The sequence below is a fragment of the Chionomys nivalis genome, chromosome 3 (genome assembly GCF_950005125.1).
Source record: "Chionomys nivalis chromosome 3, mChiNiv1.1, whole genome shotgun sequence".
Taxonomy (NCBI): Eukaryota; Metazoa; Chordata; class Mammalia; order Rodentia; family Cricetidae; genus Chionomys; species Chionomys nivalis.
The window spans coordinates 6,209,699-6,275,278 of NC_080088.1; the positions used below are offsets into that span (position 1 = coordinate 6,209,699).

The window sequence follows — 65,580 nt, forward strand, 5'->3', positions numbered from 1 at the left end:
GGTCCTGAAATGGAGCGCTCAGGTCAGGAGGAGTAGGGTAGACCAAGAGATCAGCCTGGGGCTCTTGTTCAAACCCTCTCTAAAGCAGATCCAGGATGGCTTCCAGTGAGGGCTTTGGGAATGAAAAGAGAGAAACAGTTCTAAGAACACTGTGGGGAGGAAGGACAACCCTGGAGCTGCTGGAAACTGCACAGATGTCCCCAGTAAGGGGTGGTGATGACTCTGTCAGAGAGTCTGTATGGCCCTAGGGAGGTGAGCAGGGAGGGTCAGAGAGTCTGTATGATCCAGGGAGGTGAGTGGGGAGGATCAGAGAGTCTGTATGGCCCTAGGGAGATGAGTGGGGAGGGTCAGAGAGTCTGCATGGCCCTAGGGAGGTGAGTGGGGAGGGTCAGAGAGTCTGCATGACCCTAGGGAGGTGAGTGGGGAGGGTCAGAGAGTCTGCATGGCCCTAGGGAGGTGAGTAGGGAGGGTCAGAGAGTCTGCATGGCCCTAGGGAGGTGAGTGGGGAGGGTCAGAGAGTCTGTATGATCCAGGGAGGTGAGCAGGGAGGGTCAGAGAGTCTGTATGATCCAGGGAGGTGAGCAGGGAGGGTCAGAGAGTCTGTATGATCCAGGGAGGTGAGCAGGGAGGGTCAGAGAGTCTGCATGATCCAGGGAGGTGAGTGGGGAGGGTCAGAGAGTCTGTATGATCCAGGGAGGTGAGTGGGGAGGGTCAGAGAGTCTGCATGGCCCTAGGGAGGTAAGTGGGGAGGATCAGGGAGTCTGTATGGTTCCAGGGAGAGGAGAGGGGAGGGTCAGAAAGTTGTAAGGCTCCAGGGAGGGCATGTTGGTGAGCAGAGAGGGCTGGCATCCTAACTTTGCCCTGCAAGGTGGGCAAACATATCCACATATTTGACTGAGGGCCTTGTGCCCTCTCCACCTTGGAACTCAGCAAACTGAACACACCAGGAAGTCATCAGTGCTTTCTTTACTGAGAAAAAGAATTAAGGAAATGGGTCTATGCTCAGATCAGAATATCACATAAACCAAGAACACAGCTGGAAGATCTTTTTGCTTTTTTTTTTTATGAATTTTACACTATGGATTTTTGACATTTGCTTTTTCTAAAAATTTCATCTGAATATATTGTTTCTCTCCTTTAAGTCATGGCTACCTCTGCCTCTGCTTCTCTTTAATTCTCTTCTTCATTTAGTATCCACGGGGAACACACGCCCATCCACATCTATCTAGGCCTCAGGGCTTAAGCTCCAGATGGGGAAACAAAACAAACAAAAAACCCGAAACCATGGCTATGACTGCAGACAACCCAGGATCGTCACTGGGCTGGGGAGACAATTTGGTGGTAACAGCAAGGCTTCGGTTCTCCGGCACCCAAATAAAAAGATGGATGTTGAGGTGCAAGCCTGAAACTCCAGCCCTGGGAAGGAAGGTGGAGACAGGAGAATGCTTGGCGCTTCCTGGCCACCCAGCAAGCTAAGGAGGGAAGATCCAGGCTCAGCAGGAGACCCTGCTTCAAAAACTAAGGTGAAAAGGGACTAAGGAATCAGCCAGTATCAACCTCTAGCCTTAATGCCCACAAATGTGCACACACACACACACACCCTTCACACTCTTCCTGGGAAGGAAGGCCTCTTGCACCAGTGTGTTATACAGGAGCGCCAACGTCCCTTCCATTTCAAGGGCTTCAACAATAGGGCTTCTGTGCTCTCAGGAACAGGAGATAAAGCAGCCAGTCTCTGCCATGCAAGGAGCGGAGGTGTCCATCTCACTCCCTCGTTTCTGTAGTCCTGGGCCCAGGAAAACACCCAGCATATGTTACCTTTTCAACTTTGAATCGTCGTGTTTAAAGGGATTATACCCATGTCTAGGTAAACTGGGCCAATTGAGTTTAAAAAGAAAACTGTAAAGGTAATGTTTATGTTCAAATGTCAACCCCTGTGTGAGCAGATTTAGTGTCCTTTTCGACCTATGAATAACATTTCACACTGTAATGAATTTATCCATGTTCCCATCAGCCAGGTATTATTCCCCGGACAAAAGCAGTGGTGGGGAGAGGCTGAGGGGGCGGAGACTCTGTTATTTCTTTTGGAAATGCTTTCTTAATTGGATATGTGTTCTTTTCATAATGCTATAAAGATTATGGCGATTTGACAAGGGCAAGGGCAGCCATGGGTTTAAAGCCGCTGCAGCTTCTCTGCACGGTAGTTCAAGGGTGTTTCGGATTAGCAACTATGCCCTCAAGCCCTGGGCAGAGGCAGCTGAAAGTTCACAGCAGGGAGCTTCTAGCCATCCAGCAGAGGGGCAATGGGCCTCCCATTTGTTGACCGGAGTCCACAGTAGAGTCCCATGGAGTTGATGCACAGTCAGGGGACTGGAAAAGACAGCCCTTGGCTGAGCTCAGTGATCTCTACTGTGGCTGCCACTGAGCACTGTGTATTTGGGAATCTCTGCAGCTCTGGTTAGGCGCTGCATGTGTGGATCTTGGCAGCTCGGTTTAGGTGCTGCATGTGTGAATGTCTGCAGCTCTGGTTAAGGCGCTGCATGTGTGAATTGGAAGCGGAAGGACTGAGCGCATCAGAGGGTTTTTTGTTTGTTTGTTGTTTTGTTTTTTCATATTCCCAAGAACTCTCCAGGAAAAGTTTGTAACTATTGTTCTAAGCTCATACACCGCTGACCAGCCTAAAGGTGCTCACAACCAAATGAGCACAATCAAAGCGAGGAAATGAACTTTCAGGTGAGAGAAAGGAAGGGACCTAGGCTGTGGCCTGCGCTTTATAGTCAGTGGTCCTGGAAGGAAGGGACCTAGGCTGTGGCCTGCACTTTACAGACAGTGGTCCTGGAAGGAAAGGGCCTAGGCTGTGGCCTGTGCTTTACAGACAGTGGTCCTGGAAGGGTCCCACTGGACACAGGAGTAACAAATTCCATCCCTGCAGAGCCAGGCACCCCAAGGCAAGCTGAGCCTGCTGAGATCCATTGGGGAGGGGGCAGTGCAGGCAGGGGATGGACAGGGGTGGGGGGATAGCAGGGGAGAGGAGAGGCTGGGATCTGTGGTGAATAGAGCAAATTGTGAATAGAGGGACTCACCTTACCAGATGGGGCCTTGTCAGATTCTTGACTTTAAGAATAGAAACCAAAAATATAGATGTTTCCATTTTTAACGTAAAAAATTAAATGAAAATTAAATAACCAGACTTAGACCTACAAACTCAGAGCTGGCCCATGACCATGTGGGGAGGACCAGAGAGTGTGGGCTGAAAAGCTGAGAAGGTAGAATCCCTAAGGGAGGGGCCACGTGGGAAACAGCAGGCTGTGCATAGAATGGGGGCTCCTTGGGAGGGAGCAGGCTGTGCAGGGAATGGGGGCTCCTCTTCTGCTGTCCCAGTCGGTCAGGGCCTGAGGGGCTTAGAAGGTAGTGGGCAGCTTCTTTCTCTCTCTCTCTCTCTCTCTCTCTCTCTCTCTCTCTCTCTCTCTCTCCCTCCTTCCCTCCCTCCCTCCCTCCCTTCCCTTTCTTTTTGGTTTGTCTGTGACACAGTCCTGGCTGCCCCCGAACTCACTCTGTAGACTCACGGAGCCCCGCCTTCTCTGCTGGGATTAGAGCCATGTGCCACTATCGCAAGTTTCTTTTCTGAAGCAGGGCACTCTCCCAGGAGGCCTTGGGAGAGTGCCAAGAAACCAGCTTTGGTGAAAGGTGCCACTAATGAGCAAGCTCTCCACAGAGAAGCTCTGGGGGTAAACGGAGGCAGATCTCCTTTATCTACATGAATCCTATCGGGTGGGGGACTGTAGTCAAGAGGAGGATAGTGCATCTGGTGTCAGCAGAGAAGACAGACGGGTCAGGCCACGCCTGTGGGGTGCAGGATGGAGATCCGATGGCCCAGATGGCCCAGAGGCTAGCTTCCATCTTTCAAGAGAGTCAGCATGGGCCTTGGGAACTATTCCCAACTGGGTCTTGGCCCTGGTGAGGAAGCACTAGCGTGGTTAACTTGCTGCAGCTGGGTTCCATGTTTAAGATGAAAGCTCGGCAGTGTGAGGGTGCTCCCTACGGAAGACCCAGAACCTCAGGGAAATGATGCTTGCCCCCCCAAAGGCAGTAGGAGTCATGGGGTAGAAAGGTCATGGATATTGTATGGCGCTATCTTTGTGCACGCTCATGCGTGTGTTTGCGTGAGGACTGCACATCCACGTATAGTACATGTGCATGTGCCTGCGGATAGGTGAAGACGATGACCTCCAGCTGGTCCCAGGTGCTGCCGACCTCCTTTTGAGTTAAGGTCTCTCACCGACCTGGAACTCCCCAACTGAAGTAGGCTGTTTGGGCCCAGGGATCCTCCTGTCTCTGCTTCCCTAGCCCCACGATTACAAGGACACACACACACACACACACACACTTTTTCAAAGCTTGGATGGGGGGGGCAAACACATGTCCTCTTGCATACAAAGCAAGCAATTTACTCACTGAGCCATCCCCAACCTTATGGTTTGGGTCTTATTTTTTTAAATCTTATTTATTTGTATTTTATGTATGAGTGCTGTGTATGAACACCTGCAGGCCAGAAGAGGGCATCAGATCCTATTACAGATGGTTGTGAGCCACCATGTGGATGCTGGGAATTGAACTCAGGACCTCTGGAAGAACAGCCAGTGCTCTTAACCGCTGAATCATCTCTCCAGCCCCTTGTTTGGGTCTTAAATATTCCCCAAAGTCTTGTGCATTAAAGGCTTGATCTTCAGCTTGGTGCTATTGGCATGAGGTTTTTTATTTTTGTTTTGTTTTCAGTTTTTCGAGACAGGGCTTCTCTGTAGTTTTGGAGCCTGTCCTGGAACTAGCTCTGTAGACCAGGCTGGCCTCAAACTCACAGATATCCACCTGCCTCTGCCTCCCAAGTGCTGGGATTAAAGGTGTGTGCCACCACTGCCTGACTTAACATGAGGTTTAAAAACAAACAAAAAAAAAGAGGTGGAGCCTCGTGGGATGTCTTTAAGATATTTGGGGAATACCTGCAAGGGGCAGGATCATTCTAGCCCCCTCCTGCCTTTTGTTTCCTAGCTGAGAGGTACTGGTTTTGCTCTGCCTGTGTTCCTAACATGACACATTGTCTCACTACAGGCCCAAAGTAGTATGTCCAACAAAGGGTGAAGAGAAACCTCTAACACTCTGAGCCAAAGTGAACCTTTGCCCTTATAAGGTGATTGTTGAATTAACACAAAGCTAACTGACCTGAACAACAGTGGGGAAGCCAAAGGGCCAGGAATCACCCCCCCCCCCCCCCCGATGCAGGAAGAACACCAGCTAAACAGCAGCCCCAGGCCAAGTGCCACGTGTTTATACTGAGTCTGGGTGACTTGGCATCAGAGAAGGAGCAGTCAGGAGAAAGCAGAATGTCCAGATTTGAGGAATTCCTAAGAGAGGATGATGGGAAGTGGTGGGATGTGGATGTCACATTCACCGAGGCTGGGGCTCATGAAAGATGAAAGCAGACCTACTAAGGGGAAAGGGACCACATCTGTCATGACTTTAGTTAGTGAAGGAACCAAGGTAAGAGGGGGACGAGGAAGGGATGTCTGGTACTGCGGTCATTTGAAAGCGATGGGGTCATATCCATCACGACTAAGACGCCCAGGGCAATGTCCCCAGTTAGTTCATTGGGGCACCTGAGGATAGGGAACCTGAAATGAACCTATCCTATAATCATACTGATGAATATCTTGCATATCGCCATAGAACCTTCATCTAGCGATGGATGGAGATAGAGCCAGAGACCCACACTGGAGCACCGGACTGAGCTCCCAAGGTTATAATGAGGAGCAAAAGGAGAGAGAACATGAACAAGGAAGTCAGGACCATGAGGGGTGCACCCAACCACTGAGACAGTGGGGCCGATCTATTGGGAGCTCACCAAGGCCAGCTGGACTGCTACTGAAAAAACATGAAATAAAACCGGACTCTCTGAATGTGGCGGACAATGAGAGCTGACGAGAGGCCAAGGAGAATGGCACAGGAACTTTCATCTGGCGATAGATCGAGAGAGAGACAGAGACCCAATTTGGAGCAACGGTCTGAGCTCTTAAGGTCCAAATGAGGAGCAGAAGGAGGGAGAACATGAGCAAGGAAATCAGGACCATGAGGCGTGCACCCACCCACTGTGACAGTGGAACTGATCTATTGGGAGCTCTCCCAGGCCAGCTGGACTGGGACTGAATAAGCAAGGGTTGAAACTGGACTCTCTGAACATGGCGGACAATGAAGGCTGATGAGAAGCCAAGGACAATGGCACTAGGTTTCGATCCTAATACATGAACTGGCTTTGTGGGAGCTTAGCCTGTTTGGATGCTCACCTTCCTGGGCCTGGATGGAAGTGGGAGGACCTTGGTCTTCCTGTAGGGCAGGGAATTTGGACTGCTCTTCAGTATCGAGAGGGAGGGGGAATGGACTGGGGGGAGGAGAAGAGGAGTGGGGATGGGGGAGGGGAGTGGGGGGAGTGGGCAATATGTGGGAGGAGGGGAGGGAAATGGGAAACGGGGAGCAGTTGGAAATTTTAACTAAAAAAGAATAAAAAAAAAAAAAAGACAAGAAGAGGAGAGGCTGAAAGCAAAGGGAGCAGAGGAATAGATGGGGAAGCCTGTTCAGGTTCTCCAAGGGCAGAGCTTGCCTCACAGCAACAGAGACCGGCAAGGGCAGCGATGTAATAATAAAGAGGAGAGAACCTGGAAGAGAGCTGAAGACATTGCCATGTGCACTCTGGAAACGTCTCCGTTGACAATGCCCAGGGACAGATGGGAGGCATCGTCCCACGCCCTGATGAGCGAGATAGCGATCCAGGCAGCTGGTTGGGTCTGGATTGTGTATGAAAGGACAGCACGTACACACTTGGTAGGATAAACATGCTGCTCCAGCCTTCACCCATTTCCCCGCCTGCTGGACTCTGCTTTGGAGAGGTGGGCAGAAAGATGCTCATGCTCACAGCACTGGGGAGAACGGATCAGGAGCTTTTAGACCAAGTTGACGGGTTCCCCCCTCTGGAGTATGTACAGGTGTTGAATATAGAGAGCAGAGCCAGTCAGATCCCCCTTGGGTATTCCCACAGCAGACCGTAATGACATCAGAGGGTGACAAAGGAGTCGAGACTGACGTCATGTGGTGGTTTTCCTTACGTCCTTTGGAAATAATGCCTTGCTCTCTGTGTAAAGTCTAGGGCCTGTGTTTTGCATGTAACACTATAGCATAAAGCTACTTTTGTGTTGAGTCAGGTGTGGCGCTGCATGATTCTAACCTTGGCACTTGGCAGGTGGACAGGTGACTTTGAGGCCAGCCTGGTCGACATACAGTGTGCCAGGACAGCTGGGAATACACCGTGAGACTGTCTCAGCCAGCTGGCAAACAGGCAGACACCACATTACAACCCGCTAGTAACTTCATATGGTATTTTTCCTGTATCATATATGCCGTGATTTAATTATTCTCTGGTTTTAGATATTGAGATTTTAATTATTGTAAATAACCTGTAAAGAGCCTTTGTATTTTTAAGACTTCTCTAAACTCAGATCCTCTCCCTGGAATAGATTTCTCAGAATAAAATTAGATGTCAGAAGCTAGAGGCAGTCTTTACAAGGTGGCTAACTGTGGAGCCGGCCACCCACATTAGGACAGCTCCGCAGCTGCCTCTGTCAACAGTCTTGCCCTGCAGTGTGGCAGGCAGAGCTGAGGGAGGGCCTCCACCTGCAGAGGGTTCCCAGGAACACACTTAGAAGTGACCAGATGAGGAAGACCACAGACCCTTGACTGTGGCTATCGTTCAGCTGCAGTCCGAAGCCTGCGCTGCTATGGCATCATCCAGCCTGGCCAGACCCTTTGACCAGGCAGCCTCCCGCTGACTCGCACCTGCCCAGCTGGTGGGCAACGCTACTAAACGGACTGGGAAGTTCTCTGAGTCATTCCAGGGCTTGCTCCCCCTGGGAGAAAAAGGCGGTTCACACCGGCCTAAGAAGTTTGGAGGTGGTGCCAGGGCTGGGGTGCCTCCAGCAACTGACTGCCTACAGCAGAGCCCCCAACTATCTGGGCACCTCTGCACCCTTCACCCAGGACCAAGCACCCGGTAAGTAGATACTCAATATAGATTCTCTGAGTAGCTGCAAGGCCACAGAGACCCAGAAGGATATTAAGGGAAAGGAATCTGGAGAGGTTTTGAGCCATCTCTGAGGTGACTGTGTTTGCCGCTGTTTAACGGGGTGTTTGTCCAGTGTTCCCCGGGTCTGTCCTCTTGATTATCCTACAGACTGTCTGACAGCCCTGAGCCCATCCCCCGGATTCAACGTGCTCCCTGCCCTTGGTGCTGGGTGCAGGGTGGGCTGGGTGACCTGGGAACCTGAACTGGTGAATGTAGGCGGAGCAGGGTCAGAGCGCTCCCCCACCCCCACCCCGGGCTCTGCGAGGCTCCGCCCGCACCAAACAGCACCGCACAGGGAGCCTAGGGCTCCGCTAGAGGAGCCCAGCTTCAGGAAGCGCCAAGAACCCTGCTGCACACCTGGCTCCCTCTGCTTCCAACACGGTAAGTCCGGGGTTGCTGCCCCTGGAACAGATGCCCTCCTGGGACCATGTCTCAGTCTTGGCCTACAGACGCCCCTCATACTGGGGCCGTTTTTCAGCCCCTAGCCAAACCCCTGTCTTCACTTCCAGGAAAGTCATAGGAAGACATTTTGCTTTTATTAACTCATAGGCATTCTCGGAGAAAATTTGGAAAATATTTAAAGCATCAAAAGAAAATTAAAACCACCACCCCATTGCTCAGCCTCAAAGAGCCCCTACTCTCAGCTCAGCAATAAATGAAGGCACAGCAGCCACAACGAGACTGATTTCATTTTTATCACCTTACTCGTATATTGATTTTGATCAGGAAGGCTCCTGGGCTTTGGCCTTTTTCCCACGGGAAAGGCACAGGACTTGGAGAACACTGGTATCAGATCATGATGGCAGAGGGAATGGGAACGTTCTAGAAGAAAACTGATTGACAGCCCAGCTGTGTGCCTGATCCCTAACCCACTGCACTGAGATCAAGAGGGCTCTCTGGGTCACTTAGGGCACCCCGCCCTGGGCTGTTCAGATGTCTCTGCACCAGTAGCTCACTTCAGCACAGGAAGCACTGGCCATCCTCACAGAGGGAGGAAGCCTAACTGTAGCTACCGTGTGTGGCCAGGGAGATGGGCCCTTTGCTGAGTTCACAGGCACTGCTTGAATTCTTGGGGGTAGTGGGAAATTCAGGCAGTCTTGACTGGGGCCAAAACTTCTGCCTGGGTTTTTCCAGCAAGTGAGGAAGGAACCCCAAATTCCCAAGGAAACAGCCCAGACATCACCCCGCAGGGCTTGCCTGTGACAGTGGATTGGAAATGAACCCCAAATACAAAAGCTGATGGACCTCAGAGAGATTCACACAGGTCATCTACATCTCTGGGGTGAGCAGACTCCTGTGTGGTCTCTTTCTGGGGGTCAGATGGAACTCGAGGCAGTCATGCATTCATGCATGCATGCCTGCTTCTGATGAACGATTACTGCATTCCCACCAGATACAGCCTCAGTTCCAGCTGTTCTGGAGAGAATGAAAAACTGGAGACGCAAAGATGCCGGCTCTCAAACCGTGCCTTTTGGTAGCCTTAAATCTTTCTGGAGATAGGGTGAGTTTCAGATTCATATATAGCAATATAGATAATGAAAATTGTATCATGCAAAAGATTTATTAAAAATAAACAAAACAATATAAACTTTAGCAGGACAACATTTTGCATTTCCGGGGCTTTCCTGCAGTCATCTCACAGACAACTCCCAGAATGCAATGCGCTTTCTTTCCTATTTACTCTCTCACTGCAGTGGTATCGAGTCTGACCCTGAGCTCTCGTTTACATAGCAAGTCCTTCTTGAAGTAATCTAAGAACTGGAGTGGGGAACAGAAGTAGATAATAGTCTACAGACTTGGGAGGTTCCTGGAAGGAAATGTCCAGACTTGCCAACACCCAGTCGTAGGAGAGGGAGAGACTGGCACCACGAGCAGTTAGCACAGGGAGACCGGGTGGGGTTTTCACAGTCTGCCGCTCCATCTAGCCTTTGAAGAACCTGTAGCACATGACCACAGAGACGTTCTGCACATGCTCCTGAAAAGAGCAGGGGCAAAGGTCATGGTAGGGTCATTTGATGTTGCTTACAACCCTGTGATGTTTACACATAGACAGGGTAGAGTTCCCCATCCCAAGCTTTCAGATGGGGAAACTGAGACTCCTTGGGTTGACTTGATTTGCTGAAGGTACGGTTCCTACCACCTTCCTTATAAACGGCTTCAGTTGTCTTTTGTTCTTTATCCAAAATTCTCACACCCCTCCCTTGTTGAACCTTCTACGCCTGCATTTCCATTCCTCAGGCCCCAACCTCCATGTCTGTCACTTGCGGGGAGGTCTGAGGATGCCAGGGGAATAGAACCAGATTCAGAGGCTGCAGTCTGCACGCAGCCAGAAGATGGCAGAGAGTAGCTTTCCCATTAGCAGTTCTGGGTCTCCACACTTTGACCTAATTCCTTGAGAAGCCCTGTCTGCCTCAGTCCCCAGAGAAAAAAATGGAAGACCAAGGCAAGTCCAGCTTGCTGCCTGGAGACTCTGGAGGCCCCTTGCTAAGGGATAAACATAGCATGTGTGTTTCCAGAATTTGGACGTAGGGTTGAAACAAAGGTACAACAAAGTGACAACTGGTGTAAATTCTAGGCTCAGCCAAGGTCACACCCATCCAAGTCAGGCCTATCTAGAATTGCTTTTGCTCTCAGTCTGCTTCTGAACACATAAGGCCCAATGCCTCGATGACTCAACCCCTGCATCTCGCTTAAGGAGCGCTCTTTCGAGGAAATGCTCCATGTCAGTAAGAACAAGAATGTTCCCCACTCCACTGAGACAAGGAGCGATTAGGGGAGGGTTCTTTGGTTCACCCAAACCTGAGAGGAGCAGGAGCCAGACCCCATCTCTGGCCATGACCTTCAGCTCCCCCGTCTATCCTGAACCTAAAGTGTTAGAAGAAAGCCCTGCCAGGTGAGCAAAACCCAAGTCCTCAGAATGTTGCCAGTGTTGGGAAAGCCTTTTTTCCGGAAGCTTCCAGAGTGTTATCGGTGCTGATAGGTAACCTAATAAGAGCACACGGAGCAGGGTGGGGCAGGAATGCAGAGGGGCACACTGGGGGTCACATAGGCTACACTCGCAGCCACAGCCACTCAGTCCTGCTCAGCCTCCCAAGGCCTGAGTCCTGAGCGACTTCCAGCAGACCTACAGCTCCGTGCCTGAGCTTTTGAGGAAAAAACACACTTGCACTATTCTGCCTGGGACCATTCCCCGTCTCAAGCCCAAGATCTGTGGAAATGTATAGAAATCCCAGTCAGTGCCTGGGTGAGAATGTTCTACCCAACCTGAGCCCCGGGTTGGTTGTGACTGAAGCTGTGGGTTCGAGGGTCTTATTGTTGCTGCCTTGCCAGCCTGGACCCACGTCAGTGACTCAGACCAATGGCTCTCTGGGGACAGAGTGTCCGTGGAGAACTTAGAGGGGGCCAACCTCTAATAGTTCAGGGACTGTTAAAACCAGTCCTCACATGTGAGACCCAACTGACCCGGGAAGTGGCTGGTTCCAACTCCATCTACAAGACCCTAGAAACTCCCTTTGCTGTACTGATAAAATGGGAACTGGTAGCTAAAGAATTATGCTTTGTGTGTTTTGATAGGAGAGATAACCTTGGGGTTATCATCTCTGCACTGTGGGGCTCAGATTTCTGCAAACTAAAACGAATGGATCAGTTGCTCTCCCAGCCGTCTGGGTCCCACAGTCCTACAGTAGAGCCGCCGGGCCGTGGGGGCTCTGCCACTGTCATGCCCATGAACTTGGGGATCTGACATAAGTTCCCAATGGCAGACTGGACCCTGTGTCATTTCTGCCAGGACTGTCGCAAGGCCACTGACGAACTCATTTGAAGTCTCAGTATATGAAATGCCACAGTGAACTGTCTGCAGGCTTTGTGGGGTGCAGGGAGCATCTAGCAAAAGTAAGGCAATGTAGTCACGTAAAATATGGAACGATTCCTGTAAACTGTAGCGCTGTTATCTGAAAGGCAGGTGCTTCCGCTGGCTTTTCTGGCATAGCATAAAGCTAGTCATGGTGTAAGATGCCAGGGCGAGCCAGCACAAGCATAATAAAATCAATGCTTGCTGGAGAAGCATGCAAGACCGAGAAAGTCTTGGAAAACAGAAAGATGAGAACATTCGACCATGAAGCCACGCTCTATATCTCAGACAGTTAATTCCGCCAGGTGTTCTGTAGAAAACATCAGTCCATTTCCTGCGTTTCCACTGCGCAGCCTAGATGGTACAAACCTGAGGGTTAGTGCCACTCAGGAGTATAGAACTCTGTGACAAATGGCACCTAAGCTCAGTAACACAAGGAGTTCATTTCCAGCTGGGTGTGTAGCTCATTTGGGAGAGCGCTTTATTAGTATGTGATGCCCTGGGCTCGGAGGTGTGAGCTAGGCGTGGTGATATAATAGAGACCCAGCATTGGGGAGTTGGAGGCAGGCAAGACCTACAGGAATGCAAGGCCAGCACGGACTGTGTGAGACACCACAAGAGGACAGTTCCTTCTTCCTGTACCCTCCCATAGTGGAAGAGGGAAGGAATAGAGTGAGGTGAACAGCCCCGAACTCTAACCACCATTTAAAGGCCCCATTTCTCAGCACAGTTTCATTGAGAATTCCCTCCAGCACCTGATTTGGGGACACATTCAACCCATAGCGGGAAGCTTTATAGAAGTCCGGTGTCGGGCAGGAGCAACATCATTAACATCTGAGGTGGGACGCAGGCGTCATTATTTTCTGAGTGCTTTACAGGCGGTCTCAAAGTGAGCGAGCCTGGTGCCCAGAGCGGTAGCTTGAGCTCCGAGAACTCCAAAAGACACTTGACTGCAAATTCCCAGTCTGCACCTAAGTCTTAGGAGACCCTGGATGCGGAGCCCAGCGAGCTGCAGCTCAGGTGCTTCTCTGGCTAAAGAAGGACCTTAAAGGAGAGGGAGGGCAGTGTGAGCCCAGGGGTTTGAAGCAGATGTTCAGGCCTGTTTCTTCTGGCCATGGTAATTTCCACCTGGTTTTAAGAAACGGGACTTTTCAGCAAACCCACAAATATAAATTAAATATAGAATTGACTCTGAAATTAGTTCAATGTGTAGGGTTATTGATTCTAAACGAATTAACCTTTGGGTCCCCCAGTGCTGCCTGCCGCCTCCCACATAGTCACTGGTCTGTGAGAATTCCCTGGTAGCAGGTCAGTGTGGTCGTGCTGGGATTTTGGAAATAAAATCTCCAAATGAGCAGCTCAATGCCTGCTCTTCTCTGGGGGAGGGGCCTGAGACTCCCTAAATGGTTTCACCTCTTTTAGGAAGACATCACTGAGCTGTGAGTTTTGATCTGTTTCTAGATGACTCCTGCCTGTCCCTCGGTCAGAAAGGGACTAGATTTTTCCTTCGTTGAGGAATCAATAGTTTGATGTTCCTTCAACCTTCACCCCAACAGCCTCAGCACATACTCAATCGGCTAGCAATCGGACAGATGAGCCTCAGTGCTCATTCACGAAAGCTCTCCCCAGGAAGTAGGGGAGAGAGCCACAGTCGTCAACCACGGTAAAATGACACCTAAAGCCTGAAGCCACAGACTCTTAGAGGGCAACTTCTGGGTGAGGCCGAAAACCCAGCAACCTCCTTGTGTCAGTCACTTCCAGGACTGACAGACACCGAGGAAGCACTCTGCATGGACTAGTCTTGGCTCATACTCTCAGAGGTTTCAGTCTGTGGTTGCTTGACTACACCGGTTCTGAGCTGTGGGGAGGCTGGAGCAGCACACGGCAAAGCAGGTCTGCTCATTTTGTTGCAGTCAGGAAGCAGCAAGCAGTATCAGGAAGGGGCCAAGGGGAATGCAGACCCTTCAAAGGCAGCAACAACCCACGTTCTTCAACTCAGCTTCAGCTCCACAGGTCTTACTGCCTGTTAGTCTATTAAAATTCTGAATCCATTTATGGATCTAATCATTGACTAAGTCAAAGCCTGCATGAGCTAATCAGTTTTGGAAGTGTCCTCACAGACACAGCCAGAAGTGTGTTTTACCAATATCCTTAGGTGTCTCTCAATCCGGTCAAGTTGACCGTCAAGACCAACCATTCACACCCATGCTCAGGACCACGAAATGTCAATCCAGGACTGGCCACGTTCTGTGCTTGATCCAACAGCTTGAAAACATCAGTGTTCAGCTTTTCCATCTTTCAAAGAGATAAAGTCATGCCCAGGAGAGGCTGGGGACATTTCTAGAACTGTGTGTCCAGGAAATTGCAGAGCCAGAATCCAAAGCTGGAGGTGGGACCCCAAAATCTGAGAAGAGTAGGTTTGGGTGGTAGCTGCTTTCCTACCTGAAAAGGGAGTTAACTGAAGCTCTGAAGCTAGCCTGATGGTCTCTTTTAATTAGAATAAGCAGGCTGTAAAGTGCCAGGCCCTGTTTGTGGGCTGGTATTAAGTTTTGAAGATATCAGCTCAAGAAATGTTTCTGGTAGCTCTTTTGCTGCTGTGGGCCAAGCCTTAGCTCAGCTGGTGGAGATGGAGTTGGGAGGGGATGAAGTTGGCAGGGGCATCAATCGATGGCTAACCCAGTCCTATATACCAAAGAAGGCTTCAGAATGGAGGTGAGAGCTGAGCTGAATTTGAGACAATTAGTTGCACTACTAATACAGGCCAGGTGTTCGTAGCATCACTGTGGAGCTGAAGTATGAACAGGGTGGAGTCTGGGACAGGGGAAGCAACGGAGTAAGGAAGCAGGGATCTGTAGACTCAGAGCCCATCCATAGCTGTCCTCTGCACACAGGAAGCAGAGTGAACCAGAAGTAGGCAGGAGTATAAGCCCTCCAGCCCTCCCCAAGTGCTGTGCTTCCTCTACCACACCTTTACCTCCTAAAAGTCCCACAGCTTCCCACAAGGATGCTCCAAGCCCAGGACCAGTGCTCAAAAACATGAACCCGTGGGGTAGATCTCCACCCATTACCACAGCCACCAAGAACTGGTGCGGGAATGTAGAAGTCATTTTCAGGGTCATAGAGCCAGAATGAGGCTGCATCTATCTTTTGTCTATTATTTATTTCTTATTTTTGAGATAGGCTTTCACCAGCCCTGGTCAGCCTGCAACTCATTCTGGAGACCCAAACTCATAGGGATCCTCCTGCCTCTGCATTTTTAAAAAGTTTTTTTAAAGTACATTTATTTATCTGTTTGCTTGTTTGTTTATTTACTTAGTGTTTGTGTACACATATGTGTGTTGGGAGGGGACACACACATGAGGAGGTCAGAGGACAGTTTGCAGGAGTCAACTCTCTCTGTGTACCATATTGGGTCCCAGGGATGGAACTCAGATCACCAGGCCTGGCTTTGACCAGCACTTTCACCCAGAGAGCTACTTTGCGAGGCTTCTGCTCTGTTTACCGAGTGGCCGCCAGAGTGTCCATCTCTGTGGGGAGTGGGCAGAAAAAGGAGTGTCTGACATGGACATAGGTGGAACGTGAGGAAACGCACATGCTCGCAGCGTATGAATGGGCCATAACAACAGCAGTCAGGGAAAAGGGAGAGACCCGGTGACAATCATGACCCCATATCACTTACGACACACAACATAGTAATAGGCAGTAATGTGTGTTGGTGAAACTCATTCCAGTGGCCGCCTACCAGGGCGCTGAGAGGATGGTGAGCAGAACTACAATGAACCAAACTGTCAGCTGGTTGACCAAGAGAGGCCAGTGAGATTCTCATGGTATACACAACAGGGTGTCTACCCACTCCTTGATGGTATACACCACGGAAGGATGGCTGCCCACTCCCCGATGGTATACACCATGGAAAGGTGTCTGCCCACTCCCCATTGGTATATACCACAGAAGGATGTCTGTCCACTCCCCAATAGTATACACGATAGAAGGATGTATGTCCACATCCTGATGGTATACACCATGGAAGGATGTCTGTCCACATCCTGATGGTATTCACCATGGAAGGATGGCTGTCCACATCCTGATGATGGTATTCACCATGGAAGGATGGCTGTCCACATCCTGATGGTATTCACCATGGAAGGATGTCTATCTACTTCTTGATGGTATACACCACGGAAGGATGGCTGCCCACTCCCTGATGGTATACACCACAGAAGGATGTCTATCTACTACTTCCTGATGGTATTTGCCATGGAAGGATGGCTGTCCACATCCTGATGGTATTCACCATGGAAGGATGGCTGTCCACATCCTGATGGTATACACCTGAGACTCTAAAGAACTGTTAGTATGGCTAGGAGGTGGCTGGTTCATACTATTTGATTTCAAGTTGCATTTTCCTTTCAGGAATTTTGCTCTGTGTCTGAGAAAAACTTGAAGCCCAAGATGTTCCTGTCTAACACCACGACTGTGGTGCCCTTCCTGACCACGCTGTGGCAGGAGACCACCGAACAGGGCGGCAATGTGTCGGGCCTGGCTCGCAGGTCTCAGCTCCGAGATGACAGCAAGCTGGAAGCCCTCTACATCCTCATGGTGCTGGGTTTCTTTGGCTTCTTCACCCTGGGCATCATGCTGAGTTACATCCGCTCCAAGAAGCTGGAGCACTCGCACGACCCATTCAATGTGTACATCGAGTCGGACGCCTGGCAGGAGAAAGACAAAGCGATCTTCCAGGCCCGTGTTCTGGAGAGCTTCAGAGCCTGCTATGTCATTGAAAACCAGGTGGCTGTAGAACAGCCTGCCACACACCTTCCTGAACTGAAGCCTTTGTCGTGAACCCCATAGCTCATTAAGCGTAGACAAGCCCTACATGTGACAATCTCATCTTTCTGGTTACATGCCTGTCATAGTCTTTATTGTAGGGGTACCATCAGAGTTTTTGATATTGGGGGTTGAGGAATGAATTAATAACACTAGTTTCCTAAAATCATGTTCCTTCTCTAGTAGATGATCAATTAATTTTGCAGCACCTACCCTTGTCTTTTTAAAGCTAGCAGAGACCCAACAATGTGACCTCTGAGAATGCAAGCTGAGTTTCCCCAAATCTCCCGACATTAGCAGGGTCACATGATTGAGTTCTGGTCAGAGACTTGGACACCATGAGTCCAGTTCATAAGCAGCCTTTGAAAAGGGAAGGGTGTGTCCTCCATCTTCCTTGTCCCCCACAGGACATTGACACACTTGAGGCAGCTCTGATGGAACAGCAGTCCACTCTCAGTGGTGCAGACGGCGCAGACCCCTCACCTTCGTGCACTGCCCACTGTCTGGGTCTCAGAAAGAGTTTTCCCACAGCTCCTGCAGCCACTGCTTATTGGTCTCTGCTAACGTCACAGAACTGGTATCCAAACACAGTGTCACCTCTGTCCATGTCTCTTTGTTCACAACTGTGACTCTACCCTCCTTCTGTCTCCCCCTCCTCCCTTATCACACACCTCACTTGCATTCCTTATACACACAGACATACACGGACACACATACACTTACACACCCCTCATGATTCAAACAAACACATGCATCCTTCACAGTTCACTCTCTCTCTTTCACACACACACGTGTGCATGCACACTCGCGTGTGCACAAATACACACACACACACCTCATAGTTCAATCTGGATAGAAATTGTTTCTTAGAGTAGGAAAATGACCCCATCAGAATAGGTACCCTGGGCAAGGTGTGCAGTTATTACTGGAGGGAAAGTGGCCACCCCAGCCATCCCAAAGGATGCAGGGGAGGCTGTGTTTGTGGGCACTGGCAGCACATGGGACTGATGTGGCAGGGTCCTTGAGGTGACAGGTTTGACTTGCTGGATGAATTTTGTTCCTAAAAGGCACACTGAGCTTTTAGCCCCCAGCACCAGCGAATGCTGCCTTGTTTGGAAACAGGGTCTTGTCCAACCATGAGGTCTCAATGAGCAGCTGAAGCGGTCCTACCCTTATGAGAAGAGGACGCTTGACACACAAGGAGAACACTATGAGATGCCAGAGACAGAGATAAAAGCCAAAAGAGCTAAAAATGGATGGCCACTGGACTCTGGACAGAAACAAGGAACAATTTTCCTTGTGAGTTTTCAAGGACATGAGGCCCTCCTGAGCCCTCATTTCAGACTCCGGCCTGGAGAACATAGGACAATGCCCGTCTGTTGCTTGGTAGACTTTGATAAAGCAGTCTAGCCAGCTATGCGGTATCTGCCCCTCCCCTTCCAACCAGAAGGAGCTAGGAGAGTGGAGAGGTGAGGGGTGGCGCCAGGGTTGCTGTTCACAGCAGACAGGCGAAGACATCTCAGGCCACCTGCCCTGAGAGCATGGGAGCCAGCGCTCTGAGTGCCAGCCTCCTCCAGCTGCTACCTGGGATTCAAGGAGCTTTTGTACCATGACACCTTGAAAGCTCACCCACAGAGGTGACTGGAGTTTGAACCCCAGAACCCACGGTGCATGGAAAGAAAGTTGCCCTCTGACCTCCACACGGAGCACAGTGCATACGCGCGCGCACACACACAATCATATACATATAAAACAATAATAATAAAGGTTTAAACACACAATGAAAAGCACCCCTGATGCAGTATGGACTGTCCTCCAGTAGACACATTTAGCGCCGTCTGATTTGATGATTACAGCTCTCATTTCCCATAAAGCAGTGATTGCCATGTGGCGGGGGAGGGGGGCATCTCTGTATCAGAATCCTGATGTGGATTAGCCTTTGAATTGCTACTGTCCTCGAATAATTACTTGGGTCCCATAGTCCTTTGAATTCTAATGAATGCTCGACTCCTCCCCACCCCAAGATGCTCCTGGACACTTTTCCTGCAGTCTTGAGAGTTGTGAGCCCCTGGAACTCAGCTCTGGCTGCTGCGTGATTCCTGCTGCCCAGACTGGAGGGAAGATTTGGAGAAGGCCCAGAGTACTTGTGACTAGCTTGTGACACAGTGACCTTGATATTCCTGGCACACAGACCTCCCGTCACCAGCTCCTTTCTCCACAGGAATTCCTGGGCCTTTTAAGGCAGACAGGTCCCCAGGCCTTGGAGCTATCTGCCCTTGGAGACTGGGCCTCACGCTCGTTGCCCGACTGCAGAGGCCTTATCTCCCTTCCCCTCCTCTGGCCCCTGCATTGGAGAGGCAGAAGAGAGGAGGCAAGTAAGAATGAACTGAGCCTCAAAATGTCATCTGCTTGGTGTACTGTAACATCCGATTGCTCACACATAGAGGGAGGGCCAGGCTGGGCCAGGGACCATTCTCAGCCTTCAGAGATTCTCAGCTGATATTTTTCACACACCATTTTTGTCAGGACAGTGCCTTTTGCTGTATTAACAGTTTTTAAATTAAAGCTTTTTAAACATGACCTTGTGTTGTCTTTTTTGAAAAACAAGATTTGTTCTAGTTTTGTGCCTGATTGCTTGTCTGCCTATATGTAAGTGTACTGGTGCCCGTGGAGGTAGGGAGAGAGTGTCAGATCGCCTGAAGTTATGGATGACTCGAAGCTGCCATATGGGTGCTGGGAACTGAACCCAGGTACCCCACTGAGGAATCCATGCTCGTAAGTTAGGCCACCTCACCATGCCCAGGCTGTACTTAGTACTCAGGTCAGCCATCTAGCCTTGCCCAGGGCTGTACTCAGTATTCAGGTCAGCCATCTTGCCATGCCCAGGGCTGCTATGCTCAGATCTGCCATCTCACCGTGCCCAGGGGAGTTGAATTCACATCACTGTGCTACTTTTAGAAGAGGAGCAGATGTCTGAGGGGCTTCACAGGCAGCCCCAGTAGCTTGGAGAAGGAGTACGGGCTGCCTGGGGAAAGTCAAGTCAGCCATTAAGGCACAGTGTGTCAAGGTGGAGAGTCACGGACCCCTCTGCTTAGAAGTGAGGGAACATCCTCAGAGGGGACATCGGTCACCCGTGGAGCACACTTCTGTGTGGTTGGTCATTTTGTCAAGCTGACACCAGTGAGGGAAGAGGATCTTTAACTGAGAAACTGCCCCTCCAGATGGATCCGCAGACAAGCTGCAAGGCACTGTCTCGATTAATGTGGGAGGGCCCAGCCCACGGTGCACGGTGCCACCACAGGGGACAGGCAGTCCTGTGTTGTAGATTAAAACAGGCTAAGGAAGCCACGGGAAGCCAGCCAGTATGCTGTGTTCCTCCATGGCATCTGCTTCAGTTCCTGCCTCCAGGTTCCTGCCCTGCCTGAGGTCCTGCCTGGGGTTCCCTTGGTGATGAACTGCGATTGGTTGGGACGGGTAAGGGAAATAAACCCTTTGTTTCCCAAGTCACCTTTAGTCTTTGTCACAGCAATAGAAATCAAACCAAAACACCTTGTAGAGGGGCAGGGTGCTGACACTTTGGCGTCAGCAGACGTGGAGACACAGGCAGGATGATGATGGGGTTCAGGATGGTGGGATGATGGGATTACAGACATCTTCTGTAAGAGATGCCTCCTGATTTCCATATGTCAGCACTAATTTAACTATTAAGTACTAATTACTATGACTTTATTTTATTGGTGTGTGGGGGGGGGAGAGGGTGGGGAAGAGAGTGCACACAGAGGTCAGGGCAATGCCAAGTGTCTTCCTCAATCACTTTCCCATCCCACTTTCTTTTTTTAAACATGAATCTTTATTTATTATTTATACAGTGTTCTGCTTGCATGCTTGCCTGAAGGCCAGAAGAGGATGCCAGATCTCACTATATAGAGAGTTGTGAGCCACCATGTGGTTTCTGGGACTTGAACTCAGGACCTCTGGAGGAGCAGCCAGTGTTTTTAATCTCTGAGCCATCTCTCCAGACCACCATCTTATTTTCTTTTAAGTTAAAGATTTATTATTTCATGTGTATATGTGTGTGCACAAAGTTCATGAAGTGCCTGAGGAAGACGGGAAGAGGGCATCAGGGCTCTGGAACCAGAGCTACAGGCAGCTGGGAGTCTGCCTGATCATCCCCGTCACACGCCTTCCCCAGCCTGACCTGCCCGCCTAGACCAACAGCACCACCCCCAGCACAGCCAACCAGCCAGATCTACACAATCTGGCACACCAGTCCTGTCCCCTATGTCCCCCTGATTTATTCCACCAAGTCATTTTTGACCTGTTGGCCAACTCCCCCTTCATCCTCTCTTCCACCCCAACCTGCTCTGTCTGTGCCAGACAGCACTCATGCACAGATCTCACTGATGCCAAGGAGAATTACCCAGAAGGACTCCAGAACGCTGACTTTAAAAGAACAACCATAAACCTCATTAAAGAATTCAAGAAGTTTAAAGAAGAAACAATGAAACAGCTAATGAGATTAAGAAAAAGAGCTTAGATTAATAAGCAAGGAATAAATAAGCAATGAAAATAAATAAGAAATGAAAAGTTAAAAAAAAAAACTACAGGAGGGACATAAAAGAAATGTGGAAGGGCTGGAGAGATGACTCAGAGGTTGAGAGCACTGGCTGCTCCTCCAGAGGACCTGAGTTCAAGTCCCAGCAACCACATGGTGGCTCACAACCATCTAGGAGATCTGGTGCCCTCTTCTGGTGGGCAGGCATATATATGCAGACAGAACACTGTATACATAATAAATAAATAAATTTAAAAAGAAAAAGAAACATGGAACACCATGATAGGCATAGATGAGGGGAAAGAATCTCAAGTCAATGGAAGAGACCAGATGCTCAACAAGATAATAGAACTAAGCCAAACTAGGAAAGACGTATCCCTACAAATACAAGATAATAGAACTACCCCAAACTAGGAAAGATGTATCCCTACAATTACAAGATAATAGAACTACCCCAATCTAGGAAAGACGTATCTCTACAAATACAAGATAATAGAACTACCCCAAACTAGGAAAGATGTATCCCTACAAATACAAGATAATAGAACTACCCCAAACTAGGAAAGATGTATCCCTACAAATACAAGAAGCATGCATAACACAAAATAGACAAGACCAGGAAAGAAAATCTCTACAGTATATCAGAGTGAAAACACTAAGTAGACAGTGAAAGATACTGAGAGCTGTGAAAGGAAAAACAATAAACAACCTGCAAATTGTACATAAAGGAAAATCCATCAGCACAATGGTTGATTTCTCATTGGGAACTTGAAAAATCAGAAGTGCCTGGAACAATGCACTCCAAGTCTTAAAAGACCACAAAAGCCAACCTAGACTAATATACCCAGCAAAACTATCTGCCATATATATATATACTCAACAAAACTGATGTGTGTGTGTATGTGTGTACATATATGCCATAGTTGAAGGAGAAAGAAAAACTTTCCATGGTATAAACAGCCTTTAAAAAAGATAGCTCCGGTTAAGAGCACTGACTGCTCTTCCAGAGGTCCTGAGTTCAATTCCCTGCAACCACATGGTGGCTCAAAGCCACCTATGATGAGATCTGGTGCCCTCTTCTGGCCTACAGGCAGGATACTGTATAAATAAATAAATAATCTTAAAAAAACAAAAACAAAACAAAAAACGATAGCTCAGCAGTGAAGAGCACTGACTGCTCTTGTAGAGCACCTGAATTCAGTCCTGCACCCATGCCAGGTGGCTCACACAGCTGTAACTGCAGTTCTAGGGGGCTCTGAGGCGCAGGCACCCTCTTTCTGAACTCCACAGGTGCCTGTATTTTGCGAACATCCCATTTACACAGACACACGCATATTCTAAACTGTGCCAAAAGGAAGCCTTCCTTCCTCAGGCTGTGTCTTGTAAGGATTCTGGTATCAGCAATGAGAACCGTACGATGGGTTGGCAAGCTACCCTCTGCTTGTGCTCAGCCCAGAACACACCTCTCAGGAAACACGTTGATTTGGACACGGTTTCCCTCCAAGGCTGGAGCAGCTTCGTCCTCAGTGTGGTGGAATTGAGCTGGCAGAACCTTTAATAGGTGGAATTTTATATCAAAGCTAGTCTGGTTAATTCTAATTGCCGGTCGTTTTACGCCCCTTCAACACACACCCAAAGAAACAAAGTCCTGTGGAGTCCGTTCTATGTTGACCAACTACCCTGGGTGTGGGGTCTGCCATAGAGTGTGACTGATTTACCCAACGACAATGCTTTGAAGAAAACTGCTTTTCCCCTTCCCAGCAGACAGCTTCTTGGTTAGGGGTGGGACTTTGTGTCTATATCCCTTCTCTGTGCTGGGATTTTGGTTTTTAATGACCTTTTAGGTTTATAATATAGATGATTTTAGTGGCCCCTTAGTCCTCTGTCCTCCCTATGCCCTGTTCCCCCTGCCACCCCTTAGTCCTCTGTCCTCCCTATGCCCTGTTCCCCCTCCCGCCCCTTAGTCCTCTGTCCTCCCTATGCCCTGTTCCCCCTCCCGCCCCTTAGTCCTCTGTCCTCCCTATGCCCTGTTCCCCCTCCCGCCCCTTAGTCCTGTCTCCCCCCATGCCCTGTTCCCCTCCCGCCCCTTAGTCCTTCTGTCCCCATCCCATACCCTGTTCCTCCTTTGCCCCTTTAGTCCTCTGGTCCCTGGACAGCTTTGCGGCTTGCTCAAGTACACACGCAATCTTCCGTACCCAGGAACCAGGAGAAATCTACAATACTGTGTTTCTGGGGCTGATTTGATACTGTTACCTCCAGTTGCATCCATTTTCCTGGAAATGACTTAACTTTCCCCTGGAATCTGGATGTGGGGCCCCTCGGAACACTATCGTAATTCAATAATCCCAACAAGTCCATCTCCTGAATACATAGGCGGGAGGGGGGGGGGGCTACCGTGAGTCCTCATCAGTAGGTGACTCTTTATGGGAGCAAATGGGACATAAACACCAAGTCAGGCTAAAAGAAAGAAGCAAAAGCCTGGCGGGCATGAGGACTCAGGACATGCGCACACGCTCTGCATGGATTGATAGGGTTGGCTCTTTCTTGTGTATGCAGATATTGAATGCATAAAATGGATCAAAATGAGAAAGGAGTGCTCTGTTCCCATGTTTTCTTGAGGTCAGGAAGGTAGTGGACACATATCACACAGATTTCAAATTGGGCGGGGGGGAGGGGGTCTTTGTACGGGTGCATTGGGCTTCTGGGTGCGGCTGCCCTCTGGTGGTAATTTTGAGGATATTTCTCTAAGCACAGAGAACCTTGGCTGAGCTCCATCATGGTTATGTATTCTGAGAGCCTTTAACACTGTTGGGAGGCTAAATTCTGATCAAATGACTGTGCTTGGGAGTTGGCACCCCGAAAGACACACCTTCTCCAGCTGTGATGGGGACAATCTCTCTGTGCAGGGACCTTCGGGCCATAGCTCAGGCTCTGGGAAAGTTGCAGAGATCTCTTTGCTGAAACCTCAGCCCTTTCTCATTTCAGGGATGACTTCATCATTCTTCCAAGTCCCAGGAAAATAACCTCCTTCCCAGGTGAAGGGACCTTTTAGCCAGCAAGGACCCTCGGTGTTCTGCATGCAGAGAGACCCCATGGCTGCAGTCTCTGCAGAGAGACTCCACGGCTGCAGTCTCTGCAGAGAGATGCCACAGCTGCAGGAGTCTGCAGAGAGATGCCACAGCTGCAGGAGTCTACAGAGAGACCCCACAGCTGCATTTCTCTGGGGGACTTGAGCTCTGTCCTCCCCATCGCCACAGTCAGTCCCACCAGCACTAAAATTTTAAGTGCATGCCACCATGCCTGGCAATTTTACACGGTCTTGGGATCGAAACTACATCCTCACATTTGCAAGGCAAGCACTTTGCCAACTAGGCTACCTCTCAGACCCCTGCTCATGTTTTCAGAACATGCTAGTCATCCCGCAGCGAGGACAAAATGGCAGGGATGTGGTAGAGGCTCTTCCCTGCACCAGAGGCCAGGAAACAGAGGATCGGTGAAACCAGGGTAACCTTGAAGGGCCATCTCCAGCCACCTACCCCCACCAGCCAGACCCCACCCCTCAGGGTTTCACAGTCACCCACACCATGGCCCTCTAGTTGTGGAGCAAGCATTCAAATGATGAGGCTTTGGAGAATGTTTCAGACTCAAACCTTTTGGTATCAGGCTAACTTTTGGTATCAGGTACTTTACAGGCTTGGACATGTGTCTGCTGTTACATTACAGTCGGTTCTCTGCCCTCTGCCCCGCTCCACCCACCCACCCTCCCTGCCACCCTGTAACCTTTCTCTGTCTTTCCCACAGTGTCGTAGTTAGAATCACACAACACATTGTCTTTTCTAAATCGACTTCTTTCATTCAGCAACTGCTTTAAGTTTCCTTTGTCTTTTCATAGCTCAACACCCCCCACTTCTTCAAGCTAAATTACAGTCTATACTCGGAAGGCAGCATGGTTTATTTCTCCACTCTTCTGCTTGAAGGGCATCTTGGCTGCTCCCAAGTTTGTGCAAAGGTGAATAAGCATCTGTGAGCAGAAGTTTTTAACTCCTCGAAAGGCCGAGGGGCTGTACCTGCCGGATCACAGACAAGAGTCGTGGTATGTGACTGTACCTTCCCACAGCCCCACAAGTGCCCCAGGAGAGTTCCTGTTGCCTGTGCTGGTCCAGGGTTTGCTGTTGTCAGCCTTCTGCATTTGGGCCTTCCTGGTAGGTATGTAACTGGTGTTTCTGTAAATAAAGTTTTATTGGCCCATGTGCACATTCATTTGTGTATAATCTAAGTTGAATCCCTGGCAAGCACGAGGCCCTCAGCTTAGATCCTAAGTACTCATGTATACCTGGAACCATGTTGGGGGCAGGGACAGCCAGTCAGTCTATCTGGAACAGTGAGAGCCAAGCCAACCAAACAGAAACCTGGGGAAAGTAAGGTAGGCATAGATCTATGAAGACACCTGGCACTGATTCTGAGTTTCGCATGCACACACATGAGCACACATCCACAGGCACACATACAGGCACATGTTGCGGGAGGTCCTTCCGCTCCTCCAGCCAATAGCCACCAAGATACCAGCCCATTGGGGCGTGGTATCTTTCCCTTTAAAAAAAGCGGCCACTTCCCTCCTCTCTCTCTTTACTTCCTGCTCCGGTTCCGGCGACTAGACTTCTTCCCAATTGCGTGCGCAGAGGGCTGTTGTCTGGGACCGTGATCTGTAAGTTTATTCCCCTTTAAATAAATACCACCCTATTAATCACAATTCCAAACTGGTGTGGGATTGTTTATGACTTGCGCCTTCATCTGGCACCCAACGTTTGGTTTTAGGACCCCTCCTTCCCCCGCTCGGCTGCTGGCCGCCAGTTCGGCCGCGGCCTGTGCCTTGCGGCCTGTGCCTTGCGGCCTGTGCCTTGTGCGTGGAGCCAGCAGTTTAACATAAATCATCACGCAGTGGCTTTTCTTGCTGCAGTTCTTTATATTTTCCCTTTAGACACTTCAGATTGACTTCAAGTCCCCACGCAGCCTATCGTTTGCCTCGCTACGTGGATTTAAATTCCACAGGACCGCGTAGTCTCTGCCCACGTGGTTTGCTCTTTTCTGAATCGTTTTCAAATCTCCCTTGCAAGCACAGCTCTTAAGCTGAGCGAACCAGAGCACGCGGTTACCGGTTGCGGAAAGCTGCAACCCCTTGGGACGACTCTGTCACGTGGAGGCATACACAGCTTCCGGGTTACTCTTCTCTACCCCTGGATTCTGGGTTTATGGTTCCGTGTACGGAATTGATTTAATTACATTTACTTTGTTGAGCAACTTGCATTTCCCAGTTTTTAACAAATACTAGGCGGACACTGAAACAGGACCCCGTTTTTGTCGCGACTTGGGAACAGCGCCACCTGCTGGATAATAGGTAATATGGCAGTTTTCGTTTCCAACATGAATTTTACTATTTTGACTACCAAAACAATGGGTTTTTTCATGCAAGGTTTATACGACTATGGAGATAACTTAATTTACTGGTTACTAGGTTTCAGTATTCTTTTGAATATTCTATTATTTAGGAAAATTATGGCACTCCTAAGAACCATGCAATCTTTACCAGAAACTAATACAGGTCAGGAGATTCAGGATTCAAAAGCTTTGAAATCACAGGTGCAGAATGGGGACCAAAAAATTGATACCTCAGTGAAATCACTAGAAACACATGTAGCTCAGGAGATTCAGGATTTAAGAGAGACAATGATAAAAAGACTTGAAATGATTGAAGAAATTATTGGAGCTGGTGAACAGAGTAAGAAGGCACAAGGACAGGATACAATGCCACCACCAGCTATTAGATCTGGCTTACCCAGGGTTTTAGCGACATACCCTGTAATTCATTCTGACAAAGCGTCAACTTCTAAAGGCTCAAAGGGAGTCAGAGAAGCTAGATGGATGCCAATAGCAATGAATGATCTAAAAGAAATTAAGCAAGCTATAGTTACCTTTGGCTTGCACTCTGCATATGTTAAGGAAATGATAAGGACTTGGGCTTCTAATGCTAGAGCTACCCCCCACGATTTCCATCAGTTAGTGTCTGCAGTTTTAGATAATGGACCTTCCTTGATGTTTGGAATCTATTTCAGAGAAGAATCCAAACATATGGAACAGCAAGGAAGAGCAAAAGGTGTGGAGGTTTCCCAAGATCAAATTCTTGGTGTAGGAGAATATGCTGACCCACAGGTCCAAGCTCTTTATGATGATGAAGTACTGTGTTTATGTCACCAAGCAGCTTTAAATGCTTGGAATAGGCTACAAGATCCAGCAAAAAGGGTTGAATCATATACCAGAATTAGGCAGGGACAGAGAGAACCCTTTATTGACTTTTTGCAAAGATTAATTAAGGCTCTGGACATAGGGGTAACAGACCCAGAAGCTAGACGACTACTTCTTGAATCTCTAGCTTTTGAGAATGCAAACATAGAATGCAAAAAGATAATTGGGCCTTTAAAGTTTAGATCAGCACCTATGGATGAATGGATTCAGCATACAATGAATGTTGAGACGTTTAGCTATAATGATGAATCTTGGGTAGGAGAAGCGATTTCCAAAGCAATGAGGAGACATCAAACTGCCAGGTGTTTTAATTGTGGTAAATTAGGACATCTGAAAAGGGATTGCAGGCAAAGGATTTCTAGGAATAATATCCCTTCTGGGAATGACAAAAATAGGAGACCTCGGCCTTCAGGTATATGTAGGAGATGTGGTAAAGGCCGACACTGGTCCAACGAATGCAGGTCAACAACAGACAGACAAGGCAACCCGATACAGTCGGGAAACTCCTTGAGGGGCCTCTCGCAGGCCCCCAAGCCAACAGTGGCCCAGTCATTCCCAGTCACAGTAGAGAACGTGCCTCACCAAGAAAATTAAAAGCTCCAATTTCTGCTGTAAAAAATATTACTGGTCTAAATGATGAATTACGCATGGAGGATGAGTCAAAAAACCCAGTAGGACAGAGTAAACGTATATTTTGGCAGACTTCTATTAATGATCAAAGACCAAAGCTAAGAGTCTGTATAAATGGCACTTTTATTGAAGGCTTATTGGACACAGGTGCGGATGTAAGTATTATTACTCCAGAATCTTGGCATCCGAATTGGCCTCTTCAAGAGGTAGATGTTCAGTTCCTGGGAATTGGAACCCTATCTCGTGTAAAACAAAGCACAAGATGGGTTGAATGCATAGGGCCTGAAGGGCAAATAGGAAGACTAAGGCCATATATTGCCAATATCGCAATAAATTTATGGGGCCGTGACCTGCTACAGCAATGGAATACCCAGATTAACATTCCTGTAGTTCCAGGAACTCATAATTCTGGGAAGGACATGATGAGATATTATGGGAAAAGGTCACCAGCCATTCAGGCTGTACAAGAACATACAGCAAATACCAAACCTTTAGAGGTACCAACAGCCCTACCTTTAAAATGGCTAACTGAGAAGCCAATATGGATCAAACAGTGGCCTCTAGCTGAAGATAAATTACAGGCATTGGAACAGCTGGTGCAAGAGCAACTAGATGCTCACCATATTGAAGAATCAACCAGCCCTTGGAATTCTCCTGTGTTTGTTGTAAAAAAGAAATCCGGTAAATGGAGAATGGTGACAGATTTAAGAGCTGTCAACAAGGTAATTCAACCTATGGGCCCACTACAATCTGGAATTCCTTTGCCTTCTCTATTACCAAAAGGATGGCCTCTTATAGTTATTGATTTGAAAGATTGTTTTTTCACCATACCGTTACAAGAAAAGGATAGAGAAAAATTTGCCTTCACAGTGCCTACTTATAATAATTCTCAGCCTAATAGGAGATATCAATGGACTGTCCTCCCACAGGGTATGCTCAATAGTCCTACATTGTGCCAATATTTTGTAAGTAAGCCATTGGAAATAATTCGTAAACAATTCCCCAAGTCCATAATTTACCATTACATGGATGACATCTTGTTATCTGATTCAAATAAAGATACTTTAGAAAGGATGTTTGAAGAAGTAAAGAAAGTCTTGCCTAGGTGGGGATTACAAATTGCCCCTGAAAAGATTCAAAGAGGAAATTCTATTAATTACCTAGGTTACAGAATAGGGTTAGAGAAAATTAAAACGCAAAAGGCACAAATTAGGCGAGACAGGTTAAAGACTCTTAATGATTTCCAAAGATTGTTAGGAGACATTTCCAGTCTACGACCAGCTGTTGGGATAACACCTGATCTAATAGTTCATTTAAACAAAACCTTAGATGGTGATAAAGATTTGAATAGTCCAAGAAAACTGACAGCTGAAGCAGAAAAGGAACTGACAATGATTGAGGAAAAATTACAGGAGGCACATGTGGATAGGGTGAACCCAAATCTTAGCTGCATCCTAGTCATATTGCCTTCCAGAATTTCTCCTACAGGGATTCTAATGCAGAGGGAAGATATTATTTTAGAGTGGATATTTATACCTAATAAACCAAGTAAAAAATTAAAAACTTATGTGGAAAAAGTCTCTGAATTAATTATAAAGGGTAAACTGAGACTTCGTCAACTAGCAGGTATAGACCCAGCAGAAATTATAGTGCCTTTTACTACTGAAGAAATAAAAAAGTTATGGGAAGACAATGAACCATGGCAAAGAGCTTGTGCTAATTTTTTGGGAGAAATTAATAGCAACTATCCCAAAAGTGGTAGACTTAACCTAATAAAGAGAACTTCTTGGATTCTTCCTAGAATTGTACGTGATGCTCCAATAACTGGAGCCCGTACATTCTATACTGATGCAAATAAATCAGGGAAAGCAGGTTATAAGTCAGATGAATTGAGTAAGGTGGAACAAAGCCCTTATAATTCTGTCCAGAAGGCAGAATTATATGCCATTCTTATGGTGCTAAGGGATTTTAAAGAACCTCTTAATATAGTTACAGATTCACAATATGCAGAAAGAGTTATCTTGCATATTGAAACTGCTGAATTTATACCAGATGACACAGAGTTAACTTCATTGTTTATCCAGGTACAAGACATAATCAGGAACAGGCTTTGTCCGATGTACATAACACACATCCGGTCCCATACAGGTCTGCCTGGTCCTCTAGCACAAGGCAACGCTGAGATTGATCAATTATTGATTGGAAGCGTGTTGCAGGCCTCAGAATTTCATAAGAAGCATCATGTCAATAGTAAAGGCCTAAAGAAAGAATTTTCCATTACATGGCAACAAGCTAAGGACATTATAAAGAGATGTCCTACTTGTTCCTTCTATAATCAAACACCGTTGCCTGCAGGGAGTAACCCAAAGGGTACTAAGAGAAATGAAATCTGGCAGATGGATGTGTTCCACTTTATGGAATTTGGTAAATTAAAATATGTACACCACACCATAGACACGTATTCAGGTTTTCAATGGGCTACTGCCCTGAGCTCAGAAAAGGCTGATTCAGTAATCACACATCTATTGGAAGTTATGGCCATCATGGGAATACCTGCACAAATAAAGACAGACAATGGTCCAGCATATGTATCTAAGAAAATGAAACGCTTTTTTGCTTATTATAATATAAAACACATTACAGGTATACCACATAATCCCACAGGTCAGGCAGTTATAGAAAGATCAAATCGTACTATAAAGGATATGCTGAACAAACAGAAAGGGACCGAAAATACCCCCAGAAATAGATTACATAATGCTTTATTGACCTTGAATTTTCTTAACGCTAATGAGAAAGGAACGACAGCAGCAGAAAGACATTGGATAATGGAAAAGTCTGCTGAACTAAATCAACCAATTTATTTCAAAGATGTGCTGACCTCTCAATGGAAGCCAGGAGATGTGCTACGTTGGGGAAGGGGTTTTGCTCTTGTTTCCACAGGAGAAGAAAAATTGTGGATACCATCAAAATTAATAAAGGTTCGATTTGAAGAGGAGAAACCTCTTGGAAAGGAGAAATGACAACTCATCCACAATGATGATATTCCTACAGGTGGTAAGAAAAACATATAGAATGGGGGCAGGGTTCTGTTCTTATCTCCACAGGAAAACACTCATCTTTGAAAAATTCAAGGGATCCTGGATGTTTGGATACTGACAGATGGAAAAATACTTGCCCAATAGGAACTATTAAGAAAACTGAATAAGTTGTGTAAGTAAAATATACTAAACCATATTTCTAAATTTATAGAGCTGGTTTTGAAGTTGGACTCTGGCTCAGTCCCTCTCCAATTCCAAGCCTGTTGGTAAGAGAAAAACCCAGAGTTTCTGGAGTTTCTGTCTCATGTCAAGAGCCATGATAGGGGACAGAAAGAAATATGAGTTTAGAAAACATCTTTGCTTTTCTTCATATCTATCATACTTTTCATTGAATATATCTATCATTCCTTTCATTGAATATATATGTGTGTGTGTGTATGTGTGTGTGTGTATGTCTATATGATTGATGTTTAAGTTTTTCACAATGAACAATGAGTTTTTCCTGAAGTGACATTTGAAGTTTCCAGGAAGAAGATGGGGCCCCACAACAACAACTCCACCTGGTTGATATGACGTCATGATACTGATAGCGCTACTACAAGACCTGTTTTGGATACCAGCTGCACAAGACAGTTCCAACTTGGTTAGCTGAAATGGTGCACATCTTTACAACATTCTGGCCAGACCTGCACAAAATACTCAGAGACTATTTGCAATTTTAAAAGACATCGATCTTGAAATTTAACCATCATTTTACTTTCACAGGATCCCCCAGAAAGAACGTCGCCCCCATGACAGCTGGAAGTAACTCTAGAGGACGACGTCCCCTCTCCCAGTAAAGTTTGCCCTTGGGTTTAGGGACATCATTTAGGGGTTGATTATAAATTGGTATATGGTTGAGGGTTGGGGAAGGAATTTTATAATAAGCTCAGGGATCATTTGAAAAAAAAAAAAAGAGGGATAATAGATTGGTACTTGTTGGTACTCGTGAGTTATTGTTTTGAGACAAATGTATTGGTATCGATTCTTATATATTGATACAAAGTGAAATTATATTGACTATTGTATGCATGCATGTTTCTACCTCTGTTTAAAAACATTTTTTATGTATTGACATATATTGTATTGATATATATTGTATATATTTACCATATTGCAGTGTACATTTCTACCTCTGATTAAGATATTTACATATTGCTTGTGTATTGATATATATTTACCATACTGCAATGTATATTTGTACATTGCTTATATTTGGAGGTCATTGTCCTCATTTGTTTCACAGTTATTTATTGTCTTAGTCTTTAAGTTAGATAGGTATTGAGAATTATATAGATCAATAGTATTCTAAGTTTGTCATTTATAATTAGACTAATCAGGTTCTTTAGATACATAGAGATTATACTCAGTATAGATAGATAATCTTCAACCTCTTCAAAGAGCTGTAGAAAATGGCCTTTAATCTAACTCAGAGTTTTGTGGTAGTGAGACACAATTGCTCCTGGCAACACCGCTCTATTCCCGAGAGAATGTTGAGCACCAAAGACACTCCACCCGGAGCCTTTCTTCTTGGCTGAACTGGCCTTTGGGTAAAGAAATGCCCATACCTCAACCACTGACAGAAATACAGAGTATCTGTGAATGGAAAAAACAGGACTGTCATATCCTGCCAAGACAGGGTAAGATAGTTTTGACAAGTTTCTTGCCTTTGAAAATGGTGTGTCAGTTATGTTAGGCCTTAGCCAAAGTTGGTTGCTTCAACGCTGCAAACGTGACCTTGGGTGATTGCCCAGGTAGCTAGTTGTCTCTGTGATTTGTTGCATGTTTTAGAAGTTGTTTGATTGCACTTCCTAATTACTCAGGTAACATTATTTCCCTTCTCAGATCTTCGATGGGGTTGAAGACTATATAAATGTAGTTACTTTCGACTCATGACTTAGCCAAGCTATTTATTATATAAGACCTAAGCTAGTTAGAATAGGATATTTGTACTTATTGTATATAATTTCATAGTAGGTTTAGAACTCTCTTACTTAAATAAAAGGGGGAGGTGTTGCGGGAGGTCCTTCCGCTCCTCCAGCCAATAGCCACCAAGATACCAGCCCATTGGGGCGTGGTATCTTTCCCTTTAAAAAAAGCGGCCACTTCCCTCCTCTCTCTCTTTACTTCCTGCTCCGGTTCCGGCGACTAGACTTCTTCCCAATTGCGTGCGCAGAGGGCTGTTGTCTGGGACCGTGATCTGTAAGTTTATTCCCCTTTAAATAAATACCACCCTATTAATCACAATTCCAAACTGGTGTGGGATTGTTTATGACTTGCGCCTTCATCGATACCACACCACATACAAAAACAGCAACAGAAAAGAGTCTACGGATCACAAATCCAAAACTATTTACAACCTTGCTCTTTATAAAAAATGCACATGGCAAAGCCGAATTCTAGAGCCATCCTGATTAGGAATGATTATTTGCAAAAATTATTACTGCATATTCATGTATAAAATCCACATATAATAATTATTTTGATAGACAATATACCAGGACACCTGCATGGCTGCCTATTGAGGTTTTGTGTGCTGGCCACATATAGAATCCTACCTCGCACCTATGTGGCAATGGCCTGCTTGCTATAACACATTCTCGCCACAACGGGGAAGAGCATCCATGGCCATCAACCAGTGCACAAATTCTGGCCCCAATTTCTGGTTTCAGAAGCAGATTCCACACCAGCATCCAAGGTGCTAGAAAGGCCTGAAATTGGGGCTTAATGACTGAATTCCAAAAGGCTTTTTTGGGGGGGAGGGAGGAGGTTGAAGTCAAGGCAACCTGCATGCATGGTTTGTTTTGCTGTCTATTAATTCTCTTTCTGGGAACAGACTGTAGTTTACATAAAGATTCCTACAAGAAAATGCAGATCAAGAGCATAGACTGAAGGCTAAGGGATCATATTTCAAATGCTCAAAAGCAAGAATTCGCCACACACACAGAAAAGTGTGAATCCCTGCAAGGGTTAACAGGTTCTTTATGAACTCTTAAACAATAGAATCTACTTTTCACTGGGCAGTACACACAGGGCAAAATGATGCAGTCTAGGGGCAACACAAGGCTCTCTCTCCTTTTGGGGATACTTTTGCACATACAGGAATGTCCAGTGATGTATGCAAGCCAAGGTCTGGTCCACACCAAACTGCACCATGCTTACCGATCCTCCTCCTACACTCAACAGTGCCAGCATCTCCCTGGTTACCTTAACACCAGCAGAGGACCTGGTTACATAGACACCCTCTCCTGGCTGCTCCTCTCTTGATGGTTTCCTGTCTTTGGCTGTTAAACAGTGGGCAAAGGCCATATCTGCACCAGTGTCCTGTAAACACACCCACACTGTTACCCTAAATACCCAGGAGATGAGTGATGGACCAGAAGGTATGCATGCTATAGATTTTAATTATGCCCACTGTCCTTAATAGCCTACATGATAACAGGTGACATCCATGAGCTGTCATGATGTGTGGACACGGTTCTGAGTGCTGTAAACTCTAGTGAGTCTGGAGAAATGGTGCCATGAGGTCGTCCACTCGACAACCACCTTTTCTCAACTCCGAGCAGTGAAACAGAATCTTTGCATGATTGTCATGAGCATTTATATTTCTATTATCTGCAGAAAGGACATCATGGAGTTGGAGGCTTAGTTGAGTGTTAGAGTGTGTGCCTAGCATGTGCAAGGTCTACCCAACATGCAGGGTATGAAGGGAGAAAGAGGGAGGGAGGGGGAAAGGAAGGGAGGAAGGGACTGGGAGAGAGAGGAGGGAGGGAGGGATTCTGAGCTGTGTTCAATGTTGAAGTCTTCCGAATACCGAGAAAGTGAGCAGTTTATCATAGCGCCATATCCCCTCTCTTGTTCTTATCATTCTCGACTCTTGATGTTTTCCATGAAGAACCTTTCAGTTCTTAAGGAACTGATCCCTTTCTCCCACCCTCTCCACTCTGTGTGTCCTTCCCTCCCCATCCTCCCATCATCTCTCTGAATTTTGTATCATGTTTGAAAAGATTTCTAGATCTGTAATTATCTAAATGAATCTTTGTTGGGAAGAAAAGGTGCTCAATGGGTAAAGCACTTGCTGTGCCTTCTGAGGAATCTGAGTTTGGATCCCTGGCATCCACGAAAAAATCTGGCATAGCACTGTGTGTCTATGCTCCTAGTACTAAGGAGGCAGACAGGCAAACCCCCATGACTTGCTGGCCAGCCAGTCTAGACAAAACAGCAAGCTCCAGATTCTACGAGAGACTAGGTCTTAAAATACAATGTGAAATGGCTGCAGAGATGGCCGAGCAGTTAAGAACAACTCTGTCACTATGAGGAGCAGGCTTTGGTGGCCAGCATCCAAGTTTGTAAGGAACACCTGGGAAGTCCAGCACTGAGGAGAGCAGAACCAGGAAGATGGCTGAAGTGTGCTGTTCTCCAGCCTTGCTGAGGAGCAAGCCCAGGACTCAGGAAGAGACCCTACCTTGGTGGAACAGGTGGGAACAATGGAGGAAAACATCATATGCTCCCTTCTGGCATCTGTGCTTCAACAGGCATGTGTCATACACTCAGACACTTATAGACATGGACACGGGCAGATGATGGATGATAGATAGATAGATGGATGGATGGATGGATAGATAGATAGATAGATAGATAGATAGACAGACAGATGATAGATAGATGATAGACAGATAATAGGTAGCAGATAGATAGATGATAGATAGATGATAGACAGATAATAGGTAGCAGATAGATAGATGATAGATAGATAGATAGATAGATAGATAGATAGATAGATAGATAGATGATAGACATACAGATAGGTGGATGGATAGATGGATGGTTAGAGGGATGGATGGATGGACGGATGGACAGACGGACGGATGGACGGACGGATGGATGGATGGACGGACGGACAGACAGGGATAGATGGCTGGTAGATAAATAGGTCCCCTCTTTAGAACTCTATGGTGGACAACTGACAGAGGTTCTTTCCACGACAACCTCTGGCCTCCATATATGCCTACAAGGTTGTGGGGTGTGTGCACACACACAGGGAAGTTTTTGTGTCTGTTCTCTCTACATTCTGTTGGATCTTCTGAGTCTCTTTCCATTGGGAACTGGTCTGGCATTGAGTGGCGGTGAGATGTTCCTCCTTCACAAGCGACTCAAGATTCCCATCCATGTCTGAGGAATCTTTTCTCCACCAGTGTGAAATCTCTTCTTCCTTCTGTAATGTTTCCTGAAGGCTGCCCGTCTGTGTCCAGACTGCATAGGATCCTGTCTGTCTGTCTGCCTGCTCCAGGGCCAGAGGGAAGTGCTTTCCACTGCCACAGCTTCACAGTCTGAACAGCTCCTATTGACTTCTTTCTTGACCTTTTTCTTGGAGTTTCTTAGCTTTTCATGTGTGTTCCATCTAAGTCCATTGATGTTTCCTGAGTAAACCTGTCTGCTTTCTGACTTGAGATGTATTTAACTAGCATACAGGGACACAGGCTCCTTTTCATCCATCCAGCTTTAAAAAATCAGGATGGAATAGTAATTTAACTGATATGCATCCCTCATCTATGGAGATGAACACATTCAGTTGAGAATTCTGTGAAAAATCACAGTAGTGGGCTTCTGAACATCAAAAAATACTTCTGTAATTTTTAAATCATTGTTTGTGACAGGATTGCACTATTTAGCTTAGGCTGGCATTGAACTTAGACTCCTCCTGTCACTGTTTCTGGAGAGTTGAATTACAGGCATGAGTAACCATGCCTGACTTCCACCATAGTTTCCTTGAGGGTGTTGGGGAGTGAACTCAGGATGCTATGCATACTAGGAAGCTAGGAGTGTGTCCCCAGCTCCACCCATGCCATGACAATCCACAGTTACTGCAGAGTGTGTCCTCAGCTCCACCCACTGCCATGACAATCCACAGTTACTGCAGAGTGTGTCCCCAGCTCCACCCACGCCATCACACCACACTGGTTCTACAGAGTGTGTCCCCAGCTCCACCCACGCCACCACAACACACTGGTTCCGACTGTGTTTACAGTGGTTACACTTCTAAATCCATGCATGAAGCTGGCCTGCCATTTCTGTGTGTCCTGGTGAGTCTATCAGGTTATCAATGACAGATTAGCTTCATCGAAATAAATCCAGAGATTTATTTCCTTTCTTCATGATTTCTAGTATTTAAAAAAGCAGAACAAAGGCCGCACTCAAATTCTCCAGTGAGCACCAGCAGGACTGACTTCTGAGAAGGAGGCACCATGTGATTCTCTGGGTGGTGATGTTAAAGCCCCCCACCCATCTTCTCTCTGATAACCAACATTTCCGAGTTTTAAAGCTGCTTTTGGGGCATCTTTGATAATTTATGTTTTTCTGAGAACCTTTGGTCCAGATTTTGAAATCCACAGACAAGGAAAGCGTGGGGTCACATGGCATTACTGTTCCGGGGGCCATCCCTTCACAGGTACGTTTGCATTTGTTCCTTCATTTCTCATTAGGGGAGTTAATCCTATGATCATCTGATTTTTTCACCCCAAGGAAACGAGATCTCAGATGGATTATTAGTTTATCCGGGTCTTTCTGGGGTCTGAAATCTATGCTGACACTCCTGTGAGGGTTTCTTGATCCTATTATTTGAAGCAGGAAGACTTGCCCTACACCTGGGCCACACCTTCTGGTGGTAGCCTGGTAAGAAGATAAGGAAAAGGAACAGTTTGGTTTTTGCCTGCTTGCCTTCACGCTCATTGGCGAGTCCACCTACCCTATTGCTGTGGCGTTTTATCACCAATATTAGAGCCAGCAGCTCTCCAGCAATTCTCCAGGCCCTCAGTGCCGGGTCAGGACTGCTCTGAGCAATGACAGGACCTTGGCCTCTCCAGTGTGGGACAGCCATTGCTGGACTGCCCAGGTCACATCCTGTAAGCCTTGTGAAAACCCCTTTCCTGCATGCTGTTCCTCTAGAGAACCCTGGCCAGTACACTCACCAGCTCCTCCTAGGGGTCCCCGCATGCTGTCCTGGGCCTGTTCCTTCCTGCTGCTTGTCTTCATCAGGAGACTGCCAGAGAGGAAGCTGGTGACTTTTGGCCATGATTGCGCTTGGACACTGGCCCTGTGACAATGGCCCTCTGCTACACTTGGGCAGTGGCCACACCCGCAACAGGGCAAATGCAGGATAGGGCCATGCAGGAACCATCCTGCTTAGACTGGCCATCCAGTCTCAGAGAGAACGACCCAGCATTGCCAGCTTCCCACGCGCCCTGCGGAGGGCTACAGGCTTCCTAGGACCTGAATTTAAAATAAACAAACTGAAGAGTCCTTTGCTTTGGACCTAACAAGCCACAGGCAGCTGGCGCTGTCTCACGTGGCACAGAGGACTCACTCAGACCCTCTGCTGCGCTTCAGAAGTGAAGTCTTCACTTGCAGTGGGCTAGGTTTTGCTTGGGCTTGCTCTGCAGTGCTCGGGGTGCCGCCTGGGCACGCTGGAGCTGTGACCTGTAGGAAGGAGCCTGTCATCATCTCCTCTCCCCTCTGGAGCAGCCCCTTGAATTTGCCTCCTGAGAGTCAAGGCCAAGACCAGCTCATGGACCGTGAGTAGTGGGAGCAACTGCCTTGTCAGTGAACAACAGGTGTCGGTGGGCACGCCCCTGCCACAGGACATATTCATGCTTTAAAATACAAGCTAGTTTTCTCTCACCCTACATAGACAAAGCACACTGATTGCATCGTCAATATAGTTAGCATCTTTCAAATTGAGAGCAGGCTGACTTGAAAGCAACTGAATGTCTGTCGCTCTTAGCTGGGTAGATTTTATTCTGCATTTGAATATATAACAGCATTCTAGCAATTTCCAGGAAGTCCTATGGGTTTATACATGCATTTTAAGTTTAAAAAATTCTCTCACACTAATCAAAACTTACTGTATTCTTATAGGGTTGATCAGCTATTTAAAAAATAATAGTAATTGTGAGATTTTTTTTCCCCTTGTACTTCCTCAAGGTCTTAAACTATTTGACCAGTGTGTAGAAATGCTTCCAAGAGCTACAGTTCTGAGAGTCTAATCTCACTGGTCCTGGGCTCTGTGTGGCTGGAAGATTGACATTTAAACCGTCCTTTATGTAAAACAAGTAAGAGTATCCACTCATTCCGCCAAGGAACTCTGATTTAAAACAAACTCTGATGTCGTGCTTTAGAAAACAGAGCCAGCAGCAAACAAACGTCCAGGGTGGGCCTGCAGACTGAGCTGAAGCCAACAAAGACACTTGTGGGATGTGGCTTCTCTGGCTTCCTCTGCAGAGAAGGGTTTTGAGTTAAACAGCAGCTGAGATCTTAATCTTCCCATCAGACAAGAGCATGCGATGTCTTTGCCCAGAACCAAAGAGACTAGAAAAGGCAACTTGTACTTCTTGTTTGTGAAAATTAACTTATTTTTAAAACTAAGTACATACCGCATAACCAAAATGCGCAAAGTCCATCTCACACCCCCAGTTCCCTTCTCGGGGCAACCAGGACACCCATTTCTTGTGCATTCTCCCAGTTACACTGCTGCGGCTTGGAGGAGTGGTCACAGGTGCTGCTGGGAGCTGTGGAGCCTAGGAGGAGGACATTAGGTCATCGGAAGAGTGACCTTGACGGGGACTCTGGAAGTCCAGCCACCCGTTCTCTTTCTTGGCCACCATATGGAGAGCCCCTCCTCCTCCACACACCCCCTCCGTGCATACTGCTCTGTCACAGACATGGGAACGATGGAACCAAGTGACCGCGGGTGAAACCCTGCGACTCTGGGACCGAACGGCCTTTCTTTTTCATAATCTCATTCACTCAGGCGCCTGCGTCAGGGAAGGGAGTCTGGCTGAGCGGACGCTCATAAACTACGGGCGAATCAATGCACCTGTAGGTTTCCACAATATGTCTGTTTTAGCTTAGCTTTCACTGATTAATGTTTAGATCTAAAAGTCTCTTCAGGGCTCCTCTGCATGTATTTCACCCTCACGTGGGCTGTAATGACTTAGTTATCCAGGACTTCCTCCATCGACTTGGAGGATTGGTTCCAGGGTTCCCACAGTTAGAGAATCTATGAATGCTTCAGTCGTTTATGTAAAATAATATAAAATTTGAAAATACCCTGTGCACATTCTCCTGTGTGGCCAATTGTAACTGCTACACAAACAGCTGTCACAATGTACTGTTTGGGGACTAACAGGAGGAGAGAGGCCCTTGGGTATTCAAGACAGGCTCGGTGTTTCCTTCGCACATACTCCCACACGGCTGGTTCAGTCTGTGGATGGGGGCCCGCCAATCCAGGGCCCGCCAATCCAGGGCCGCCAATCCAGGGCCCGCCAATCCAGGGGCCGCCAATCCAGGGGCCGGTTCTGCAGTTCAGACCTGTGCTAGAGTGTCTTTGGGACCAGCTGCTGGGGACAGGTGGCAGGGTCAGTAAGTGCATCCTGAGTGTCAGTAGAGCCAAGAAGCCTTCTGTACTGATGGGACAGGTTTGTGCTTGACAGCAGGGCCTTGTTACCCCATCCACACACACACAGGGAGTTCTGAAGCAGCACAAGCTGATGAAAAAAGTTCCATTTTTATTTACACTTCCCTCATGGTGACGTTTCCCTTTACACTGAAGGTCCTTCCTCTTTTTCCTGTGATCTGATTGCACATTTTCCTGCTGAGATTTTAGATTTTTTCTTCTTTTAGGACTGAAGGCTGATGAGACAATCGGCAGTATAAATGGCAGTTTCTACAATTTGCCATTTGTCCATTTTTAAGCTTTAATTTTCCAGTTATGTGTTGGTGAATGCGTCTCTGTGCACGAGCAGGGGCCCAAGGGGACCAGAAGAGGGCATGGGATCCCTGGAGTTGAGGGCCATCTGACATGGGTGCTGGGGATTGAATTCAGATCCTCTGCAAGAGCAGCACCCACTCTTATCCACTGAGCCATCTCTTCGGTCTCCTAGATTTTGGTCTTCTGATGTGCAAACACATTTAAACAATTTGAAGTGTGGTTAAACTTGATGATGTTATAGTCAAGAACACGTCTTTTGAACTGTTGATTTTTGCGGAGTGTGGCACATATATTGATAGGTTCTCACTTTGCACATAGGAAGCCTCCAAAAGCTGTCCTGAGCACTCGCTCCTCCGTGGTTTTGGATATGGGCCTCCACTCTTAGCCCAGGACACTCTGTCTCATCTGGCCTTTCTGTTTCCCTGGTTCCCAGTGATCAAATGGAAACCCCAGGCTGCCTTCAACCAGACCCAGTCCAGTTCCTTCTTGCGTGACCCTGTGGAGGGGAGGAACAGCACCAATTCCACCAGGACCCTGAGGCTGTCAGACGCGGTCAGTGCCACCTGGTACATCCTTGCCATCATCGGCATCTATGGTGTGATCTTTGTCTTCCGGCTGGCCAGCAACATCCTCAGGAGAAACGAGAGCTCCTTGGAGAACACTTATTACTCAAACTTAACTTCCGAACTCAAAAGGAAAGGGTTTCAGAGCAAGGTGGCTAAGTGCTCCCTGATCATCCACAATACAGCTGCCCTTCAGCCTCAACAAGATGACCCAGAACCAAAGGGTGAAGATGGCAGGCTCCACACGGGAACCCAGGCGGTCCCTTGAAAGTCAGGGCCAATAGACGATCATTGGGAGGCTTTGGCTGTTTTGCAGGTGGAGGAGTTTGGGGCCTGCCTGGGATCTTGAAGAAGAAACTGAACCCTGGATAAGGGCAGGGTGAGCATCTCTGGCCATGACACTTCTGAGATGAAGAGTCATCAGCAGCTTATGGCTCAGATTTTCCTGGGATAAGAAGAAACAATAGAAGCCATAGGTCAGAGGGAGACTCAGGGTTCTCAGGGAATTCAGGATACTCCTGAGGGCAAAGGGATGGCTTCTTGTCATGGGTGAAGGCTGAACCTGGAGTCAAATTCTTGGGATTAACGTTCACCTTCTAGGAATCGTATCCCTTTTTGAGTGGCAGTTGATCACCTGGAACAAGTGGGACTTGGGATCGTCCCCCAAAGTGACTTCATTTCAAAGACTTGCTCCCTTGAATTTAGGAGCGACGTTGTTCAGAGCTGAAGCTAAGAGTTCTTCAGTTTCTCTGCAAGAGTTGGGTACATTGTACAAGCCAGTCACTTTGGACTCAGGAACCCCAGGTGCTGGTCTGGGGGTGGTTAGCCCTGTTTTGACATCTGAGAACCTATCACTGAGCTTCTGTGAAACTCAGCTTACAGTCACCTGAGGAGAACAGTGCCAGAGCTGCCCACTGCACCCCGTAGATAAGCACTAGGGAGATCCTGCATGTGGCTGGGTTTGCAAATGCAGAGGACACACACAGAGGCATATGGTGGTGGTGGTGGTGGTGGTGGTGGTGGTGGTGGTGGTGGTGGTGGTGGCGGCGGCGGCGGCGGCGGCAATGGGCACAGCGAATGCTGCCGGGTGGTGGCAGCAGCGATGACAATGACGGTGTTGATGGCTTTAGTACTTGGCATTTTCAGAATTCAGATCCTTTTTGAATTAAATTTTAGTTAGCACTCAAATGTACTTATTATATTTCCACACACCATTATACTATGATCTTGCTGATGCTCCCTCTGTCCCTGCTCTTCTCTTGCTGGCCCCTTCCTTTTTCCAAAGAGCGTCCCTTTCTGCTTTCATGTCACACACTGTCACCTTCTCTTGCACGCGCGCGCACACACGCACACACCACAGAGGTTCTCAAAGGAGCAGTGGGGGGCAGGTAATCCTGGCCAGCAGTTAGGGGTTGCAAAGGTTCCCTCCAAGAGCATCCCAGGGCGGCACTGAATAAATACCCACAGAGCCAGGAGCCAGAGCAGATCACATTTATAAGCAACCGCCCTCTCTCGGTTCTGTGTAGTTCATGGACACCCCTATCAGTCAGACGCTTCCAAACCTGGCAGGGGTGACATCAGTGTGGGACATAGGGATTCTTGTCCAGGATATATGGACCCTGCCAGGAAGTACGTATGAGATGCCCAATAACAAATTACAACAGAATTGAAAAGATTGATTGATGAATCATAGGACAGGCAGGAAAAGAGACGCATGCCATCCAGCCTCAACATTCATGCTGTAAGCAGACACTTCTGAAAACTCGACACCGTGGAAGAGGTCAGTCACAGTCATTTGTCACGTCTGCCGTGCCATGTGCTCACATGCCTGGAGCTCTCTGGAGAATATGAACACTGCCACTGTCCCTTGTCAGGAGGGTGCTGTCTGAGCCACAGTGGTAGTCCTCCTGGCTTGTGAAAGGCCATCGTCACCTTCCACACAAGTGGCCCCCAGTTTGTTCAGGCATGGACCAGTTTCACCAGCACATAGGCAGCCTTCTCTCCAAGCCAGGCGGGTTCTTTGTCCCAGAGCCCCTACTTACAAATACATGTCACACGGGTACCCTGAAAAGCTTAATTAGTAAAACCACACATAAAGCAGGGGCCAGCTCGATCCCACACTCTGCCGCGCTCTAGAGCCAGACAAGATTTCTGTCAAGGGTGAAGCTGTCCGGAGGGGCAGGACAAAGGCTGGCCCCTCTCATAATCCAAGTCTCTAGGGGTCCACGAAAGAACCCTGAGGTTTATAAGACTTGGAGGACACAGGCCATGTTGCTTGGTTCCACATGTGACCAAAACACTGGGAAGAATAGCCTCAAGGAGAAAGGGTTAATTCGGAATCCCAGCTGGAGAGGGTCTGGCCAGAGTCACCCAGGGACTTACAGAACATCACGGTGGCAGGATGCTCCTACCCTGTGTGCCCTGTGCCCTGTTGCTGGGGCCTGTGAGGGTGCATCTTCCCTTCATGACAGGTAGGATGCAGTGAGAGAAGGTTCTCGGGACCAGGCAAAACCTACAGAGGCACACCTCCTGGGAGCCACTCCTCCGAAGTTTATACACCATGTTGGAGAATGCACCATCATCTAGGGATAAAATTTACAAAACACAAGTCTGTGGAAGGGGGAACACCTCACTCATAAACCACAACACAGACACACCTTGGACCCGGCAGTGGGCCATGACGGAGTATGTCATTCAGTCTAAACTCAGAGCAGGGATGCTCTTAGGGGGATACCGCTCACATGGGCTCCAAAGGGACACATGGGCTAACGGGGTTCTGTGGGAAGGGTACAGGGGCCATTAAGTCTACAATAGCAGCCATTAACCCTTTAAGGTACAACAGAGGGATGGTCTAGTTTGAAGGGTCTTAGGCAGTGCTGCTGCAGTGACACACACCGCCTTGACCACCGTCTCACAGATGCCGCAAAGGAGGGTCAAGGAAACCAAGACCCAGAGAAGCTAAGCCATTTGTATGTCACACAGCCAGCAGAGGCTTCAGTGCGAAGTGTATCAGAGTTCGAAACCCCGTGACGTTTCTATTACATCTGCCTAGCTTGCCTTCTGTTACTATAATAAGCGCCATGACCAGCGCAACTCGGGGGAAGAAAGGGTCTTTTTCAGCTCACACTTCCAGGTCAGTCCATCACTGAGAAAAGTCGGGGCAGGAACTCAAGAGGGAACTGACGCAGGGACCATGGAGGAACACTGTCTCCGGCTCGCTCCCTGGCTCTGCTCATTAGCCTTCCTACACAGGCCAGGCAGCTGGGAACGCCACGAGAAGATGGCCGTGGGAGGGCTGCAGGCCTGAGGAAGGCATCCTCACACTAAGGTTGGCTGACAGGACTTTCATGAGGGTTGTGTGTACACCTACAGGCCAAGGTACTTACAGTCTCACATGTGCCTACACACATAAAGACACATCCATGTCCACATCCATGTGTGCACGTGTGTACTCATCTCCACACAGACATGTACTCACATATATGCATATACACCTGTATATCATACACCACGCACACACCCTTACACACACGCATACTCCCATGCTCTTATGGGTTCATAAGAAAGAGGAAGATCGAATCTCTGGTGGCTGAGCCTGAGCTCCTATTGAGTCCAGCTCTCCTGCTCTCTGTGTGACATCAGAAGAGGTCCTGAGGATGCGAGCGTGCTCCCTGTCCTGACCAACGATCCTCGTTCCGGAAAGCACACTTTACACTACTGCTTCCTTTCAAGGGTTTCCTTTTAAAATGTCAAGGAGTTTGCTCTCGGTTGAGAAGAGAAGGGAGGACACTTGGCCTCTCTCTGTCTGCTTTGTAAACGGGGAGATGGTGTTTATTTCAATAACATGGGCCACAGGGAGAGATTACTAGATAACAGGTAAAAGGGGGAGAGCCGCTCCCAGAACTAACACACTGTTTCCTGGTCACTAGCAGCTGGGCCTGCATGGCTGTACGGTGATCTCCCATGACAAAGCCACTTTCTCATTGGAAATATCACCCCAGGAGCACATCTGGGGAGACTGGAAGGGTCCAGCAGTCAGTTAGACACACACACAGAGGCAGGGCTGTCTGCTGAGCTATAGGTTCAGTTTGTTCTCAGGACCTCTTCCTTCTTGTCAAGTCAGACCCACAAGGGATAGGCATAATGCCACAAAGGAGTCACCGAGGGAGCCAGGCAAGGGCAGATGTCCTCCAGTCTATGATCGGAAGAGGCTCTTGGTTAGGAAACCTGCAAGGGTCTTGGGTCAACTGTCCCCTGAAGGTGTCTTGTAGGGGCTATAGGTGTGGGGCTGGATGAGCTGGAGCTGGTTCCAAGAGTCTCAGCCCAGCAGACTCCAGTGCCCAGGCAGTGGGCCACAAAGGCTTGAACCTGAGCAGTCCCCGGGGGTGACCTCACTGCCCTGCTGTGCTGCCCCTGGGAGCCCCAACAGTGCACAGCTCAGCGTGGTCTGATTAAATCAGTAAGTGTTGAGGCTTCCAAACAGCGGCTGGGGCTGTGCAGTGAGAAGCTAGCCACAGTACACATCTGTTTATAGTGGCAGCTGCCTGGGGCTTAGTTGGGGTTTGGATTTTTTGTGTTTTGTATGACTAGTTTCTAAGTACTGTGACCTCTGAGTGACACTCAGCAAAGCTCCAGGATCCCAGGGGTCCTCCCTTGACTGGCTTACCTCAACTCCAAGTCCTACTTGCTCTAACATATCTCCAAAGGCAACTGAATTTGTGCATTTTATATTAAATTCTTATTTTCACTTTTTATCAGATGTACCCACTGTGAAATGCTAACTTGCTTATTGAACTGGTAAGGAACAAGACATATGAATACCAAGTAGCAAAGACCACAGCCTTTATGAGGGCCGCTGTGTGTGCTTTGGCCCGGTCCCTCCTCTGCCATTCTTGTAGATGGGAATCTGCACACTTATCGTGCAGGTTGACAGCACCGTGCATTGAGGGAGGGAACTGTGGTGGGGGGACCTGAGGAAAGAGGGAGGGAGGAAGACGCACAGAGACAGAGGACCAGGACAACAGCAGGTGCACAGACCAGAGTTTCTATGTCACCCTAGCACACTTCTGACAGCTTCTGAAAGCTCCTCCTCCCCGGTAGCCCCACAGGGTGGGGGCCAAGCCTTAGCACACAGCCTTTGTGGAACATTTCCTATCTGCCCTCTAGCTCTGGGAGACCTGAACCAGCAGGGGGTACTGTCATTCCTCAGGTATGTGAAAGAACAGACTCACCACTTGGCAACCGGGATGTGCATGGACAGCATCAACACAGGGAGGCCTAGCGACTTCACTCTGGGAAGTGCTGTCCCTTGCGCTGTGACTTCATTCACACGGGCAGCCACCGGTCGATCTCCCCGTCATCTACTCTCACTGACTTTCGGTCACCACTTTTAGTCTAACCCCACAGTCCCCTGGATAGAGTCTGCAGCCTCCATAGAACCATCAGATTCGTGTCCCCTGGAGTCTAGGAAAGTAGTGGAACACAGTTATTTAACGACAGTTTTTAAAGCGTGCTTTAACAACAGACGACACTCGGGGAGGAGATTGTTGCTGGAGTGGGATTTCACAGTGGCACAGCCTCTGCAATAGGAAGAGAGACAGAGCAGTCCAACCCTGGCACAGCCTGGGGACGTGGGACTTGAAACCAAAGCATAGTGTGGGGTCAGTGGCTAGGAAACAATCAAGACCAAGAATTAGGAATGAGGGGCTCTCTGTCTAACAAAGCCTCCCAGGGTCCTTGCTGAAGTCAATCAAGGGAGCAGATATCACCTGGGAGGTGGTGGACGATAACCTGACGACATCTGTGGAGCAGGGTTTCCACTAACACTGGACTTCACAGGCCGCGTGCACATGGACCTCACAAAACTGAGGGAAACTGAAATGTGGTCAGGCCACAGGCCTGTAGAAGCGCCTACCTCTTCCTCAACCTGAAGGAAAGGCCACTGGTGGGGAACCTCCTTTAGTCAATGGCCTTTGAGAGACTGGACCAGGTTGGGCAGGGCCTGGGATACCAAAAAGTGTGCCTGCCCACTCCCCCTCTCTTTCCTCTTTCTCACCTGGATGCTGGGTTTGGTTCCATTTCCCAGGTCATATGGAGGCCTGTGATCTGTGAGTTCCCCCTAAATAAAGAACCCGTTATTATACTCAGTTCAGAGCGAGTGTGGGATTAGTTTGTTGGTGTTCGCCTTCAGGCCACAACTCCTGAAGCTCTGTCTCTGCTGAAATACAAGCCCCTCTTCACAGGGGTGCCATCCTGGGTTTTCACGCTGGGGCCTGTCCCATTCCTCCTGGGGAAGCTAGGGTCCCTCTAGTCTCCCTTTCGCTGCGGCCCAAGTCCTGTCCCTTCTGCAAGGACTCATGGAATCTTCCTATAAGATGGTGGGGACACCATGGTCCTTCCACGATTTACTAACAGGTAACGTAAATGGGGAGGGATGAAGGAAAAAAGGAAGGGAGGGAGAGAGGAAGGAAGATTCCTCCTGGTTTGTTAAGGGGAGGACTATTGCATCTCAACACCAATCAATTTCTCTTGCGTATTTACTTCCTACTAATGTACACAATTACACAAAACGACAGGTACCTTATAACCCTTTGGTACATGTCTGTAACATCCTTTGTATCTCCTTGCCCAGGCACTGTCTGCATTTACAGCCTCCCTCCCACATGAATTTCTTACTCCCCAACACTCTCCTACTTTAGGTTTTTTTGTTTTTCTTCTGTGTATACTCGGGGAATGTGACACCTGTCTTCCCCAGTCTGTCTTAGTTAACATGGTTCTCCGGTTCCATCCATTTCCTGCAAACCTCGTGCTTTATTCTTCGAAAAGGAATTTTGTATGTATGCATGCATGCATGTATGTATGTATGTATGCATGTATGTGTGTATGTCTGTCTGTATGTATGTATGTATGCATTTATTTACTTATGTGGGTGGGTGGTGTGGGTGCCAAAGCGGTCATGTGACAGGAGTCTCCAGGTTGGCAAGCTTGGCAGCAGCCGCCTTTATGACCTGTGCCAGTTACTTTTCTGCTGCTCGGGTAAGACACCACGAACCAGACTCTTACGGAAGGAAGGAAGGAAGGAAGGAAGGAAGGAAGGAAGGAAGGAAGGAAGGAAGGAAGGAAGGAAGGAAGGAAGGAAGGAAGGAAGGAAGGAAGGGAGGGTTTGTTTTGGTTCACCATCCCAGAGGAGTAAGAGTCCATCACGATGGGGAGGCATGATGGGGCTGGGCAGCAGGAGCAGGAAGCCAAGACAACACATCTCCAAGCAGGAAACAGAGAGAGCAAACCAGCAATGGCACAAGCCTTTAACTTCAGTGCTCACCTCCAATGACATGGTTCCTCCAGCAAGACTGTGCCATCTAAATCTCCCCAACAGCATCATTAATCAAGTATTCAAACATCCAAGACAATAAGGGGAATTCTCATTCAAACCACCACAGCCCTGAGCCATCTCACTGGCCCAATTACATTCCCTCTAAAGGGTGAATAACATTCCATTGACTGGAGGGGGCAACATGAGTGTGTTTGTGAGTGTGTGTGTGTATACACGTGTGTGATACTTTCTTTATCTGCTCATCCATTTATGGGTATCTAAGCCCACTCCACATAGTCTGGCTACTGTGGAGAGCCATAATAAACATGGGTATGTGGGCATCTTTCTGTGTCACATTTGATTCCTTGTTTATTTATGTGGGTGGGTTTTCTGGGTATCAAACATCACTCCACATATGGGGGTCCACTTCCAGAGATCAAACTTGTGAGAAGTATGAGAGAATACACATGATGTGTTTTCTGTTCATGCAGGTATACACATTTGATTATATTTTCACATAGAAATTACTGGAGAGCTGGGCGGTGGTGGCGCACGCCTTTAATCCCAGCACTCGGGAGGCAGAGGCAGGCGAATCTCTGGGAGTTCGAGGCCAGCCTGGTCTACAAGAGCTAGTTCCGGGACAGGCACCAAAGCTACAGAGAAACCCTGTCTCAAACCCCCCCCCTTCCAAAAAAAGAAATTACTGGAGAACAAACACTAAACACAATGATTTCTTAGAGGAAGGAGGAATGGAGGTGAAAACAGGATTCATACCTCTCAGAACACATCCCACTCTCTAGATTTACTTAGTTTTGGCAGTTCTGCACAATTATATTCAAATTACAATTTAAACAACAAAATGAAATGCTAGCACAAAACAATATCTAAGTAATACAAATAACATCAATTGATGAACTAAGGTTTGTTGTTGTTTTTTTTCCATGTCAGTAACAAAATCTCACAAACCAAACGGCATGGCCAGCACAAAAACAGACATGTAGACATGTAGACTAACGGGGCGGAGGAGGGGACTGAGAAGTAAACCCACACAGCCTCACTCATCTGGTTTTCAATAAAAGTACCCACAACGTATCGGCCAAAAGACAGTCTCTTCAACAAATAGTGCTGGGAAACTGGACACCCACACGCAGAAGAGTGAGGTGGGCCTGCCTCTTCCCCTATATAAAAAGACTTAATGTAAGACCTGATATCTTGAAACACAGTTCAAGATACAGACTCAGGAGATGACTTCAAGAAATTATTGCGAGAACTGACCAATGAGAGTGCATGAAATTGAAAAGTTCCTGCACAGCAGAAAGAGTAGGAGAAATATTAAAGACTCAAGAAATTAATAACCAAAAAGATTAATAATGTGAATGGGCAGCTCTCAAAAGAAGGATTACAAATGTCTACTAAATTATGAAAAGTATTCAGCATTCTTAACCATTAGGGAAATGCAAATCAAAACCACACTGACAGTCTAATTCATCATGGCCAAGATGGCCATAACTTCTAATAAGAGAAACAGAAAATTGTGTCAAAATTGACATCATTACACTCAATAGATCTGCACTGCATTGCAGCCTGTTAGATCCCTTCGGGCAGAAGAGGGAGCAAGTGGCGTTTCTGAACAGGCCAACTGTACACCCACCATCACCACCTCAGAGCGCTCGGACCACATAGCTGGGTTCTACTCTGAACGCAGAACTATGAGACTATCATCTGTTGTCGTACAAGAGTTCCACAATAGCCCGGAATGGAGCACAACAAAGGCTTATTTATCTGCGGATAAACTCACAGAAAGAGTAGTGACCCACAGTACTCTGTGTGTGTTGATAACTGGAACCGACACCAGCAACCAAGAGACCCAAGCACACTTTTAGTCTGTATTTATAATACATGAGACCATGGCCAAGTGGGCCAGTATCTTAAAGACTATTGGTTGAAGGTACATGAGACCACGCCCAAAGTGGGCTGGTATCTTGAAGGCTATTGGCTGAAGGAGTTCCCACAGCAACCATCATCTTCAGAGCTCTTTGCTCACATAGTTGGGATCTACATCCAATTTGTTGGAAAAGTGTTTTCCATGCTAAAGGAACATCTCCAGAAAAAACGGCCACAACTACAAAGCCAACTCTGGCTGCTGCTTGCGGCCTCTAGATGGAGAGGATGACTGGTAGCCACGCGCTTCATGTGAGCTTGGCTCTGGTGATATTCTGGGTTTGCCTGAGACCCAAGAAAACCCTGGTAGACCAGGGTCGGGGAAGAGGATGACAGAGACGCAAATGACCGGACAAGTCATTTTGCCCACGCTGTCATTTGGAGGACCCACTTAGCGCATTTATCAACCACCTTCGGCTCTGATTAAAGGACAAGAAAATGCAAAGAAAATGAAAGTGAAAGGGCAGAGAAAGCGAAGCAAACTGTTGTTTCCCAAGCATAAGACCAAAGTGTGGCTGAGTGGGGCTGTGCGCATCTGCAATCCAAGAAATTAAATAGCTGAGGCAGGAGGATTGCTAAAAGTAAAAGGCCAGCCTGGGCCAGCTACTGGGCCACTTAGGGTTTCATAGCAGCAACTTATCTCATAAAGCTATACCAAAGCAAATGCTTTCCAGACAATGAACTGAATCAGCCCAAGTACAGCAGCCTGTGAGAGGGACGGGCATGCAGCTTGTTTCTTTCACTCTGCCACCTGGAAAACAACATTCCCGCATGTACAGAGGCACGCAACACTCACACTCCAGGCCTCCCTGGACACGTTATGGCTATCCCCTGGCACACGGCACAACCGGTAAATACCTCTGAAATGGATGAATTAATATAATATCCATCCCGATATCCAAATGGAGAGGAGTCAGACACGTGACAGACCATCTTAAAATGATCTATTCCAGTGATGTTAGGCAGCATTTTCCGTGGTTGGTGTTCTCAGCTCACGGCTGGTGATGCTTTGCATCTGAAGTGTGGCTACTGCGCTGGCATAACTGTGGGAAAGCCCTTTGTGAGGTCATCATCCATGATGCTTTGCGTCTGAAGTGTGGCTACTGCGCTGGCGCAGCTGTGAGAAAGCCCTTTGTGAGGTCATCATCCATGATGCTTTGCGTCTGAAGTGTGGCTACTGCGCTGGCGCAGCTGTGGGAAAGCCCTTTGTGAGGTCATTATCCATGATGCTTTGCGTCTGAAGTGTGGCTACTGCGCTGGCGCAGCTGTGGGAAAGCCCTTTGTGAGGTCATTATCCATGATGCTTTGCGTCTGAAGTGTGGCTACTGCGCTGGCGCAGCTGTGGGAAAGCCCTTTTTGAGGTCAGCATCCTACTCCTTCTAGAACTCCCCAGATGGAGAAATGTAAGCCACTTGGGGGGCCCCCATGGCTCGTTTAACAAACGCTCTTCTGAAGAACATCATTGTCAGAACTCAGTTTGACAGCGTCAGGAAGAAACAATGCCTCCAGTATCTGAACACTCTGAGAACGCTACAGTATGATGGATATCAGACTGTGTACTTTGGGGAAACTGAGATCCCAGAAACTCTTGTCACTGGGGAAGATTTTAGTGACAGCTACTACATACACACTCCAACCTGGTGTATTCTGCATGCCGGAGGCAGTCAGGGGTGGGTGCCTTGGCAATACCGGATGTTCCTACGGGATGACCTGTGTATCAAACAGGAAGACGGCATCTTCTTTGAGTTCTGTGATGTTGTAAAGAAGGCCTACGGGAAGTGCGCCATTGTGGTCAAAGGGCGAAGGCAGCAAGACGAGATGAAGCCAAAGGCAGAAAAGGAAGGGGAGGCCCAGGCCTATGTCCCAACAAGCGTTAATTTAACAAGCATCGTGTGCTCCCCAGGAGTGGCCAGGTCCTATGGCCATGAGCTAATCTCGCTGCCCTCCCCCTATAATTACCTGAACCCCTTAGACTCGGCCTGGTCTTCTGTGAAATGGTTTATCATCAACAACAGGAAAGAGTTCTGCCTGCAGTCTGCCGACCACGTCTACGCTTACCAGTACATACTTTTCAGTGACTTAATCAGCAAAGGGATTGAGAAGGTCAACCTGAGCAAGTGGAAGGCCCTCACCAACAAAGTGCGGAGGTGGGAGAACTATTATCTCGGGAAATTTTCTTAAGAGCATCTCCTCTACTGAGCGACGAGCCACCTGATCTTTAGTGCTAACTGTGCAGTGCGATTCTGGCCCACTGTGATCGCAGACACTTCGGGAGTGAACTCACAGGAGGGCCGCCTGGACTGAAAGGTTCCTGGGGTTCTGGCAAAGTCCTGTGGTTGCTAGAGGCCACAATAAAGCTTGTTGATATTTATGGGGGTCTCAACTCTCATCTTGTGATGGCTACCCATGGGAGGGGGGATTCTGGCCCAGAGGTCTGTAGTGGCTAAAGAGTGGGGTTAAAAGATGTATGGTCAAAATGTAGGTTTAAGAAGAAAAAAAGAGAGAGAGAGAGCTGGGCAGTAGCGGTACACGCCTTTAATCCCAGCACTTGGGAGGCAGATCTCTGTGAATTAGAGGCCAGCCTGGTCTACAGAGCAAGTTCTAAGACAAACTCCAAAACTACAGAGAAACCCTCTCTTGAAAAACCAAAAGAGAGAGAGAGAGAGAGAGAGAGAGAGAGAGAGAGAGAGAGAGAGAGAGGAAAAAGAAAGAGAATCACCGAAAATTAAGTACTAAACCAGTAATCTTCAGCCAAAATAAGACAGGAAGATCCAGCTTGCTATGAGCAAGACATGATCAGACAGCCAAGGAGATAATAATCCTTTGCGAGATGGTGGTAGGTGAGTGGCCTCCGTGCAGGTCAAACCCCATCATACATCTAAGACAAGCGAGTGGTCCACCAAAGGGAGCCAGGGAGACATCACGTGGTAAATAGGAAGCATGAGCCAGGGCGCTATGGAGCCACATATCCAGCCTGCAAGAATCCCACCCACCAGGAGAGTCCAAGGGTGCCATGATTTATCATCTCGGGACTCTGAGCTGAGCTTCCTGAAGTTTCCTAAACTCAGGGTGCTGACTGTGGGCCGGAAGGACAGGAAAAGCCTGTCCCTCTGCCGCCTGCCACAAAGTTCATTCTCCTTGTGTCTGTTCAAGCAACAACTTTACAACAGAAGTAATCGTCCTGAGGTGCATAAAATAACAACCAACATGGGGAAATATGGAAAGCCATGTGGCAGGAGTAAAGGGGTCTGAGAACTCTGTTCTTACTTTGTTTTTGGTTTTGCCAAACCTAAAGAAAAAAATCTTAAAAAATATCCTTTGAGAACTTCCACCAACTTCTAGTAGCCTTAGCTTCAGATGAAGCTGGAAGCCAGGTTCTCGACAGATGCAGAGTGCGTCATATTCTTGGCTTGACTTTATTCTTTCTAGAACGTTCCTGTGCTATTCAGAAAGAGGTTGTGGGATGAAAAGGGGTGCCCAGTGCTCTTCAGTCATGAGCAGTGAGTTCAGCAGTCTTTTCAAATTGGGGGAAAGAGGATCTTAACATACATCATAATGAAGGGGTATCACACCCCAAACCACCAACCACTTGGACCTACAAAGTTCCACCTGTTACAAACCCAACTTTTACACTGTGCTCAGTGAGCTTCCGGTGACTGCAATGACAAATGACTGCAAATTTGGTGACTGGAAGTAGCAATTCATTCTTTCCTGTTGTGGGCATAGGGAGGCAGACATCAGGAAAGGCTGCCACATGGTTCTCACAGCTTCTGATGTGAGAACCCCTTGGCTAGTGGCCTCATCACTTCTTGCTGTTCTGGATCAAATCTTCCATCTACTACTTAGAGTCCACGTGACAATATCTTCACATCCTTTTTTAAATTTCCATTATTTTTATTGATTTTATTGAGCTCTACATTTTTCTCTGCTCCCCTCCCTGCCTCTCCCCTCCTCCCTTAAGCCCTTCCCCAATTTACTCAGGAGATCTTGTCTTTTTCTACTTCCCATGTACTTTAGATCTATGTAAGTTTCTCTTAGTGTCCTCATTGTTGTCTAAATTATCTGGGATTGTGGTTTGTAGGCTGGTTTTCTTTGATTTATGTTTAAAAAACACCTATGAGTGAGTACATGTGATAAAAGTGTTTCTGTGTCTGGGTTACCTCACTCAAAATAATGCTTTCTAGCTCCATCTATTTTCCTGCAAAATTCAAGATGTCATCATTTCTTTTTCTGTTGTGTAGTACTTCACTGTATAAATATACCACAGTTTCCTTACCCATTCTTCAGTCGAGGGGCATTTAGGTTGTTTCCAGGTTCTGGCAATGACAAACAAAGCTGCTATGAACATAGTTTAGCACATGCCCTTGTGGCACAATTGAGCATCCTTTGGATATATCCCCAAAAGTGGCATTACTGGGTCTTGAGGAAGGTTGTTTCCAAATTTTCTGAAAAATCACCACACTGATATTTGAAAGGGCTGTACCAGCTTGCATTCCCACCCGCACTGGAGGAGTGTTCCTTTTACCCCACATCCTCTCCAACATAAGTTGTCATCAGTGTTTTTGATCTTGGCCATTCTTACAGGTGTAAGACGGAATCTCAATTGTTTTGATTTGCATTTCTCTGAAGACTAAGGATGTTGAGCATTTCCTTAAGTGTCTTTCAGCCATTTTAGATTCCTTTATCATGAAGGGATGTTGTATTTTGTCAAAAGCCTTTTCGGCATCCAATGAGATGATCATGTGGTTTTTATTTTTCAGCTTGATTATATGGTAGATTACATTGACAGATTTTCATATGTTTAACCATGCCTGCATCTCTGGTATGAAGCTGACTTGATCATGGTGGATGATGGCTCTGAAGTGTTCTTGGATTCAATTTGCCAGTATTTTATTTAGTATTTTTGCATCAATGTAAGTGAGATTGGTCTGTAATTCTCTTTCTTAGTAATGTCTTTCTGTGCTTTAGGTATCAGGGTAATTGTAGCCTCATAAAAAGAGTTTGGCAATGTTCCTTCTGTTTCCATTGTGTGGAATAATTTGAGGAGTATTGGTATTCATTTTTCTTTGAAAGTCTTGTAGAATTCTGAGCTGAAACCATCTGGTCCTGGGCATTTTTTGGTTGGGAGACTTTTGATGACTGTTTCTATTTCTTTGGCAGCTATAGATCTGTTTAATTTGCTTATCTTGTCTTGATTTAATTTTGGTAAATAATATTTATCCAGAAAGTTGTCCATTTCCTTAAAGTTTTTCAATTTTGTGGAGTACAGATTTTTGAAACATGACCTGATGATTCTTGGTCTTTCCTTCATGTCTGTTGTTATGTCCCCCTTTTAATTTCTGATTTTGTTAATTTGGATATTCTCTCTCTGCCTTTTGGTTAGTTTCAATAAAGGTTTGTCTATTTTGTTGATTTTCTCGAAGAACCAACTCTTTGTCTCATTGATTCTTTGTATTGTTTTGTTTCAATTTTGTTGATTTCAGCTCTCAATCTGATTATTTCCTGCCGTCTAGTTCTCTTACATGAGTTTGCTTCTTTTTGTTCTAAAGTTTTTAAATATTCTGTTAATTCACTAGTGTGGGATTTCTCTTCTTTATGTAGATGTTTAGTGCTATGAACTTTCCTCTTAACATTGCTTTCATTGTGTCCCATAAATTTGGGTATGCTGTGTGGCCATTTTCATTGAATTTTAGGAAGTCTTTAATTTCTCCCTTTATTTATTCCTTGATCCATTGATTATTCAGGTGAACATTGTTTAATTTCCATGTATTTGTGGGTTTTCTGGATTAGTATTGCTGTCGCCTTCTCGTTTTAAACCATGATGATCTGATAAGGTACACTGGGTTATTCTAATAACCCAATGTATTTTTTTTTTTGTATTTGTTGAGGTTTGTTTTGTTACCGAGTATGTGGTAGTTTTTGAGAAGGTTCCATGAGGTGCTGAGAAGAAGGTATATTCTTTTCTGTTTGGATGGAATATTCTATAGATGTCTGTTAAGTCCATTTGAGTCATACCATCTGTTAGTTCTCTTATTTCTCTGTTCATTTTTTTTTCTGACTGACCTGTCCAGTGGTGAGAGTGGAGTGTTGAAGTCTCCCACTATTAGTGTGTGGGGTTTAATATATGATTTAAGCTTTAGAAGTGTTTCTTTTACATATGAGGGTGCCCTTGTGTTTGGGGCATAGATGTTCAGTATTGAAATTTCCTCTTGATGGATTTTTCCTGTGACTAATATGAAATGACCTTCTTTGTCTCTTTTGACTGATTTTAGCTTGGAGTCTATTTTGTTAGATATTAGGATAGCTACACCTGCTTGTTTCTTAGGTCCATTTGATATGTATATTTCCCCAACCCTTTACTCTGAGATGATGTCTGTCTTTGAGGTTGAGATGTGTTTCTTGTATGCAAAAGAAGGATGGATTTTGTTTTCATATCCAATCTGTTAGCCTGTGCCTTTTTATAGGTGAGTTGAGTCCATTTACATTAAGGGATATTAATGATCAGTGATTGCTATCTCCTGTTAATTTAGTTTTCATTGTTGGTAATGTTAATCTGTGTGCTTTTCCCTTCTTTGGAATTTGCTGCTATGAGATCATCAATTGTCTGTGCTTTTGTTGGTGTAGCCATCTTCCTTGGGTTGGAGTTTTCCTTCTAGTATTTTGTGTAGGGCCGAGCTTGTGGTTAGGTATTGGTGAAATCTAGATTTGTCATGGAATATTTTGTTTTGTCCTTCTATTGACCGTTTTGCTGGGTATAATAGTCTGGGATGGCATCTGTGGTCTCTTAATGTCTGCAAAATGCTTGACCACAACCATCTGGCTTTCATTGTCTCCAATGAGAAGTCAGCTGGAATTCTGATAGGTCTACCTTTATATGTTACTTGGCCCTTTTCCTTTGTAGCTTTTAATATTCTTTCTTTACTCTATATGTTTAGTGTTCTGATTATTATGTGGCGAGAGGACTTTTTATTTGGATCCAGTCTACTTGGTGTTCTGTAAGCTTCTTGTATCTTCACAGGCAGATCTTTCCTTAGGTTGGGAAAGTTTTCTTCTATGATTTTGTTAAATATATTTCTTGTGCTTTTGAGTTAAACTTCTCTTTCTTCTATACCTATTATTCTTAGATTTGGCCTTTTCATGGTGTCCCATATTTCCTGGATATTTTGGGTTAAGCTCTTGCTAGATATATTTTAACTGATGAGTCTATTTTCTCTATTTTATCTTCACCACTTGAGATTCTGTCTTCCATCTCTTGTATTCTGCTGTTCGTGCTTGTATTTGTGGTTCTTGATTGTTTTCTCATGATTTCTGTTTCTATAATTCCCTCATCTTGTGTTTTCTTTATTGTCTCTATTTCAGTTTTCAAGTCGTGAATAGTTTTTTTCATATGTTTGATTTCTTTTTCTTGGGTTTCTTTAAGTGATTTGTTGATGTCTTCCAATTTTTTGTCTTTTCCTCCATTTCTTTGATTTCCTCTTTAGAGTTTTAAACATTCTCTTGAAGTCATTTTTTAGGTCATTTTCTTCTGCCTCATCCATATTTGGTTGCTCAGATCTTGCTATTGTAGGGTCTTTAGGTTTTACTGGTGGTGTGTTGTTCTTTGTGATTTTGCTTATGTTCTTACCTTTTCTACTCATCTTTTCCTCTAATAGGTGTGGCTGGGGATCTCTGAGATTCTGTTGAATAATCTTCTAGCTGCCAGTGAATCCAAAGCTCAGACGGTTGTTCCTCATGGTACAGTCAGTGTCACAGTTCTGGTTACCCCATTGGTTACTCTGTGTTTCTGGAGATAGCTCGGTGCTCCTGTGCTTTGCTCTGCTCCCTTGGAGTTTGCCATCTCAGGCCTACTTTGGCCTAGGTTGCCAGTTGACCTGTTTCTCTAAATCCTGCAAAAGTCCCTCAGTTGGAGTTGGGACTTCTGGAAAGGTTTCTGGCTCCCGTCTACTGCCTCAGAGGTCCCAGACTCATGTTTGGACCTGCAGAGGTTCCAGGTTCCTATCTATTCCCTTTGATGTCCCAGACCAATGCCCGGACCCACAGAGTTCCTGGCTCAGGCCTACTCCCTCTGAGGACCCAGACTCATACCTGGCCTTGCTGAGATCTCTGGTTCCTGCCTGTTCCCTCGGAGGTCCCAAGTTCACTCACACCCAGACTGGGAGAGGTCCTGGCTCAGGCCTCATTCCTGGGAGTTCCTAGACTCACTCCCAGACCCACTGGGGTCCTGGCTTAGGTCTACTCCCTTGAAGGTTCCAGATTCACGTCAGGACCCTCAGCCGTCTCTGGCTCTGGCTCACTCGCTCAGCAGTTAGTCCCCTGTACCTGTTCTGGTAGAGATCGCTGACTCCGGATCTGGTTGCTAGCTCAATCCTGATCCACCAGTGTCCCAGGACTGGGTTGGCTCTAGGGACTGGATTTGCTCCTGGCTTCACATCCTTAACTAGACCACACGTGTAAAGACTCTTCCACTTGAGAAGACATCGGCCCTAGGAAGCAGGACCTGCAGGACTCTTCCATCAACCACTGCTGTGAAGCTGTAAATTGCACCTTCTTCTTCTTAAAATGCGGCATTTCTCTTTGGCAACTGAGCTGCTGAACCAACTCTGTGTAGTTCGTTTGTGTGGTCTTTGCTCTGTTTCACATATGCTCTGGGGTTTAATTCCTTGAGAGCAGTTAGCATGACTAGTAGTTAGGCCTCCTCGGTCTCCTCAGCTGTCACTGTGCAGACTCAAGTATAACACGCCTGAGTTTGGGCCTATCAGTGGGGTCGCCCTTCGATTATATTGATTATTGATTATATTGATCTCACACTACCCAGAGTTCTAGGGTGAGAAAGTGCTGAAAACAGCAGGAGATGATGAGGGCTTCACGGTAAGAACCTTGGACTCTGGTGTTAACTCCCCTGTCAGTAGCTGTGTATGTTCAAATGAGTCAGCAACTCATTTAACTATGTGAGTTAATTCACTTCACCACCACAATGGCTGCAATGTAGGGATTACCGTATCTATGTTTTACAGATGTGAAAACCCCGGGGCACAGAGCAGCTGTGTGAACTGCCACTGTGCACAGAGCTAAGATTCAAATACAGTTCACAGTGGAGGCAATACCTCAGTTACCATATCACTACCCACAATGCCTCAGTTACCACACCACCACCCACAATGCCTCAGTTACCACACCACTACCCACAATGCCTCAGTTACCACGTCACTACCCACAATTCCTCAGTTATTGCATCACTATCTAGAATACCTCTTTTACTGTGTCACATTTAATGTGCCAGGCAACTGCCAGGCAGCTGCTATCATTTTGCCCTTTGACAGACAAGGAAGCTGAGAGGTGAGCAAGTCCCTAATACAGTCAGGTCACAAGGACAGGTTTGTGCTCAAAACCACCACTCTGCACTTGATCCCTTCCCTCATTTACATCCTGTAAGAAAATCAACACAGGCACCACCCAGTATCAGCTACACACCACAACAAAAGTGGATTTAGCACAAAACTGAGGGAAAGTCAGAATACCTCGTAAAGCCTCATGGGTTTGCAGTGCAAAATAAATAGAAACAAACAAACAAACAAAGCAATTGCATATCCTTTGGGTGACCAAGGATAAGCAAGGGGGAGTGTTTCTCATCTACAAGTAAACTGATTCCATGTGACAGGCTTGGGGCTCCCTTGTTTTGCAGCTTTGCTCAATGATTAGAAGAGCAAACAGAAGAGAGTTCAGCATCACCAACGCCCTCAGTGGGCACCTTAATGTGCAGTTTGGTTATGCAACACCAGTGTTTTTATGATACACACAGAAAATAAAGCAGAAAATGGAGGGTACCCTGACCTTGGGAACCAGGCCCTGTGGGAACCTTAGACCTTTCATAATCTGCTTTGCTTCCCTGAGGCCCAATTAACTTACCAGGAAAATGGGTTGAGGGCCTTAAAATGGAGTCACATGTGCCAGAACTACCACATATGCCAGCCCTTACTGAATGCTCAAAATGAAGCTCATGTTATGGCTGAGGTCAAAGCAAATGGTCACAGTTAAATTAATGTCTCCACTTTCATTTCCTTTCTCTTTCTTGGGGAGCAAACTTTGTTCCCTGGCATTTATGACCATCTACAGTAGGCTATGGGAGTCCCAAGTTTGTCCTTGTGGAGGTGGGACAGGGAGGCTGGAGAACACATCCCAGAGTCTCTGGGAAGAGCCCAGTAAAGGTAATAGTGGACAGCGCTACACACCAGTGCACACATAAACACACACACACCAGCATATACAACAGTGTACACACTAACACCAGCACACACACCAGTGCACACTCCAACACACACACCAGTGTATACAACTGCACACACCAACATACAAATACACACACCAGTGTACACAACAGTGCACATACTAACACACTAGCACACACCAGTGCACATACCAAAACACCAGCACACACACCAGTGCACACACCAACACACCAGTTCACACACCAGTGCCTACATGTGTTCCTTGAATTCTAATTGGTCTTAATAATAAAAACTCAGAGTTAGATATATAGATATAGTGCTGAAAAGATCAGAGAAGCAGGGCAGCCAGCCACTAATTCTTACCTCTACTAAATTCTCGGACCAGTGGCAATCCTGTCTCTAGGAATCCTCAGACTGAATCCTGAGCTCCTGTCTCCTCCCGCCTTATATTCCTCTCTCCACCCAGCCATATCACTTCCTGTTTCTAGATCCATAATCCTGGGATTAAAGGTGTGAGCCACCACTGCCTGGCCTTTATGACTAGCGAGTGTGGCTAGCTCCACACTCTGATCTTCATGCAAGCTTCATTTGCTATCACACAAACAAAATATCACCATACACACCAGCACACACACCAGCACACATACCATTGAACACACCAGCATGCACACCAGCACACACACCATTGCACACACCAGCGCACACACCAACATGCACACACCAGCTCTTACACCAGTGCAGGGTGGAGCCACATCACCGCAGACATGCCCTCTGGAGTGACGCTTGTGGTGTTGGTAGTACTAGTCTCTTCTGAGGGGTGGCTGATGGGCAATCCCACTCTCTCTGGCCTTTCTACTTCCAACATCTATCTCCCACTGTCTTCCCGTGGACCAGAAGAGATGTTCAAGAAGAAGGCGTTCTAGACAATGATGCTCTCTTAGAACCAGTGTGAGTAAATGTGATAGTTTCGATATGAGCCACCCCGCCCAGTGTATCCTGTGTGTTTGATACCTGGTCTCCAGCTGGTGGCTATTTGGTAATCTGTGGTTCTCACAAGCAAAGAGGGTCCCTGAGGGGTAAACTTTGAGGGTTATATCCCTCCCCTGCCCAGCCTCCAGTCCTTGCTTGCTGGTGCAGTCATCTCTGCAAGTTCCTGCCACCAAAAGACAGTTGACCATGTCCTAACTTGGACTATACCTGAGCCCGAGCGCACCCTTCCTCCTTTAGAGTCCCCCTGTCAGGTGTTTTGCCCCAGCATGAGAAAGTAAGCAAAATAATATGCAAATAGAATCTTTGCCCATTGGCTCTAGGGGCCCACCCCAGCTGACAGCCACACAAATGGTGTATACTTCTTCCATGTGTGAATTTTTTTTAACACATGGCAACTCTTCTATCCATATCCAATTTTTCTGGGCTCAGACAACCACTATGTTTAGGGCAATGGCCTTGAGGCTCATTTATAAGCACAGACATGGCTGGGCTCAGACAAACACTATGTTCATGACTGTCAGGTTCACTTATAAACACATACATGGCTAGGTTGGTGACTGACACCTAGACACATACACCACCAGTAACAGGACGATGAGAAACCAGAATCCAGGTCTTCCGCTGGGAAGGCCCTGTGCCCATCTCTTCACGGCTCCATACATCAGCTGGCATTAGGTTGGGCCAGGAATACACAGAGACGTCACCAGACTGTCAGGTGCATCCTCTTCCCAATCAAAGCACAAAGTGCCAAGAAGGGGCTGTCCAGGGCACACGATGGCCCTCAGGCACCAGGACCCAGGGTCCTATCTCTGTTGGAAGCACAACAGAGCTGTGTTTTTACCCACATATCCCCAGGGAAACTGGGAATGCTAGAAAGGTGAGGTTGTCTCTTCAATGGAGGAGATGAAATACATGCATTCCACCCAGAAAGCGGGGAGTGCAACCTGGGGACCTTTGCTGTCTGTAGAGGCAGACCTCACCCAAAGCTCCCAGAGCATAAACCCTAGACTCCTCCCTCCCTAGACCTTTATCTTTAGCTCCAGTAAATAGAACCCATCCTTTAGGGCAACATCACAGCTGCTTTACAGCCCGCTGACCTCTATGCTACCTCTGTCAGAGACGATACCAGGTCCAAGGCCCTTACACTATAGAATCTGCCTTCGGGGCCACATGGACTTTGCAAATGAGTTTCTATGTAGTCATACCTTAAATTTTGTGTACCTGGAATGGGAATGGTTGTTGCCTGGAAACCTGGAATGGGAATCTTGATGCCTAGAAACTTTTTCCCAAATTCTATGGTGTTTAAATATGCTGGTAACAAACTGCCTGGCATCAGACTCCTGAAGTTTGACCCGGGCTAAGTCAGACTGGACGGCGTTTTCAGTCTCACCTCTGCAGACTGCTTCCCCTCCTGCCATGACACCTGCAGGGACTCCCTTAGAGCTCCATTATCTCAGACCTGGTTTGGGCCTCAAGGTTACCTCATAGTTCAAAATGGCTGACGAACAACCCATTGCTTTAGTATCCTGTTCTAGCAGGCATAGGAGAAAGGACAGACGCAAAGCTCATTCCATCTCTTTATTGTTTGCATGTTAGCGATGGAACCCAGAGCCTCGAGTCCGCCAGGCCAGTGCTTTACAGTTGAGCACAGTGGCCGCCCATCTCACCCACTCTTCTGTATGTGTGTGAACGTGGTGTGTGTGCATGTGTGTGTGCAGATGCACACACCTGCACATGCAGAGGAAGAAGGACACTGGGTGACTTGCTCTTTCACTCTCTGCCCTATTCCTCTGAGGTAGGGTCTCCTATGAAACTAGAGCTAATATGGCAGCCAGCAAGTCTCAGTGATCACCCTGTCTCTGCCTCTGTACTGTGGCACAGGAGCCCAGGCTACGCTTGGCTTTCAAGGTGGGTAAGCAGGATTTGAACTGGGGTCCTCATGCTTGTGTAGCAAGCACTCTTACAAGTCATCGCTTCAGCCCTTATATCCGTCTTTAAAAAATAAATTCTCTTCTTTGTGGGGGTGTTTTATCTACATTTATGTGTGTGTACCACATGAGTGCGTGCATGGTACACATGGAGGCCAGAGGACATTGAATCCCCTGGGACCGGTCTCACAGACTGCTGTGAGCCACCATATGGTGGTGGGACTCAAACCTGAGTCCCCTGAAAGAGCAGCCAGAGCTCTTAACCCTGAAACCGTTCTCTGGTCCCTCCTCTCATCCCTTCTAAATACTATTCAGGAAGTCCTAAAATGCTCAAACTTGATTGGCCCAACTTGGTCACAAGGAAAGTTGGGAAATGACTCTTGAAGTTGGTGGCACTATGGCTATGTAAAACGCAGGATTGTTATCCAGGAAGTGGTAACGCATGCCTTTAGTTCCAGCACTCGGAAGGCAGAGGCAGGTGGATCTCTGTGGGTTTGAGGCCAGCCTGGTCTACAGAGCAAGTTCTAGGACAGCCAGGGCTACACAGAGAAACCCTGTCTCGAAGAAAAATCAAACACAAAACCCCAGGATTATGCCAAGAGAGATGGGGAGAAGATGGGCTGGGGAAGGCATTTATGGGCTGGGCCAAGCTCCCTGCTCCAGGCATTTATGGGCTGGGCCAAGCTCCCTGCTCCCGTTCTTTGATGCCATCAGCTGCACACTCATCGAATATCCCAGTGCTGTCTACACGATTGACAGTGGGTCAGGATTCCCACGAGAAACAAGCCTGGCTGCTCTAGGAACTCCGGATTCAGTGGGGGAGCAGTCCCCAGGCTCAGTAAGATGTGAGTTTGCGAATGACGGGGTGGAGGCTGGGTCTGTCTAGCGCACCACTGTACAACATCTGGGAGAGAGGAAGGGGAAGGAGGTTGGGCCTGTGCTAGTGCACCACTGTATAACATCTGGGAGAGCAGAGAGGAGGGGGAGGCTAGGTCTGTCTACTGCACCACTGTACAGCATCTGGGAGAGCAGAGAGGAGGGGGAGGCTGGGTCTGTCTACTGCACCACTGTACAACATCTGGGAGAGAGGAAGGGGGAGCTCTAAGACAGGGCCACACAGACAGAGCTGCACGCACGTACTAGTGCATGGATACATGTGGGGTTAACAGGGATCTGCATGAGGGGTCCCAAGATGTCTCACGGAGAGAACACGGAGGCATGTGGGGTTAACAGGGATCTGAACGGGGAACACAGAGGATGTCTCACGGGGAGAACACGGGTTTCCCTTAGAGCTCTTTGTGAGGTCTGAGAGCCATCTCAAGGATGGCTGTTTTCTAACTGTGTCTTCTCAGTTACGGCCCAGCTGCTGAGGTTCCAACAGGACTTCCGGCTGTGGGCTCCACCATCCTGCCTGCCTACTAATTTCCAGTCACTGTTTCCCAACCAAG

The 65,580-nt window shown here is 47.2% G+C and overlaps 3 protein-coding genes across 3 annotated transcripts; all 3 read left to right on the forward strand.

Moving 5' to 3' along the window:
- Positions 1 to 7,987: 7,987 nt before the first annotated feature.
- Positions 7,988 to 16,856, forward strand: Kcne1 (potassium voltage-gated channel subfamily E regulatory subunit 1). Its single transcript, XM_057766180.1, has 2 exons — positions 7,988 to 8,092; positions 16,428 to 16,856. Exon 2 carries the CDS (start codon positions 16,467 to 16,469, stop codon positions 16,854 to 16,856), a length of 390 nt encoding a protein of 129 aa, XP_057622163.1. The 5' UTR covers positions 7,988 to 8,092; positions 16,428 to 16,466.
- A 23,815-nt stretch (positions 16,857 to 40,671) lies between these two features.
- Smim34 (small integral membrane protein 34) lies at positions 40,672 to 42,003 on the forward strand. The gene is made up of 2 exons (XM_057763806.1): positions 40,672 to 40,756; positions 41,606 to 42,003. The coding sequence occupies exons 1-2, from the start codon at positions 40,672 to 40,674 to the stop codon at positions 42,001 to 42,003; spliced, it is 483 nt and encodes a 160-aa protein (XP_057619789.1).
- A 10,410-nt stretch (positions 42,004 to 52,413) lies between these two features.
- Positions 52,414 to 53,169, forward strand: C3H21orf140 (chromosome 3 C21orf140 homolog). The gene has a single exon (XM_057763486.1). It carries the CDS (start codon positions 52,414 to 52,416, stop codon positions 53,167 to 53,169), a length of 756 nt encoding a protein of 251 aa, XP_057619469.1.
- Positions 53,170 to 65,580: the final 12,411 nt, after the last annotated feature.

Coding starts and splice junctions, on each gene's coding strand:
- Kcne1 (XM_057766180.1), top strand. CDS start 16,467: ATGTTCCTGTCTAACACCACGACTGTGGTGCCCTTCCTGACCACGCTG.
- Smim34 (XM_057763806.1), top strand. CDS start 40,672: ATGGGGGCCCGCCAATCCAGGGCCCGCCAATCCAGGGCCGCCAATCCA. Junction 40,757..41,605: donor GGCCGCCAATCCAGGGGCCG/GTTCTGCAGTTC, acceptor CCTGGTTCCCAG/TGATCAAATGGAAACCCCAG.
- C3H21orf140 (XM_057763486.1), top strand. CDS start 52,414: ATGGCTCGTTTAACAAACGCTCTTCTGAAGAACATCATTGTCAGAACT.